Below are 72,089 nucleotides of genomic sequence, written 5' to 3'. Positions count from 1 at the left end.
GTTTTTAGATTTCAACTGTTATATCATTTCTAGAAGTTCTTTAAAAAATTTTTCTCAAGTTTGCTAGTCATTATTTTAGTCTTTTGATATTGTTTATATTTTTCTTCATTTTAAGAACAAACTAATTATATTTATTTCATGTTCTATATTTGATAATTATAATATTAGATGACTTTTGTGTCTGATTCTGTGGTCGTTTCTGTTGATGTTCTCTCATGGTGCCTTTCTTGGTTCTCTCATGGTTTTCTTGCATGTTTTAGGATTTTTTACTTTGATCTCACGTTTCTTAGAGCTTTGTGGAAATCTTTTCAGGTTTGTTTTGGAGGTGGGTTTCTCTAAAGATTTATACCATTTCTCTCATTTCTCTACTCTGTGGCCACTTTAAATTAAGGTAGCATGAATTCAGGCTGGAAACCCATGCGGACACCACCTTGAGCTATAAAATCCTCAGCATCAAGTTTCTTTTAAGTTTTCCTCACACTCTGGTAGAGCAGTTTATTTCTATTCAATACTGAATGGTAGCCCTTTGTTTCCCCAGCTTTAGGGAAGGTCTTGCTCCATTAAATGTTCTATTTTGGCAGACCTTGGGCTTTGTCAATGTCCTTTGTTTTCTGTGAAACATGGAAACCCAAGTTCACCTTGTTTGACTAATATCCTCAAGGCAAAGACCAACTTTTATGAAGAAAGACTTTAAAACTATTTTAATCTGGCTTTTTTTCCCCCATCAAGTGAGTCAGGACATCTGGTCTGCCTTGCTACATGAAACAGAATCCTCCATGTATAGCCTTACCGACATCACTGTGAAATCAATTTTTATTGAGATGCACTCAGTTATTGACACATAAAAAAGTAGCTCTCATGAGTAGGGTGACTGTTAAGTTTGTTACCCTAACTGGGATACCTCTGAGAGTGAAATAAGCCACAAGTAATAATTACAGAGTACCACAGGCATAATATGGGACTGTCCTAGGCAACCAAGGCAAAGTATCATTCTACTTGTGGGTAGAAGTCAAATCATGGGATCATGGGTGAACTGATTTTCTCAACTGTTTAATACAGTATCTGTGGATTTGAATTGCTTGAAGAGATGAGAGGTTTTCCAATGGAGGTGATAAAATAAAATTAATATAGAGTTATACTTGGCTTAAATTCGGAATTTACCATTTACTACTTGTTTGCTCTTTGGTGAATTATTTAACTTTTCTAAGGTTGAATTTCCGTGTACATCATGTTTATTATATGGGAGTAATAGCTATCTCACAATGTTGTAGTGAGACTTATGTAACATGTGTGATAGAGTACTTTACACACTCTCAATAATAGTAGCTATTATTACTGTAAGCATGAATTTTTTACAAGAGATAGCTTGGGGACTCAGTACTCAACATTATACTTTCAGACCTTGCAAGTAATGCAGAGCAAAAGACTCAGGAACTTGAATATGACATAATTAAGAAAGAAGATGAAAACTGTTTAAGGTGAGGCTTATCATTAGTACCATTAGTTAAAGTACATGTATAGAAGTAATTATAAAACTTCTTGATTCCTATAATAAAAACTGCGCATTTATAAGAAGTCATTCCTTTCTGTTGATCATTGCTTTATAGGCTACTGCCAGCCCCCAGAAGGAATATTATAGACTTGAGGCAGCAGAAATTTGCAGTTTAAAAAATGGTGCCCTGGGCTTCCCTGGTGGCGCAGTGGTTTAGAATTCACCTGCCAATGCAGGGGACATGGGTTCGATCCCTGGGCCAGGAAGATCCCACATGCCATGGAGCAACTAAGCCCATGTGCCACAACTACTGAGCCTGCGCTCTAGAGCCCGAGAGCCACAACTACTGAGTCTGCGTGTCACAACTACTGAAGCACACACGCCTAAAACCCATGCTCCACAAGAGAAGCCACCACAATGAGCAGCCCATGCACCACAATGAAGAGTAGCCCCCGCTCTCTGCAACTAGAGAAAGCCCGAGCACAGCAGCAAGGACCCAATGCAGCCAAAGATAAATAAATAAATTAAAAAAAAAAAAAAAAAAAAAATGGTGCCCTCATCAAGCTGTTAATCTAATTTGTAAAATTTACATACCTGTTCCCTGAATCTTGAATATTCATTACTTTTCCTAGACTTAGATGAAGCAGTACTTAAAGAAACTTATTGTAGCACATATTCAGGCCCCTTGGATTTTCAAGAGTTCTTTATCTGTTTGCTTCAGGATAGAATAAAAGCATTTGAATTTCAGAACGAGACTAGCCCTAAGACTTTCAATATGCCTCAAAGCAGTAATTTGATACATTAAGTCAGAATCTGCAATAAAGTGTTTAAATATTTGAGAGGTTTCATACCGCTGTTATTTGGCTACTTAAAATTTTTTGAAGGAAATATGTATTGTACCAACACTATCAAAAACGAATTTAAAATAGTTATTCATTAATAGATTAACATTTATATTTTTAAGAATATTTGCAGCTTTTGTATACTCCCACATGTAATCTTTAGATGATATAATTATAGGGTAGACACAGTTTTGTATTTCATACTGTTACTCAGTATAATTTTTGGTTACTATGTGACAGTTTCTTAGAAAGAAACCTTATCAATAAAAGTATCTCATCCTCACCACCGGAAGATGGTTGTGCCATTTCAAGGACCATCTAGATTTTCAACAACTGCCCTGCATTGAAACAGAAGCGATTGGGACTAATCCCATATATCCCTGTAAAATAAAACTGGATCTCTCTCACACACACACAAATGACAAAACAAAATAATGCTAAATGGCTCTCCCAAGGAACAGAAGTACCAACTTTGTAACACAGTGTGTTTTGCATACATAATATGCTTCTAGGAATCTCTGTTGCAGAAATCAGGAAAAAGAAAACTCACTTCATCTCTTTTTTTTTTTTAAACAGTCAGGTGGTTCCTAGATCTTGATTGAGTAGTAATGTGATTCAAAGTGCAACAGGGGAGGAGAAATGGCTTTCCTTTCCCATCTAGTTTCCTATCCCAACTGGCGGTTTTTAATGCCAGATGTATCTAGGAAAGGCTTAAAACCCCATCAGTACACCAAGCTGTCCAATCCTACATAACAGTAATGGCTGGGGTATGTAGTGGTAATAATAAAAATAAAAGAGTAAGATAGTAATCTCTGTGTGAAACCCGAGGCTGAGAAACAGTGCTCTTCCCAGTAATGACCCCTTTGAGTCATAGCAGCTGCGAGCAAACTCAGTGCATGCTGTTGGCAATCTCTTCTCTATCGCTTCCTGTTTCAGTATCTAAGGACTTTTATGATTTAGCTTCTTTTGACCTATAAAATACATTGTTCAAATTTGTACTGAAATCCTGTTCAGTATTTCTGGGATCCCTGCTAAGCTGTTTGACTCTGTAATTCCCAGTGGGTAAAGTAAAGCCCTCACATTAATTATTATGCCTTGCATATAGGGAAAGGTCTCCTTTTATTGGCTTTAATGTCATCTATTATTCTTCTCATATAGAGACAGACAACCAGGAAAGATCTTAATAAATTTCTTGTCCATCATTTTGAGATGAATTTTTTCATGTCACCAATTATTTAGCTTTTGTGGTTAAACAACCATTCGTTGCTTTTAGTAAATCATTTATTGCCATATTTTCTTGAAAACAATATATTTCTCTATTAGGTGTCTATTGCTACACAGCAAGCCACCCCAAAACTTAGTAGCTTAAAGCAATGATGTTCCTGTAGGTTGGCAATTTAGGCTGGACTCAGCTGGTGGTTCTTGTCTGGGCCTTGTTTGTGGTCAGCTGGCCTGGCTGGTGAGTCTGAGTTCAGCTATTGGGGAGCTGGGACTAGCTGGTTTGGGAACCTCAGCTTGGATGGCTAGGATGGCAGGGGCTCTCTCCATGTGCTGTCATTCTTGACCAGGCTTGTTGCATGGGGACCAGCTTGCAAGCATGAGAGAGTAGGAATGGGAGAGCAGAAGCTGCACATTGTCTTGAGGCTGAAAGGACTCAAATCCACCAGAATGGTATAGAGATTTTACTTTAAACTGAAGATGTTTGAGATACAGCAGATACAGGAGGAAGCCTTTGCTGAGCCTTGCTTATCTGATTAAAGGCAAAGCTTTCTGAGAATGAAACTGCTATAAATCCCCTCTCTGAGGGAGTTTCCAGCCAGGAAGGAGACTGACCATTAGCACTGGGATGAGAAATTCCTAAATAAATTTTATCAGAAGCTTCCATATCTTCCATTTTTTCCTCCTAGAAGCCTATATTTTTTCCAAAGAAGCTCTCTCTCTCCCTCCTTACCCTATTAAGCTGGTATATAAACCTTTACTCCTAGCTGTTTGGTGATCCGTTCCTTATGGGATGATCCCACATGCCTGTGAATTAAATTATTCTCTTGTTAATCTGTTTGTTGTCAATTAATTTGCAGGCCCCCAAGCACCTGAATTGGTAGAGGAAGAATTTTCTTCCCAGCAAGGCCTAGATTCAGAACTGACACAGTGTACCTTTGCCACATTCTATTGGTGAAAGCAGGTCACAAGGCCAGCTTAGATTCAGGGGATGAGGAAATAGACTTCATCTTTTGATAAGAGGAACTGCAAAACGTTGTTACCATTTTTCTAATCCACTACCATATATTTAGTGTGAGGTTAAAGAGAAACAAAGTGACTTGAAAAAAGAAGTCTCTGTACTTTCACCCAGAATTCATGATGATTAATGTCATTGTTCATTCATTAAGTTTCTACCAAACTTTTTCCATGTGTCTTTTTCTTATTTATAAAAGATAGGATCATGTGCATACCATTTTTACTTATTAATATATTGTGAAAATGTTCAATATTGAAAAGTATCTGCAGCTTCATATTTAGTACTGGTATTCAATAACATATATCAGGACATATATCTAACTAATCTATTTCTGGGCATTTTGTTTATTTTCTGTTTCCTACTATAATAAACAATGCTATAACGAACATAGCTGTAGGTGTACTTTTGTGTTTGCCTTTGATTTTTTTCCCTAAGATAAATTTCAGGAAGTGGACATGAGCCTTGAAGATTATGTGCATTAATAGTCCTTTTTAAAAGAGGCAGAAAATATACAAATCAATTTTCACTGCAAAGTAAAGGAGTTGTTATAGTGGAGGATTACTGGACTGAATGTCAATATTATGACATAGTATGAGTGTGTTTCGTGTTTGGTAATTGCAATCATTGTTGCTTTTGTTGTGGTCATCCGTTTACAATACTTGGTGTCAGTTTATCTCTTGTAAAAATAAAATACAGTGTGTGTGTGTGTGTGTTTGTGAAAAGAAAGCACTTTAAAGCCAAAAAAAAAAAAAAGAAAGAAGAAAGCATAGCCAAGAGACTAAAAGCGACTTAAAAAAAAAATCCTAGATGCAGACATACCTGCAGCTAAATAATGCTGGATTTCTAGTTACAAGCGTCAATAAATTCTTTTTGGATTAAGAAAAAAAAGTTACTACAGTATATAGTTTGCAACTCAAATAATTTTAGAATTCTAATTCTCTCAAGGCTCATTTCATAAAAGTAACTACTTACACAATTGTAGGTGTTTCATCTTTATAGCTCTACTTATCATGCCTATGTTAGTCAATATATTTCTATTTCTTGAGTTTTTAATTATTTGATTAGATTTCTACAAAGTCATCAATATTTTCAACATAAATTCCTGGAAAGGACTCTAAAACACCTTTATTATGGTCAGAAACATGGGAAAATCTATCTGTTACAACTTCTTTCTTGTACACATTCTTCCTGGAGCTTTCTCTAGGCTTTCTATACACCATCGTCATTTGTTATCCTAGAAATCGTCTTCGCCTTGAACTTGAGTTAGAATCCCTGTTTCCTGGACCCTATGTTTTTATCTTTATTGATTTATTAAACTTTTTTGAATGGAACGTATTCTTCAGTAGTTTCCCAAGAAATAATTCATAGAAAAAGTTTCAAAAACCTCTCATAATTGAAAATTTTTTTTATTCTGTGCTCACATTTGATAGCTGGCTTGGTTTGGTATGAAAAGTGATAAACACAGTATGATATTATGAGTATGGTACTATCAGACAGTGTGGTGCCATGATCTAAGATAGACATATAGAGCAATGCAGTAGAATTGAGAGTCCAGAAATAAATCCTACACTTATAGTCAGTTATTTCAACAAAGGTGTCAAGACTATTTGATGGGGAAAGAATAGTCTTTGCAACAAATGATGCTAGAATAACTGGATATCTACATGCAAAATAATGTAGTTGCCTTCCTCCTATCCTATATATATAAATTAACTCAAAATGGATACTAACCTAAATTTAACAGTTTAAACTATAAAACTTTTAGAAGAAAAGCTAGGAGTAAATATTTGTGGCTTTCAGTTAGGAAATAATTTCTTAGGTATGACACCAAAGGCACAAGCAGCAAAAGAAAAATAAATTGGACTTGATCAAAATAAAAACTTTTGCATTCAGATGCTAACAGGAAACTGAAAAGACAACCCAGAGAATAGGAGAAAATATTTTCAAATTATGTATCTGATAAGGGACTTTCATACAGAATATATACAAAGAATTCTTACAACATAATAATAAAAAAACACGCAACCCAAATAAAAATGGGCAAAGGATCTGAATAGATATTTCTTCAAAGACCATATATGATGACTAACAAGCACATGAAAAAATGCTCAATATTATTAGTCATTAGGGAAGTACATATCACAACCTTAATGAAATACAACTTCATACCCACTAAAATGGCTATAATCAAAAAGAAAAAACAAGTCTGTGGAGAAACAGGAACCATTATACATTGCTGATGAGAATGTAAAATGGTGCAGCCAGTTTGGAAAATAGTTTAGTAGTTCCTCAAAATGTTAAACTTAGAGCTACCCTATAACCCAGTAATTCTACAACTAGGTATATTCTCAAGAGAAATGAAAAGACAGGTTCACACAAAAACTTGTAAATAAATTTCATAGCAGCATTGTTCATAATAGCCAAAAATTAGAACCAGAAATATCTATCAGCTGATGAATGAATACATAAAAATGTGGTATATAATTCAATGAAATATTACTTGACCATTAAAAAGGAATGAAGTAAAAAAAAAAAAAAAAAGGAATGAAGTACTGATGTATGCTATAAAATGGATGAAACTTGAGAACATTTTATCTAAGGGGAAGAAGGCAATCACAAAGATTACATTTAAATAAAATGTCCAAAATAGGTAAAGCTATAAAGACAGAAAGTAAATTTAGTGCCTTCCTAGGGCTGAGGTAGTGAGGTAGGTGCGTGGGGTCGGGTGGGGAGTGGAATAGTTGAGGGGGAAATGGGAAGTGACTGTTAATGGCTATGGGTTTTCTTTTTGGAATGATGAAATGTTCCAAAATTGATTTAGTGATGATTGCATAGCTCTGAATATACTGAAAACCATTGAATTGCACACTGGGTGTAAGTTTCCTATTAAATAGGTGAATTGGTTAGTATGTAACTTATATCTCAATAAAGCCATTGAAAAAGAAAAATACATCTAGAAGCTTTATTATAAACAGCTCCAAACCGGAGACAAAAGTGTCAACAGGAGGATAGGTAAATTAATCTGGTGTATTAATATAATGAATTCTACTGACTAATAAAAATAAATGTACTACTGATATATGCAACAATGTGGATGAATTTCAAAGCATGCTGAAAGAATGCATACACAGGATTACATACTAATGATTCTGTATGACATTTAGGACAGGCAAATTTAACCATTGGTGAAAGGAATCGAAGAGGGACAGGGGCTGAATGAGAGGGTATACTAGGGAGTTTTCTCAGATGGTTGAAGAATTCTATATTTTGAAAGAATTTGGGTTACACCAATGTTTACATTTTTCAAAACTGCCTGAACTATTCAGTTAAAATCTGTACCTTTCAGTGTTGGTAAACAACTTAATAAAATATCCTATAATATTACAAAAAATTCCTTCCTTTTCCCACACGTTATTCTTTTCTATATTTGGTAACTTGTGAATTTTCTGTATCATGAAAGGAAGTATTGGGAAAGGAAGATTCATTTTTATAAGAAAAATACACTGAGCTGAAAGGGAGGAAACAGTAGAAGGATGCCATTTGGCAGAGAAGTCAGAAAATGTAATTTCTTTTAAGACCTTGGTAATAACTTTAAAATTTTTGTCCAGACATCTTGGAATTGAATTTTTATTGTAGGGATACAGATGATGTTTTCTGCTAAAGTAGGAGGGAATAAGTACTTTTTTTTTTTTTTTTGCGGTATGCGGGCCTCTCACTGTTGTGGCCTCTCCTGTTTTGGAGCACAGGCTCCGGACGCGCAGGCTCAGCGGCCATGGCTCATGGGCCCAGCCACTCCGCGGCATGTGGGATCCTCCTGGACCGGGGCACGAACCCGTGTCCCCTGCATCGGCAGGTGGACTCCCAACCACTGCGCCACTGGGGAAGCCCGGAATAAGTACTTTTAAAGAGAAAAAAAATTAATCTCTACCAAGGGAATTCTGTAGGATACTAAATTTTAGAACACTTATTGTCTTAGGTCGTTCTCTGTCTCCTGCCCCCACCCCGGCCAACTACTAAGTAATAGAGATAAAAGGGACTATACAGAGCAATAATGTTTTTGAGGTTTGTCAATTTCTTTAATACTTATATTTTGACTGTTTAGATTTTCTATTCCTTATTAATTTTAACAAGTTAATTTTTATGGGAATTATTTCATTTCATTTGAAATTTCTGTGGTTGTTATTTTGTAACATTTTGTCCGTTTGTATTATCTGTAGTTAGGCTTCCTTTTTCATTACTGATATTATTTTTCTTTTAACTTGATAAATCTGGCCAGTTTTATTAGCCTCTTTACAGAGCTTTCAGCTTTGTTTTCTCTATAATATTTTTGTGTTCTATTTCATTAATTTCTATTTGTAGCCCAATATTTCTTTCTAGTTTTTCGGGTGTACTATTATTCTTCTACTGTTAGAGGGAAAGCTTAGCACATTGAATTCTATCTTTTTTTAACCAATATATGTCTTTTTTTAAAAATACACCTTTATTGGAGTATAACTGCTTCACAATACTGTGTCAGTTTCTGTTGTACAACAAAGTGAATCAGCCATATGCATACATATATCCCCATATCCCCTGCCTCTTGAACCTCCCTCCCAACCTCCCTATCCCGCCCGCTAGGTTGTCACAAAGCACCGAGCTGAGCTTCCTGTGCTATGCTGCTGCTTCCCACTAGCTATTTTATATTTGGTAGTGTATATATGTTGATGCTACTCTCATTTCGCCCCAGCTTCCCCCTCCCCCTCACCGTGTCCTCAAGTCCATTCTCTGTGTCTGCGCCTTTATTCCTTCTCTGCCACCAGGTTCATCAATACCATTTTTCTATTTTTTTTTTTTAGATTCCATATATATGTGTTAACATACAGTATTTATTTTTCTCTTTCTGACTTACTTCACTCTGTATGACAGACTCTAGGTCCATCCACCTTGCTACAAATAACTCAATTTTGTTTCTTTTTATGGCTGAGTAATATTCCACTGTGTATATGTGCCACATCTTCTTTATCCATTCATCTGTCGATGGACACTTAGGTTGCTTTCATGTCCTGGCTATTATAAATAGTACTGCAGTGAACACTGGGGTGCATGTGTGTTTTTGAATTACGGTTTTCTCAGGGTATATGCCCAGTAGTGGGATTGCTGGGTCATATGGTAGTTCTATTTTTAGTTTTTTAGGGAACCTCCATACTGTTATTCATAGTGGCTGTATCAATTTACATTCCCACCAACAGTGCAAGAGGGTTCCCTTTTCACCACACCCTTGCCAACATTTATTGTTTCTAGATTTTTTGATAATGGCCACTCTGGTGTGATGTGATACCTCATTGTAGATTTGACTTGCATTTCTCTAATAATTAGTGATGTTGAGCATCTTTTCATGTGTCTCTTGGTGAAATGTCTTCTTTGGTGAAATGTCAATTTAGGTCCCATTTTTTGATTGGGTTGTTTGGTTTTTTGATATTGAGCTGCATAAGTTGTTTGTATATTCTGGAGATTAATCCTTCATCCATTGTTTCATTTGCAAATATTTTCTCCCATTCTGAGGGTTGTGTTTTTGTCTTGTTTATGGTTTCCTTTGCTGTGCAAAAGCTTTTAAGTTTAATTAGGTCCCATTTGTTTATTTTTGTTTTTATTTTCATTACTCTAGGAGGTAGGTCAAAAAAGATCTTGCTGTGGTTTATGTCAAAGGGTGTTTTTCCTATGTTTTCCTCTAAGAGTTTTATAGTGTCCAGTCTTACATTTAGGTCTTTAATCCGTTTTGAGTTTATTTTTGTGTATGGTGATTTCATTCTTTTACATGAAGCTGCCCAGTTTTCCCAGCACCACTTATTGAAGAGGCTGTCTTTTCTCCATTGCATGTTTTTGCCACCTTTGTTGTAATTAGGTGACCATATGTGCATGGGTTTATCTCTGGGCTTTCTATCCTGTACCATTGATCTGTATTTCTGTTTTTGTGCCAGTACCATACTGTCTTGATTACTGTAGCTTTGTAGTATAGTTTGAAGTCAGGGAGCCTGATTCCTCCAGCTCCATTTTTTATTCTCAAGGTTGATTTGACTATTCGGGGTCTTTTGTGTTTCCATACGAACTGTAAACTTTTTTGTTCTAATTGTGTGAAGAATGCCATTGGTAGTTTGATAGGGATTGCACTGAATCTGTAGATTCCTTTGGGTAGTATAGTTATTTTCAGAATATTGATTCTTCCAATCCAAGAACATGGTGTATTTCTTCATCTGTTTATGTCAATTTTGATTTCTTTCATCAGTGTTTTATAGTTTTCTGAGTAAAAGTCTCTCACCTCCTTAAGTAGGTTTATTCCTAGGTATAAATGGGACTGTTTCCTTAATTTCTCTTTCTGATTTTTCATTGTTAGTGTATAAGAATGCAAGAGATTCCTGTGCATTAATTTTGTATCTTGCAACCTTACCAAATTCATTGATTAGTTCTAGTAGTTTTCTGGTGGCATCTTTAGGATTTTCTATGTATAGTATCATGTCATGTGCAAACAGTGACAGTGTTACTTCTTCTTTTCCAATTTGTATTCCTCTTATTTCTTTTTCTTCTCTGATTGCTGGGCTAGGACTTCCAAAACTATGTTGAGTACGAGTGGTGAGGAGGACATCCTTATCTTGTTCCTTATCTTAGTGGAAATGCTTTCAGTTTTTCATCATTGAGTATGATGTTTGCTGTGGGTTTGTCATATATGGCCTTTATTATGTTGAGGTAGGTTCCCTCTATGCCCATTTCCTGGAGAGCTTTTATCGTAAATCAGTGTTGAATTTTGTCAAAAGCTTTCTCTGCATCTATTGAGATGATCCTATGTATTTTCTCCTTCAATTTGTTAATATGGTGTATCACATTGATTTGTTCATACTGAAGAATCCTTGCATCCCTGGGATAAATCCCACTTGATCATGGTGTATGATTTTTTCAATATGTTGCTGGATTCTGTTTGCTTGTATTTTGTTCAGGATTTTTGCATCTGTGTTCATCAGTGATATTGGTCTATAATTTTCTTTTTTTGTGATATCTTTTTCTGGTTTTGGTATCAGGGTGACAGTGGCTTCATAGAATGAATTTGGGAGTATTCCTTCCTCTGCAATTTTTTGGAAGAGTCTGAGAAGCCTCAGTGTGAGCTCTTCTCTAAATGTTTGATAGAATTCGCCTGTGAACTCCTCTGGTCCTCGACTTTGTTGGAAGATTTTTAATTATAGTTTCAATTTCATTACTTGTGATAGGTCTGTTTATATTTTGTAATTCTTCCTGCTTCAGTCTTGGAAACTTGTACCTTTCTAAGAATTTGTCCATTTCTTTGTGGTTGTCCATTTTAATGGCATATAGTTGTTTGTAGTAGTCTCTTATAATCCTTTGTATTTCTGTGGTGTCAGTTGTGATTTCTCCTTTTCATATCTAACTCTATTGATTTGCATCCTCTCCCTTTTTTTCTTGATGAAGCCGGCTAAGGGTTTATCAGTTTTGTTTATCTTCTCAAAGAGGCAGCTTTTAGTTTTATTGATCCTTGCTATTGTTTTCTTCATTTCTGTTTCATTTATTTCTGCTCTCATCTTTATGATTTTTTGCCTTCTACTGACTTTGGGTTTTCTTTTTTCTTCTGTCTGTAGTTGCTTTATGTGTAGGGTTAGATTGTTTATTTAAGATTTTTCTTGTTTCTTGAGGTGAGATTGAATTGCTATAAACTTCTCTCTTAGAACTGCTTTTGCTGTGTCCCATAGGTTTTGGGTTGTTGTGTTTTCATTGCCATTGTTTTCTATGTATTTTTAAATTTCTTCTTTGATTTCTTCAGTGATCTCTTGGTTATTTAGTAGTACACTGTTTAACTTCCATGTATTTGTGGTTTTTTACAGTCTTTTTCCTGTAAATGATTTCCAGTCTCATAGTGGTCAGAAAAGATGCTTGATACGGTTTCATTTTTCTTACATTTTCTGAGGCTTGATTTGTCACCCAGGGTGTGATCTATCCTGGAGCATGTTCTGTGTGCACTTGAGAAGAAAGTGTATTCTGCCACTTTCGGGTGGAATATTCTGTAAATATGAGTTCAATCTCTCTTGTCTGTTGTGTCATTTAAAGCTTGTGTTTCCTTACTTATTTTCTGTTTGGATGATCTGTCCTTTGGTGTAAGTGGGGTGTTAAAGTCCCCTACTATTATTGTGTTATTGTTGATTTCCCCTTTCTTGGTTGTTAGCATTTGCCTTATGTACTGAGGTGCTCCTATGTTGGCTGTATAAACATTTACAATTGTTTCATCCTCTTCTTGGATTGATCCCTTCTTCATTTTGTAGTGTCCTTCCCTATCTGTTGTAACAGTCTTTATTTTAGAGTCTATTTTATATGATATGAGTATTACTACTCCAGCTTTCTTTTGTTTTCTATTTTCATGGAATATTTCTTTCCATCCCTTCACTTTCAGTCTATATTTGTCCCTAGGTCTCTTGTAGACAGCATATATATGGGTCTTGATTTTGTATCCATTCAGTCCATCTGTATCTTTTGGTTGGGACATTTAATCCATTTACATTCAAGTTTATTATCAACATGTATGTTCCTATTGCCATTTTCTTAATTGTTCTGGGTTTGTTTTTGTGGGTCTTTTTCTTCTCTTGTGTTTCCCGCCTATAGAAGTTTCTTTACCATTTATTGTAAAGCTGGTTTGGTGGTGCTGAATTCTCTTAGCTTTTGCTTGTCTGAAAAGCTGTTTATGTCCTCATTGAATCTGAATGAGATCCTTGCTGGGTAGAGTAATCTTGGTTGTGAGTTTTTCTCTTTCATCACTTTAGTTATATCCTGCCACTCCCTCTGGCCTGCAGAGTTCCCACTGGCAAATCAGCTGAAACTTATGGGGATTCCTTTGTATGTTATTTTTTGTTTTGTTTTTCCCTTGCTGCTTTTAATATTTTTCCTTGAATTTAATTTTTGTTAGTTTGATTAATATATGTGTTGGTGTGTTTCTCCTAGGGTTTATCCTGTATGGGACTCAGTGCACTTCCTGGATTTGGGTTACTCTTTCCTTTCCCATGTTAGGGAAGTTTTCCACTATAATCTCTTCAAATATTTTCTCAGACCCTTTCTTTTTCTCTTCTTCTTCTGGGACCCCTATGATTCGAATGTTGGTACATTTAGTGTTGTCCCAGAGGTCTCTGAGATTGTCTTCAATTCTTTTCATTCTTTTTTCTTTGTTCTGCTCCTTGGCAGTTATTTCCAACATTTTGTCTTTCAGCTCATTTATTTGTTCTTCTACCTCAGTTATTCTGTTATTGATTCCTTCTGGTGTATTTTTCATTTCAGTTACTGTGCTGCTCATTTCTGTTTGTTTGTTGTTTAGTTCTTCTGGATTTGCTAAACAATTCTTGTATTTTCTTAATCCATGCCTCCGTTTTATTCCCGAGATTCTGGATTATCTTTACTATCATTACTCTGAATTCTTTTTCAGGTAGATTGCCTATTTCCTCTTCATTTATTTGGTCTTGTAGGTTTTTGCCTTGCTCCTTCATCTGTGACATATTTTTTTGCCATCTCATTTTTTTTCTTTTTTTTTTTTGATGAGTGGGATTGTGTTCCTGTCTTACTGGTTGTTTGGCCTAAGGCTTCCAACACTTCAGTTTGTAGGTTGTTGGGTAGAGCTGGGTCTTGGTGCCAAGATGAGGACCTCCAGGAGACTTCACCCTGCTGAATATTCCCTGGGGTCTGAGGTTCTCTGTTAGTCCAGTGGTTTGGACTTGGAGCTCCCATTGCAGGAGCTTTGGCTTGACCCCCAGCTTGTGAATCAAGATCCTGCAAGCTGTGCTGGGTGGCAAAAAGAAAAAGAAAATGAAAAAAGAGAACAATAACAAAGAGTAAAAAGTAAAATTAGACTAGGAAACTAATAGGTATGTTAGAAAGAATATAAAAATAAAATATAGATGAAACAACAGCTGGTAGGTAGGGGGGGACCTAAGCAGGGGCGGGATTTTGGCAGTGGGTGAGCCTATGCTTAGAACCCACGGGGCTGGGAAACGCCATGGGTGGTGGTGGGGTTTAGGTTTAGCCTTAATGAAACAGTTGGGGCCCAGGCATGCCTTGTGCCTCTTGTCTCAGAGGATGGGGGATCCCACCTGGGAACCCAGCAGGCTTCCTGGGCCTGAGTGGGTGAGGTTAACACCCTCCACTCCTCTCCTGCTCCTTTAGTCCTAGAGGGCCCCTCCTGCCTGCCTCTCCTGTTCTCCCTGAGCCCCCAGGACGCATGTGGCCTAGAGCGTGCTTTGTGGGGTGCGGCCCCTATGAACTGGTTCCAATCAGTTCAGAATATTTTCCATTTTCTTTATTTTCTTCTTTGACCCATTTTTCTTTTATTTCAAAACACAGGGATTTCTACTTATCTCTCTGTTATTTTATCTTCAAATTGTGCACTGTGGTAAAAAAATACCTCTTTTAGATTTTAATTCTTTAATATTTTCTGAGATTGCTTTATTGGTCATTATGTAGTTAGTTTCTATAAGTTTTTCAGAAGTACACGAAAAGAATGTGTTTGAAATCTTTGGGGTGGAATGTTCAATATTTGCCCATTAGCTCAATTTCAATAATATTCAAACACACTGTATTCTCACTGATATTTTGTCAGCTTGTTCTATTAATCCTCTAGGAAATGTGTTAAAAACTTCTATTTATGATTTATGTATTTATTGTTTTAGTTCTATAAGTATTCTTTTCTTTCTTTCTTTTTTCTTTTCTTTTGGTCACGGTGTGCAGATTGTGGGATCTTAGTTCCCTCACCAGGGATTGAACCTGGGCCACAGCAGTGAAAGTGCTGAATCCTAACCACTAAGACAACCAGGGAACTCCCTAAATATTCTTTTTTGATATATTTTGAGAGTACTGTTGTTTAAACTTTCTATCTCCACTAGAGCCAAAGAGGTAAAGTATAATTTTTTAGGAATTATCAGTTTCATCTAGGTTTTCAGATTAATTTCCATTAGAGTTGTTCAAAGTATATTTCGTGACTAAAAATAATTTTTTTGTGTTTGATGGTTATTTCCTCCTTTATAATAATTTAAAAATGTCCTTTATATATGCTTTTTTTTGATTTATGTTTTCTGATCACTTATTTTGTTGATTCTTTTAAATTGTTCTCTGCCTCATTAATATCTGTTTTGATTTTTCTTTCTACCTCATTAACATCTGCTTTTGATTTACTTTGTTTTTTTTCTGTCTTTTTTCAGTTGAGAATTTAATTCATGTATTTTTATTCTTTGATTTTTATTGATGTAAATATCTAAAACTGTGAATATTCATCTGATCATTGCTTTGTTTTCCATAGAATAAAGAAATTCTGCAGTTATAAAGTGAATTTTCTTTTTCACCCAAGCATTGTATAATTAGAGAGTTCTAGAATTTCAGATGAAAGGGTCTCTTTTTAAAAATTTTTAATTAATTTTTAATTTTATTGCCCTATCATCAGATAAAATTATTTATTTTATTTCTGTGATAGGGAATTTGCTGAGGTTAATGTTTATGTATGCTTGAAAAGAGGATGCATTTTTGTTATTGGGTGTAAGATTTCATACATATATATCCATGGAATCTATGTTATTGATATAATTTTTCTATTTGACCTTCTTGTAGTATGAGTGGTGTATTAGAGTCTCTGATTATCAGTCTGTTTTTATGTCTTCTTATACTTAGTTTGGTTTTTGCTTTATAAAGGTGGTTCCTTATTTGGGGTGTGTGTGTGTGTGTGTGTGTGTGTGTGTGTGTGTGTGTGTGTGTATTTATATATATACTTATATATTCATTCATGTTACGTTTTCATTGTGGACTGTGGCCTTTATGTTATTTAGCATTATAGTTTCCTTCTTTGTCTTATTTCTTGCCTTTGGGACAGAATTCTGCTGTAATATAAAATTACAACCTCTGTTTTTGTGTTTTTTTCCCATTTGTCAGGTATGTTTTTGCTTATCCCTTTATTTTTAGTTTTGCAATATCATATTGTTTAGAATGTTTTAATGTATAGAACACTGCTGAATTTTGATTTGTGAACCAATTCTAAAATCTTTCTCATTACATAGGAAAATAATTTACATTTATTACTATGACTGCTATTTTGAGTCTTAATTGTTATACTATTCTGTATAATATTTAATTGTTTTTCAAAATATTTTAATTCTTTTTTAGTATGTTTTTGATATTTACATGGCACCTAGTTTTCATATATGACTTTTCTTTATATATTTATATTTTTACATTGTTTTTAGTGCTTTTTTTCTCTTTAGGGTTCTACTAATTGGTTTGCTTCCTTAAATCATTTCCTTCTACTTTCTCCTGTTACTCATTTTGCAATCAGCGCATTCTTCTTTTCTCTTTTACTCTTAGATTTTATATTTCACCTTTGTTTGAACCTATATCATTTATATGGTATTCTGTTACTTATATCCATACCTTTGTTTTGGTCTTATAGTTACAATTAAATGTTGTAAATGTTCTCCATCCATTGTTTTGCAGAACTGTCCCCAGTAATATTGTGGTTGAGTGAAGCTTGTTCCAAGAAGTTTCTTCAGGGACGGGTTGTGAATTCAATTTTCTTTGAGTTATTGTATGTTTAATGAGTTTTCTGTAATTTTGACAGTTGAACAACAGCTTGGTTTGATATAAAATCCTTGGCTCACAATCCCTTGAGTTTCTTGGAAATGTTGTTACATTATTGTCTTTTTTTAACATGTTGCTGGTGGCATGGTTTTTAAAATTCATAAGTGACATGATCATTGTACTTAGAAGCCCAGAAGATTTTTTATTAATCTTTAAAGTCTAATAGTTTCTGTATGATATGTTTTAGGATTGACCATCCTTGTTCATTTTTCCAGGTATATAGTGAACTCTTACTATATTAATTCAGGTCACCTTTTATTTCTGGAATGGTTTCTTAGATTATAGGTTTAGATAGTAATTCTCTTCTATTGCTTTGTTTTTCTTCGTTGAGACCTAGCTTATATGTATGTTGGATCATCTTGCCTGTCTTCAATATTTATCTCTTTCAGATCCTTTTTTTCTGCCTCTGTTTTGTAAAAAAATTATTTTATTGAAGTATATTTGATTTACAATGTTGTATTAATTTCTGCTGTACAGCAAAGTGATTCAGTTTTATATATGTGTATATATATGTATATACATTCTTTTTCATATTCTTTTCCATTACGGTTTATCACAGGATATTGAATATATTTCCCTGTGCTATACAGTAGGAACTTGTTGTTTATCCATTCTATATATAACTGTTTGCATCTACTAGTCCCAAACTCCCAATCCATCTCTCTCCTACTCCCCCTCTCCCTTGGCAACTGCAAGTCTGTTCTCTGTGTCTGTGAGCCTGTTTCTGTTTTGTAGATAAGTTTATTTGTGTCAAATTTTAGATTCCACATATAAGTGATATCATATGTTATTTGTCTTTCTCTTTCTGACTTACTTCACTTAGTATGGCAATCTCTAGGTCCATCCTTGTTGCTGCAAATGGCATTCTTTCATTCTTTTTTATGGGTGAGTAGTATTCCATTGAATATATATACCACATCTTCTTTATCCATTCATCTGGTGATCCACATTTAAGTTGTTTCCATACAATAGCCAAGTTGTCTTGGCTATTGTAAATAGTGCTACTCTGAACATAAGGGTGCATGTATCTTTTTGAATTATAGTTTTATCCAGATACATGCCAGGGAGTGGATTGCTTGATCATATGACAACTCTATTCTTAGTTTTTTTGAGGAAACTCCATACTGTTTTTCACAGTGGCTGCACCAATTTACATTCCCACCAACAGTGTAGGATGGTTCCCTTTTCTCCACACCCTCTCCAGCATTTGTTATTTGTAGACTTTTTTTTAAAAAAACTGTTTATTTGTTCATTTATTTTTGGCTGCATTGAGTCTTCATTGCTGTGTGTGGGCTTTTTCTAGTTGCAGCGAACAGGGACTACTCTTTGTTGCAGTGCATGGGCTTCTCATTGTGGTGGCTTCTCATGTTGTGAAGCATGGGCTCTAGGCACATGGGCTTCAGTAGCTGTTGCACATCGGCTCAGTAGTTGTGGCTTGCAGGCTCTAGAGCACAGCCTCAGTAGTTGTGGCACATGGGGCTTAGTTACTCCGCGGCATGTGGGATCTTCCCGGACCAGGGCTTGAACTCATGTCCCCTGGATTAGTAGGCAGATTCTTAACCACTGTGCCACCAGGGAAATCCTGTAGACTTTAATGATAGCCATTCTGACCAATGTGAGGTGGTACCTCACTGTAGTTTCGATTTGCATTTATCTAATAATTAGCAGTGATGAACAAATTTGTGGCCCTGTTTTTGTGCCTTTTTTTTTTTTTTTTTTTTTTTTTTGCGGTACATGGGCCTCTCACTGCTGTGGCCTCTCCCGTTGCGGAATACAGGCTCCGGACATGCAGGCTCAGCAGCCATGGCTCATGGGCCCAGCCGCTCCGCGGCACTTGGAATCTTCCCGGAGCGGGGCACGAACCTGTGTTCCCTGCATCGGCAGGCGGACTCTCAACCACTGAGCCACCAGGGAAGCCCTGTGCTATTTTTAAAATTGTGGAATTCTTTTCATTTTATCCTTTGTGTCTCTTACCATACCTTCAATGTTTATCTATTCTCCCTCAGGAGTTTTGTAATTTAGTTTTTATTTTTGAACTGATTTTGTCTTTTTTTTTTTTTTCAATCTGTTTCTGGTGTTTCATCAGCACTTCTTAAATATCTGTCTAGTTTTTGTCTACTATTTTGAGTTTCTAAATTCGGGATTGTGGTGTTTTTCATACATGTAATAGTTAGTTTATTGACATTTACTTTATATTGGAGAAAGTTTTCCTGTGGGTTGTGTGTGTTAGTTAGTTGGTTAAGATTAGTCTTATCATTTCTGCTCCCTGCCCCCCTTGTCCCCCCTCCCGCAGATCCAGGAATGCCTCAGAAGACCTTAGGTTAACTTCTTGCAACACTGTCTCTGGAATTGTACCAAGTTAATATATATTTAAAGTGTTAATAGTATCAGGACATGGTTACCTGGTTATTGCTTTTGCTTAATGTACAACACCTGATTTATGGAGTGTACCTGGAATGGCAAGACTGTGAATTGACACATAGACCCTGCTATGCTACATGAATAGGGTTGTTTAAAAAAACAGGAACAGTGTTGTCAGATTTTTCATGTGGAGCTTGTCTACTCATGTCAGCCTTATCTCTTGCAACCAGCTGTGCCAATCCAGGGGTCCAGTCAAAGACTTGTTGATAAAAATACCAATGATTTACATGATAAACTCAGTGCTTGGCTAAACCTATTTTATCCTGTGAATCTTATTTTCAAACCAAGTCTAAGATCAGTGTTGATTGGTCATTCATGGAGTATTTCATTACCTTGAAAGTTTTGATTCTTATTTTTGTTTTTTCTTATGTTAACTATGCGTGGTTGTTAGATATATTTTTCTGCTTATTACACAGGATGTTGTCTTTTCCAGGACCAGCAATAACAGTTAGCTCTATGGTAGGTTGTTAAAGTCTTGGATTTACTCTATTTCTTAGTTCAAGTTACTTCTTGGTTGTGTTCTAGATACTATGGCTGCAGAACAAACCACTGTAATTTATGCAAGGCTCAATGGAGATAGCTCATTTGTGCTTCACTTTATGTTAGCTGGGGAAGCTCAAAAGCTATGGGCTGGAATCATCTAAAGGCTTGCTCAGTCACATGTCTAGTGTTGGATGACAACTACTGCTTGGGGTGTCAGATCCTCCCCATGTGGGTCTCTTTGTGTGGTCTCTCTGCATGAGCTTGTTTGGACTTCCTCAGAGAATGGTGCATGGGTTCTAAAAGAAGCATCCCCAAAGTAAAAGACAGGTAGAAATAAAATTATCTGTTATGACCTAGCCCTGGGAGTCATGCAGCATTATTTATGACACATTTTATTCAATGAGGTAGTAAAAAAGGTCCCAGTCAGGTTTAAGGAGAGGAGAAATAGGCTATGGCTCTTGATGGGGAGTAGCAAGATTCTTCTACAAAAGCACATGAGACAAGAAATATTGCTATAGCCATTTTAGAAAAATACAGGAGAGAAGACCGTATGGAATTCAGAAAGCAAAGACAAAGGTAAGAGGCTGTGCAAGTAACCAATTGGCACTTCAAATGAATGAGAAGTTATGGAACTAATATCTCAATGAGAATGTATGGCAGGAAATCATGAAAAACAGTAAAGAAAAGTGAGGGAAATGGGAGATTCTGGAGTAATTTTTCCAAACATTCAGTGTTCTTTAGGAGTTTATTTTTTGAGCAATCACTACACCATGCTGAAAAGTGTCATGCTAGTGATTTATTCTACAAGGAATTAACCAGTTTGGACAGAATCATAAAATTGGCTTATAATATAGACTAATATTTCTAAAACTTTTGCCATCCACAGACTATATAATGGTCATAATGTACATTTTAATATACAACAAAACTACCAATTTTAGATAAATTTAAAAACAGATTTATAGCAATAAAAATACAAGCATAATATTTATAAAATAAAAATAATTTTGATTTATTCACTTACTGGGATGATATCATTAGTCTTTGAATATTGTATATATTATTAAATTAAAGCTATTTGAAGCCATAGATCACATCTCATACCCAGATGGTTTCTTCTTTTACTTCTTTTATGTGTGTACATTGGAAAGCACAAACTATTATAGATAATTGAAAAAGGCAACTGTCATATTGTGTTTGGATGGAGTATAAGTCTAGAAATTATGGGAAGATATTTCAGCAAAGATTTTCAGCTTTTGGTTAAATACTCAAATGAGTATACCACCCTTGAAAGCAGAAAAATCGAATGCTTCTTAGAATAAATGGTGAATGGTATTTAGCTTTGGTTTCTTTCAGCTTTGGAAAATTTCATATTCTTTTGAAATATTTGGTTTTACATAAAAACATATGCAATAATGCATTATCATCTACTTTCCTCAATGGGTGAAGAAAATCAAATGTTAGGAAAGGGTAAAATTATCTTAGATTGAGTCATTCATATTACAGTTTTGTCTTTTTAAGACAGGCTGGTGTCTTATTCTCAACATATTAAAAAATCATAATATTTTAGAACTATTAGATTCAAGCTACTAAATATTCTGAATATATTACTGAAGTATTCTACTTAATCAAGTCACATAAAATAATAGAATTATTCTTTATCTAGTTATCAATGTCGTGAAGTAATATTATCTTTTCTTTAATTTTAAAATACATATAAGCGTCTTTCCACTCAACAGTCAGCATAATCCAGTGTTAATCAGCAGAGCTGTGTATTGATGCTCATATTTTTCCCAGAGCCCACTGAAAGGTCATAGGCTCAGTGCCTTCAGTTAGATCATATGTGTTTCTGTGCTATTTCATTTAACACTGAATTAAGAACTGTTGACCACAACCTGGTCTTTGAAAAGGCCATGTGTGAAATGACATTCAAGAAAAACTATTCCTTTATTAATGTTCTTGCTTGCTGTATACATAACTAATGCTGATCAGTACTGGTCCCAATGTATCTTCCTTGAGTCTACATTCCAGCTCATGGATTTTTAGCATTAAAGCAAAATGTTACTGGCACATCGCCCTTGTGTATGTATTACACCTATGTCAACAGCACATTCATACTTTGAACATCAGTGGTTTTGTTCAGCTCTAAATTCAGATGTCCAACGGGGTACCCATGTGATAATAATTTTGTTCTCACATTGTATATATATTGTATTAATTTCCTATGGCTACAGTACAAACTTGGTGGATTAAAACAACACAGATTTATTCTCTTACAGTGGACAGAATTCCAAAATCAGTTTCAGATTGAAATCATTGTGTTGACAAGAAGTTTGCTCCCTCCAGAGGCTCTGGGAGAATCCTTTCCAGCTCCTAGAACTACGTCACTTGGCTCGTGGCCTTTTCCTTCATTTCAAAGCCAGCAGGGTAACATTTTGCTTGAACACAAATATGAGGGACACTGCACCAATTCTGACTGATGGATAGGTCATCCTTTGTATTGGAAAGAAGGCCAAGAATATGGGTCTGAATTCAGATAGGATGACGTATTTTGTCATGAGAACTTAGAACTTTTCTTTTACTTCTATTTTTCTTATTGAAGAGGCAAGGTTGTCAGTAGAGGGAAAGGAGCATCAAAGTTTGAAGGGGGAGGAAAGATAGGAAAGAGAAATGACTAGGAAAACATAGCAGCACAGAGACTTGTTGGCTTCTGTTCACGAATTCAGGGTAAGGCCATTCAACTTAGTGGTGTGTTTTTCTTTTACTTTTTAAATTTAATTAATTTATTTATTAAAAACATTTTAATGAAGTATAGTTGATTTACAGTGTTCTGCCAATCTCTGCTGTACAGCAAAATGACTCTGTTATACACCTATATACCTTCTTTTTAAATATTTTTTTCCACTGTAGTTTATCACAGGATATAGAATATAGTTCCCTGTGCTATACATTAGGACCTTGTTGTTTATCCATTCTAAATATAATAGTTTGCATCTACCAACCCCTAACTCCAAGTCCATCCCTTTACCCCTCTCCCCCTTGGCAATCACAAGTCTGTTCTCTATGTGTATAAGTCAGTTTCTGTTTTGTAGATAGGTTCATTTGTGCCATATTTTAGATTCCACACAGTGATATCATATGGTATTTGTATTTCTCTTTCTGACTTACTTCACTTAGTATGTTAATCTCTAGTTGCATCCATCGTGCTGCAAATGGCATTATTTCATTCTTTTTTATGGCTGAGTAGTATTCCATTGCATGTATGTACCACATCTTCTTTACCATCTGTCATGGACATTTAGGTTGTTTCTATGTTTTGGCTATTGTGAACAGTGCTGTTATGAACACAGTGGTGCATGTATCTTTTTGAACTATAGTTTTATCAGAGTATATTCCCAGGAGCAGGATTGCTGGATCATATGGTAATTCTATTTTTAGTTTTCTGAGGAACTGCTATACTGTTCTCCATAGTGGCTGTACCAACTTACATTCCCACCAACAGTGTGGGAGGATTCCCTTTTCTAGTGGTGTGTTTTTCTTAAGTAATGTGTAACTCCTTGGACAGGGATGAAGAATACAGAGAAATGGCTTTAACCAGAGCTGGGATTTGCCAGTCTTGTAGGATGAACAGAGAGAAGGGTATGGGCATTGAGGTTATACACAAAGAATGATTATAATGATAGACCATGGAATCTAAGCCAATTTAGGAGGAAAATGTGGACCTGAAGGGGTGATGGACAGTGAAAAGATAGTAGGATCAATAGATTGTCATTCTCACTGTGAATAATTTGAGGAGTCACTCTTTGAGGGAGTGAGTGGATTGATAGGAGAAGCTAGTTGCAGTATGGGATTTTGAAATTGAGATTGTGGAGGGTATTTGGTTATGAATATAACAAGGTTCAAGATACACTCACAGAGTAGGTGACTGAGGTGGAGTGGTGGACAAGATTACTGAAATAGGAGGACAATGAACTTAGAGGGCAGGATATTATTAGGACAACTTATGTGGATATTGAAATAATCCAGAAAGATGACAGGAGCGGTGGTAGAGAGAGTGAGAGCCGAGAGCTAAAATCTTCTGGGAATGAAGGAGGGTGACTCTGAGCTCTGTCATTAATAGAAGTAATGAAGGATCAATGGTGTTATGATCTGATGGCATGAAGTTCTAGGAGGACTTATGAAGATTTTTAGGAAAATTTGAGGACCCATGTTTTTGAGTTTGGACAAAAATAGTAACCGAATGTGAAATAGTTGGCTGGTGGGAAGTAGCAGCATAGCACAGGGAGATCTGCCTGGTGCTTTGCGATGACCTAGAGGGGTGGGATAGGGAGGGTGGGAGAGAGGCTCCAGAGGGAGGGGATATGGAGACATGCGTATGCATATGGCTGATTTGCTTTGTTGTGCAACAGAAACTAACACAGTGTTGTGAAGCAATTATACTCCAATAAAGATCTATTAAAAAACAGAATAGTAACTACTAAATAAGGTCTTTAGGAGATGGCAAGATTTTGTTTGGAACCAGAAGGAGAAGCAAATATTTGGAGTGAAGGGTTATGATGGAAGGAATTTTGCTAATGACAGATGATTACTCTGAAGATCAAGGGTTTTTAGTGTGCGGGGGTAGGTGGCTGGTCTGTATCAGGCAGTGTACAGAGCTGTAAGGAGGTGAGGGTCCAGGTGAGGAGGGATGGCCTGGGAGTCAGGGCTTCTTGAAGTAGTCAAGTAAATAGAGACATAAGGTGTGATGTTGGGTGGATGGTAAGATTCATCGCTGTGGCAGTATCAGCAAGAGCCCAGACTCTTCTGTAGTGTGAACTTGGTAACAGGAAATACTCTGACCCACATTTCATGGTTCCATGTGGAGAAATCTTCCTGACCTTTTGAATTATGCTGCTTTTACTCCAAGTCCTGTTGGGAAGAAGACCTTGTGATTTGTGAGCTCAGAAGAAGGAAGTAGGTATACTCAGCCCAGCCCTATCTTCCGTTCTTCTTTATGTCAGCCTGTCTACAGGAGAGCTGCACTCTGCTGTGCTCCTGTGTCTGTCCAGGGAGACGTGTGACTGTCCAGCTATGGAATAAGAGGGGTGATAAATCTAATTCAGGGAGACTTCGCTGTCCAAAGCCACCATCACCACACAGCTTTTTCAGTAATAACTGGTAATTTGTTCCCCAGGTCTTTGACTCAGGTAGGGAAGGAGAGTGTTGTTCCAGCCTTAGTGCTAATGGAGAACTCTCAGAGATGCTTTTGTTTCTACCCACTTTTAAATCTTCAGCCTTGCACTGATTCTGTATTAAGCCCTTAATTTTTCTTCAAATAAATCCCCATTTGCTTATTATAGCTAGAATTAGTTTCAGTTGCTTTAAACCAAGCACTATAATCAGTACAATCATTTAGCCCTTGTTCTGGACAAACTTCATTGGTTTGCCAGAAAGGTGGTTGTGCTTTGCTTGGAAATGGCTAAAATGGCTGCATGTTACTCTTTGACATTTCATTACAGACAACACACAGAATAAATCACCAGTCTGGGAAAATCCAATTTTCAGATAATTATCAATGTACTTTGTATTCCCACTCTGCTGTTTTGACTGCTTATGCTAAATTTTCATACTCACAGATTCACTTGACTACACATGTAAAGATTCACTTTCTGTGGTCTTTCTGGAGTTAAGTTCAAATATGTTTATGACATTCTTATGGGTTATACTTTTTCCATTAGTTTTCAAATGTATTTATTCATCCATGTACAAGAATAGAGCCATTGTTCCATTTTGGGGGATTGGTGGCATAACGATAGAGTGTAATACTCACAAAAATATAAATTTAACAACTGTAAACAATTACACAGAAGTGTACATATATTGGCTTGGACTGCCTGCATGCCATCAGCATCAGCCAAAGTAAACAGACCTATGTTGTCTTTGAAGTACTTTTGTGACCTTTGCAGACTTAATCATTAGTAAGAATCTCACAGGGATTCTGTGAAAATCATTACTAATTTTATTGTTCTGGTTACCTAGTGCTATGCAACAAACTACCCCAAAACTCACTGCCTTAAAACAACACCATGCTACATCTCAGTTCTGTGGGCTGGAACTGGGGCAGGGCTTGGCTGGTTGATTTTTCTGCTCTGTATGGCATTGACTGGGATGGGTCAGTGGCGTTCAGTGATGATGGCTGGGCTTGCTGGGGGCTCCAGGATGCTTCACTTACATGCCTGGTGCTTTAGTGTGAATGACTGGAAAGCTGGGATCAGCTGGGGCCCGCCTCTGTCCAGGTAATCAAGGGCTCTTTCCCTGTGGTGTGTAAAATAGGGTTGATGAGTTTCCAACACAGTGGTTTAGGGATCCAAGAATGACGGTCTCAAGAAATGCTGGTAGAAGATTTAAGGTCTTTAGTAACACAGACTTGAAGGTCCCAGAAAGTCACTTGTACATTCTATTGATGAAGTAAATCACTAAGACCAGGCTGGCTTCAAGGGCAGAGGAATTATCCTATCTCTTCTCAGTGGCAGAAATGTCAAACATGTTATGGCCATCTTTTATCCACACTGTGGAATTTGTTAAGTGAATGTGAACAACATTGTTCAGTTGCTTTCGTCTCTGAAATAAATTGCCTGAGGACTGCTTGACCCTTGGAACCACCAGTGCTCCATGGATCATTTTGAGAAAAGATTTGTCTAGAAAATGAGGGTGATCTTTAAAACCCCTAAAACTCCTGATTACAAGTGCTAATTAAAAACATATAATATGGGACTTCCCTGGTGGTGCAGTGGTTAAGAATCCGCCTGCCAATGCAGGGGACATGGGTTCAAGCCCTGGTCTGGGAAGATCCCACATGCTGCAGAGCAACTAAGCCCATGTGCCACAACTACTAAGCCTATGCTCTAGAGCCTGGGAACCACAGCTACTGAGCCCGCATGCCACAACTACTGAAACCCACACACCTAGAGTCAGTGCTCTTAAACAGGAGAAGCCACTGCAGTGAGAAGCCCACACACCGCAACGACCCCACTCGCCACAACTAGAGAAAAACCGGGTGCAGCAATGAAGACCCAACACAAGCATAAATAAATAAATAAAATTATAAAACAAATAAACAAACAAAACTATGATATCAGCCCTATTAGGGAGGTAGTATTGTATAATAGTTATCATGGTCTCTGGAGGTAAACTGCCTGGAGTTCTAAGCCAGGTGCTAACACTTACTAGCTACATCATATGGGCAACTGTCTTCCTTTGTCTATTTTCTACTTCTCATTTTCTTCCTCTCTATCTGGAGATAATATATCCGATTTCACCAGGTTGTTTTGAGAAATAAATGAGAAAATGGAGATAAAGAATTTGCTACAGTGCTTGGCACATGACATCACTCAATACATGTTAATCACAATGATTAATATTGATAAATTTACTTAGGCTCCAGAGTCTCACTGGGTATTTCCTTAAGAACAACATGTTCAGGGGATGAGATGTTAAAAATGTGTAAATCTGTGCTTTTCAATGTTTCCTTTTTGAAGCTAGTTAGATTTTGTTCTCTTGATTTCTATAACAGAAAATTGAGGACCAAGAGAGAGTTAGGCTCTGGGGACTCTCGAACTGATAGAATACAGTGGAGAGATGAAAATAATGGGTCAATACATTAAGAAACAAAAACCAAGCCAAAAACAAATAAAAACTGAGGCTACTCTAGTGTTTCAGGCAGAGTCTATGTATGACCTACTTTTCTGACTTGGGCCGGTTCACCACTCCTTAGGCAACCTGGTGGTCCCCACTCCTGGGGAGGTCACGGTATTGATGCCGAACTTAGTGTGGACAGCCGATCGGCATAGATCCCTACAGCCCAGAATGCTTGGGCTCAAGCAAACCTCTTGCCTCAGCCATCCTTTTATCTGGGATTATAGGCATGTGGTACCGCGCCAGGCTATGACCTTATTTTCTTATTTCAGCACAATTCAGTCATGTATTTTTTTTTCTCTATGAATACTTTGAATACAGTATGGGTAGTAAAAAATCCCATATTGAGATCTCAAAGCTTACATTCTAGAGTTTCTTGTATCATTTGGGTTTAGATTTGGCTCTATGTGTGAAATAAATCTTATACAAATACTGGCTTAAGCAAAATAGAAAGCTCTTTCTGTCTCACATAGAGTGTGGAAATAGGCAGTCCAGAGCTGGTATGGCAGCTTGTAGTTTATGGACCCAGGTTCCTTTCATCCTGTGACTCTGCCCTGGGTAACTTTCATTCCTAAGGACAGGGTCCCGATGATTCCTGGAGCTCCAACCATTACATTTGCTTTCCTGCCATCAGGAAAGAGGAAAGAGGGGAGAGAAGAGTATGCCTCCCCACTTTCAGGATACTTTCTGGAGGATTCAAATGACACTTTTTCTTTTACAGCCCTCTAAGTTTCTTTCTGACACTAAATATGTGGTGTCTTTCCATACTGATTCCACAATTACTGGACACTGTCTTACAATTTAATTCAATTCTGACAATATCTACCTGGAGTTAGTGTCATATCCCATAGGACTGCCTGCACTTCACAGGCCAGCTGCAAATGGTGTGCCTAGGCTACCCACACTTCTGTTTGGCTGACAACAAATTCAGGGATTCTCACAGTCCTCCTCAGATTTGATAATTAGCTAGAGTGACTCACAGGACTCAGAAAAACAATTTACTTACATTTAGTGGTTTATTATAAAGGATAAAAATGATCAGCCATCTGAAGAGGTACATAGGGTGAGCTCTGAAAGGGTCTTGAATACAGGAGCCTCTGTCCTCATGGAGTTGGGGCACACCATCTTCCAAAGTGGTTGGGTTAACAAACCCCAAAGCTCCCCAGTCTTATAAGGGTTCAATCTGCACCCCCTCCCTGGAGGTCTCAAAGATGTTGCAAGTTCCAACACTCTAATCACAGATTTGGTTTCCTGGAGAATAGCCCCAACCTAAGGCTCTCCAGGGGCCCTACCCTAAGTCACTCCATTACCATAAGCTCACATATAGTCAAAAGGGGCTTGTAAAGAAGAACAAAAAACATTCCTATCATTCAGGAAATTTCAAGTGTTTTAGGAGTTCTGTGCCAGGAATTTGGGACAAAGAGCAAGTATTTATTTTTTACTGTACAGAAAGCCCACTGGTCATAATTAATTCCATGACCTCACCTAGCTATAATAGAGTCTTAGAAATGTTGTTAATAATGATATTATTATAAAGAAAGAAAGAAGGGAAGAATGGATAATGGGGGACAACTTCCCTGCTCCGTCATGAATGAGTTTTCCATTCATTGATGGAAGCTTCTTGGCTGTCAGCCTTTATGCTTTAGCATAGGCCTGGGTCCCGTTGGAATGATTTTCCCACTGTTGGCATTAGCCTCAATGTTGCTATAGTCCTGAACATTGCTAGTCAGTCTGGACTCTAATCTGGGGTGTTAGTCTATGACCCTGCTACTCAATTGTGACTTTACCCAGTTTGGCTTTTTAGGCTATAAGTCCTACAGATAGGGACCATGTGCAGTTCTAAAGGTTGTGCCTACTTCCTTGAAATTTTTTATTGAATATGCATTTATCTAAAAGCTTGTCAAAATATTCACCATTATTCATAATAAAGTAATTCATCTTGATCCCCTACTCTAATTAACTGAAATGAATTTGTTACTTTTGGAGAAACATTCTTCAACTTCTAACACCTTTTGCCTTATTTTTGAATTTTAGTTTTTCTGTTACTTATTAGTTTACTTCTGATGTGCTTTTTAATCTTCTAAACCAATGCTAAATTTGTTACAGAAATTCAGAAATTTCTGGAAATTCAGAAATAACACACCAATTTACTTGTCGCCTGTGAAGGACTTTATCAAAAGCCCACAGAGAGTCTAACTTCATTTAAACCAGGCATTTTCATCTCTTATCTCTTATCTGCAATCTCCTTCTCTCTTAGATTTTCCAGGAAAGCCTTAAGGAGTGATCCACATCAAGATCCTCCCAAAAGTTTCAAATTTCAGGCTTATTTAGAAATACCTTATTGCAGGACTTTGTATATTAGGCTTTTGTTCTTCAAATGAATTATCATGTTTTTTGCTCTCAATTTTACGAGTGAGAGCCTGTGTCTTTTTATGTGAGGCTGGGTTGCTCTCTCAACACTCTTCCAATTTTTATTGAACCTTGTCAATATATTAAAAACATACAGAAACATAGGAGTACCATTTATGATGTATTTCAGAAAGATTTAACTATTATACAATGTTGAGATGTATTATGGTGGAAGTTCTTACATGCTGTGGCAAGAAGTAGCATTCAGATTCAAAAAGCCCACTAGAAGGACAGCAGAGGCCAGCACAAAATTTGTGTCTGAACACCTGGATTACTGGGAGAATTTAATTGGGAGTTGTGTGTAAAGTTATTTCAGGGAGCTTCAGAATGTTGTAAAATAAAACCAAACATGTTTTCTGGGAACCCATGTTGACTTGGTGTTTTGCTCATGGTTGCTAGAAGCACTCAGCCTAATGTGGGAGATCAGCTCACAGGCATTGGTAGCTATTGGATAGTACTTCTATGCAGCACTAGGACAGCAGATATAAAAAAAAGTATTCAATAAAACGTGTCATAGCTTTCAGGAACACTAGTCCTGATTTTTCCTTTGCATTTGTTCATATGTTTCAGTTTTACTGTTTAAAACTGGACTTCAGTACCTCTGTTCCTTTGTACCAATTAAATGCACTATGTACTTTGATTCCTTGGATTGGAAGGAACCTTTGGGGCCTGTTCCCTTATTAGCAGAGCTAGTGGTCTCTTCGTCCATAATAATTCACCAAGTCAACAGGATCAATTTAATTCACAGTCCTTTATTAGTCACTTTCGACAATTTAACCAAATTAACTAATTCTCCAGAGAGTATAATGTGAAATTATGTATTCAGGTATGGTGTCCTTTAAAAATTGTTACAAATAAGTCACAAATAGTAATTTTCTTTGTAAGACTAAAATGTGCCAACCAACCCATATTTGTGAACATAAGATTTTTGCCTAATTATTTCTTACATAATAACATCAATGCAATTCTGTATTTATAGTGACTGTCTTTCTTTAACTTCAGATACCTTAATTGGCTATATCTTGTTTATTCTTATGAGTTACTTGAGCCTTAGTGTAGTACAGGTTCCAGCTTGAGTTCAAGCCAAGTTTAATCATATCTTGGCATAACTGGGAAACTGGTGGATTAATTGATTGCCTGATTCATTCATTCATTCTGTCAGTATTATCTGAGTGCCTATTATGTGCCAGACACTGTCCTAGGCATTTGGAATAAAGCAGTGACCAAAACAGAAAAAATTCCTACCTTCATGGAGCTTACACTCTTTCTCATGTTTTACAATGTTGGGTGTAGAAGAGACAGTCAATAATTTCTGGTACTATATTTTTATTAGGCTCTATAAAGACTGCAAATAGATAACTCTTACTAGAGGACAGAGGAGCCATTTACCAGCTAGACACCTGATACAGTGAGAAAGCTTTAGCCATTAGAGGGGAGGGCATGACTTTAGATTCTTCTCAATACTGGCCAACAATGAACTCACGACTCAGTAGTTGATGAGTGGTGGTGTTTGTGTGTGAATGTGTGTGGGAGAAAGAGAGAGGGGTGGGAGCGGGAGTGGGGCGTGTAGAGGAAAGGGAAAGATATAGTCAAATCTGTGAGTCTGAAAGTAAAAAAGGAAAGAGTTCATTTCACAATCTGTGAAGGAATGGACTCCATGTGTTTATGAACACAAGTAAGAGAATATGCTCAGAAATATGGGAGGACTTTGCAGAAGATCAGTATCCTGTGTGAGAAAGTGGGGAGAGTCACCATTACTGTTAATTGACTTTAGGGCTGATGAGAATGTTTTTTCCTAGAGATTTCTTCCTGACCTGCAGTTGGGCTTACAGCTATAACACCTTCATGTCTCAGCAGAAGCATCATCTTTTCTGAGAAATTGCCCATGATACCTCAAATGTGGAGTTACTTGTCCCTTCTTTCTGCTCCCATTGTACTTGTGTCCTATCAAGTCATCTATTATCCTGTGTTGAAACTGCATGTTGTTTTCATCTGGACTGTAAGCACACCAAGGCCAGGACCACATCCTCTGTACTCTGTTCCCTTGTGCACAGCAGAGTGTCTGTCATATAGTAAGAACTTAGTAAATACTTAATGAATAATTTTATATTCTTAATCTATACTCTTCTGCTACTCTATTTCCGTGTCATTTTTATATGATGGTAAAAACTAAAAGATATTTTTCAGAAAGTTTGCTCAACATATTGTATATGACTATGAAAGAAATAATTACTAATTACCATATTCAGAATATTGTATTTTTCTTCAATATAATGCTTTGTACGTATTTTAATTCTCATAAAAAGCTCATGAGGTTAAGTTGCTTTTGAGATCTTCTGAGTGAGTTGGAGGAATTAAGGATTCAGTCTTTTCATAGTTTATTTATTGTTTTTTTGCTCCTGTCATTACCATGAAGTGTTTATTCTTTACTGGTTCAGTTTTTCATACTGTTGGTACATAAAAAACAGGGGATTTCTCCTCCTTGGCTTGTTTCCTATTGTGTTAAATAAAGTTCGTGACTAATGCATGCAACTCAAACCAACATTACCACTATCTTAAGCCAAAAAAATATTATATTAATAATAGTGGCGAATCTCATGAAATCCAAGGAATATCTGAATAAGACATCTCCGGAAACTAAGGCAATTTCAGGGTTTTATTCCAGATTCTTGCCATTTTGGTGACTGCTGCCAGCAATTCTTAGTGATCTCAGTTCAAGAGTCCAAATCCCAAAGAGTTTAAGTTAGATTATTCCAGAGTGGGTCAGATATCGTCCCTTGACTTAAACAACTGTGGGTGGAGGAAGGTCATAAAGTAAAAATATGTCTACTGAGAATCCCCTGTTTTGAAAGGTATGGTAACTTTCAGAGAAATGAGGATAGTCAGATAACCCAATAGTGTACACTAAAAGTCTCGAGAAGACCAACTCGTTGATGACAAAGGAGGACAAATTTTGATAATACTCATCAGACTGCCTTTATTTTTTCAGTAATAGTACTTCAGTTTCATGAACTAATTGCTCTAACAAGGTAAGATGTTTGCAACAAAAATAAAAGAACCTCCAAATGAAGAATCATTAAGTCCATTTTATAGATATTAAAATTGAGTTTCAGAGAGCTTAAGTAAATTTTTTATGTACAAAGACCTAGTAAGTGACATAGCCAGAATTTAGACTTTAAACCCCAGATTTCATTCTCTTTCCACATTATCATTCTGTCTCTCTACATTGTTTTATTTAATCTTCACAGTGACTCTGTGAACCTGTAGTATTATCTTCATTTTATGTTACTTGGAGCAGTAAGATTAGCAGAAAAAACTTGTCTGTAGTTCAGGGTATTTCAGGATGAGATAGGTTATTGTTGTCTAATTGCAAAAAATCCCACATCCATAATACCTGTTGAACCTAATACCTAAGTTATCCGCCATCTTGCGGTATTGAAGCTCAAAAGGAATATAAAGAAATAATTAGAAAACAGAGACAACATGCCCTTTAGATCTTGGTTTTGGCAGTAGATAAGAAATTAATTTACTTGACATATTACCATGAATTTCTATTGATATATACTTCTAAAATGTATATGCAATAGTTCATTGATTCTAAGACATGCTCCCCCCAACCCCCTAATTTTGACATTACTGAAACTGGGCTTGCTTCTCTCAAACAATGTCATGTTGTAGTTTAATTGACAACGTGTTTTATTTCTCAATGGTACCTAGAATAGTTATGCTTCTTACATTTGTTGGATTCTTAGACTTGATGAAATAATATATATGCACATACAAATTTAAATGTAACAGGAGAGCAACTGAAGAGAATTCCAGCTGCCTAATTTCCTGTATTGCAAATTTCATCCCCAAATAACACAGAACAACAAGAAAAAACTAAAACTACACGAAAATCACTCAAAATAACTTGAAGACAGAGAATGCCCAAATTTCAAAATAACTATAAGTAAAAAGAAAAAATGAAAAAAAAAAAAAAGAAACCTCAAATCCCAGTGGGTGATCTCTTATGTTCCTGCCCTCCTGCAAGGCTGCAAGGCTTCATGGCAAACAAAGACAGGCTTTAAAAAGCTTCAGGGAAGAGAAGAGAGGAGCTAGAAAATGGCCTAAGTTTGGCCTAAGTTTGGTCTAAAATCACCTGCAGAAAGAGTAAGTCCTTGTTAAGTCTAAAAATGAAAAAATTATTTTGGGCATATTAGGGCATGGTCTACAAGGAAATGACTAAAAAATATGTGATCTGTTTTTTTTGCTTCATTTTTCTGCTTTCTTCTGGGTCATTGAAAATTGTAACTATTTCTTAAATCCAAAACTGAGAAATGCTTTGAAAGACAGGTATCTTGCTCTTTGTTAAAACCCTTAACTGATAAAGGCAACTTCAAGTAAATGCTTTTATGTGTATTAAATAGCTCAGGAAAACAGGGTAAGAGTATAATTCTCCCACACAGGGTTGATAAGCTCAAAGCACTTAAAATTAAGTCTGATGAGAAAGAAACAAGTTTCAAAAAGAATTGAGGATGTGTCTTTTGGCAAATTGAGCTACCTGGAATCAACAGTTAAAAAAAGCTAAGTTTTGATAGAATGTGTATACCCCCCCCAGCCCCCCTCCAGAAAATCTTGTATTAGAAGGAGTGTGACCATTCTAGGCTTAAAATAACATTTTAGCCTCCAACATTATACAGGCAGGAAGCCTTTCAATGCCCTTTACAGATGTGGTCAAAGGAAGAAATGGAACTGGAAGGACATATCAGGGTACAGAGCTAAGAGACATGGAGAACCATAGATTGTAGTGGCAAAACCAGAGCCTGATAGGAATGGCTTTTACTCCCAGAGAAAGCTCCCTGATGACAAAAATCTTCCCACTAGGATTTCAGAAATGTTGTGGGCCACAGACTGCTGTGTGCCTTGCATTCTTTTTTTTTTTTTTAAACTTACTTGATTTGAAAATTTTTCTTTCTGGCTTTATTGAGACATAATTGACATACAATTATGAGTTTAAGGTGTCCAACGTGATGATTTGATATATGTGTCTATTGCAAAATGATTATCACAATAAGGTTAACAATGTTACCTGTTACCACACCCATTACCTCACTTAGTTACCTTTTCTTTGTGGTAAGAACTTTGAAGATCTACTCTTTTAGCAACTTTCAAGTATACAGTACAGTATTGTTAACTATAGCAATACTGTATATAAGATCTCCAGAACTTGTGCATCATATAACTGAAAGTTTGTACCCTTTGACCTCCTTCATCTATTTCCTTCACACCCGCATCCCACCAACCACCAGTCTACTCTGTTTCCATGAGTTCTGTTTTTTAGATTCCACATATAAGTGAGAACACACAGTATTTGTCTTTTTCTGTCTGGCTTATTTAGCTAAGTATAATGCCTTCAACTTTCATTCATGTTGTGGCAAATGGCAGGATTTCCTCCTTCTTTATGGATGAATAATATTCCATTGTGTGTGTGTGTGTGTGTGTGTATAAAATGTTTTTTTTTCTTTATCCATTCTTCTTTCAGCAGACATTTAGATTTTTTTCTGTATTTTGAGTATTGTAAATAGTGCTGCAGTGAACATGGGGGTGTAGATATCATTTTGAGATAGTGATTTCATTTCCTTTGGATATATAGCTAGAAGTGGAATTGCTAGATCACATGGTAGTTCTATTTTTAGTATTCTTCTCTTTTTTGATGAGAAATATTTGTTGCCTTTATACTGTCCTTGTCCCACCATTGTATTTCAGTTATGTGGTCAACAGATAACTTGTTCTTTTTCTGGATCAAGAGGAGTTATATTTATATTTGATGTTGAGATTACCATGCGGTTCTTAACTTTATGCCTCAGATCTTGACTGGTTAGGACTTTTGTATATTTGACTTAGAGAAAACTTGATATTTTAGATGCTGAAAGGAAGTCATCAAATATTTATGAGTAAGATAATGGATTGTTGTAGGTTGTATTACTGACTCCAGCTATTTGCTGATGTCCTTGAAATTTACAGATCCACCACTTGCAATGAAATTTGTAGTGCCTCAGATTTGCGGTACCTTCTATGGGAGCTGTATACTTTCCCACCCCACTGATGTTGCGTTCTTTTCAGTGAGACTTTCCATAGCTATAGAATGTGAGTTTAGGAGCGTTTAGAGTAAAAAAAAAAAACGACGTGAATCAGAGAAGCAGCTGACTTGCATGTGACATATATGAGTGAAAATGAACCTTTGTTGTTGCCACTGAAATTTTGTATTGTTTATTACTGCAGCATAACATAGCAAGAGCTGACTAACCCATATGATCTGATTTATGTTCTTTTTTTTTTTTTTTTTTTTTTTTAAACATCTTTATTGGGGTATAATTGCTTTACAATGGTGTGTTAGTTTCTGCTTTACAACAAAGTGAATCAGCTATACATATACATATGTTCCCATATGTCTTCACTCTTGCATCTCCCTCCCTCCCACTCTCCCCATCCCACCCTTCCAGGCTGTCACAAAGCACCGAGCTAATATCCCTGTGCCTTGCGGCTGCTTCCCCCCAGCTATCTACCTTACTACGTTTGTTAGTGTGTATATGTCCATGACTCTCTCTCGCCCTGTCAAAACTCACCCTTCCCCCTCCCCATATCCTTAAGTCCGTTCTCCAGTAGGTCTGCGTCTTTATTCCTATCTTACCCCTAGGTTCTTCATGACATTTTTTTCCCTTAAATTCCATATATATGTGTTAGCATACGGTATTTGTCTTTTTCTTTCTGACTTACTTCACTCTGTATGACAGATTCTAGGTCTATCCATCTCATTACAAATAGCTCAATTTCATTTCTTTTTAAGGCTGAGTAATATTCCATTGTGTATATGTGCCACATCTTCTTTATCCATTCATCCGATGATGGGCGCTTAGGTTGTTTCCATGTCCTGGCTATTGTAAATAGAGCTGCAATGAACATTTTGGTACATGACTCTCTTTGAATTTTGGTTTTCTCAGGGTATATTCCAAGTAGTGGGATTGCTGGGTCATATGGTAATTCTATTTGTAGTTTTTTGATTTATGTTCTTGAATGAACACTCAGGTTTTCCATGTGGGAAGTGAATTAAAGGGATAAAAAAGTGAAGTTGGAAAAAAGTTAGAAAACCATTTCAGTATTCTGAGGTAGATGATGGTGTCTTGGATTTGGGTAATAGTGATGGAATCAGGGAGTGAGAATAAACAGGACTGGGTGATTGATTACATGTGACGATATGAGAAATATATCAGAAATTAATTTTAGGTTTTGGTAGAAATAACTGGATGGATGGTGATAAGACAGGAAGCAATAAAATAAAAATATACATGGGGCAGGAGAAGCAGTTATGAAGACATAAGTTTAGTTCTAGATGTCTATGGGATATCTTAATGCAGAAGTTAAGTAGGAAGTTGGACACATGAGTTCAGAAGAGAGGTCTCAAATAAAGATATACAATTGGAATTCATCAGCATTTAGGTGGAAGTCATAGGAGTGGTTGAGACATCTGAGGAAGAGAATGTAGAATGAGAAAGAGAATTTAGAATGAGAAGTTAAGATAGCCTCTGAAAAGTTTCCCCCAAACTGTAACATTTGAAGATAAGTGGCACCTAAAAGTAGATGAGTATAAAATGAGAAGTACCTTGAAGAAGTGGCTGCTTCTATGAAATGCAGGAAATATACAAGGACATCTGGGGTATTTTGTAATGCCATAAAGTAAGAACATGATAAAAGAAAAGAAACCCAAATGATGGAAATATGTCAAATGTACACAGGAGTCAATTGAAAGACTCCCAGTGGCCAAAGCTGGAAATTTGAACAACAAATAAATACAGTGGTATTGGATTATAACCCAAAGTATAAAATAAATATCTGTGAGTCCATACTAATATAAATAAATGATTGAATAAATAAATGGGGAAGAAGAGCCAACTTTCTTGTGCAGAAGAATTCCAGATAATTTACGTAGGTACTCTGCCATAAAAGATGTAGAACACAAATCTCCACCCCATCAGTGTGAGCTGTGCATAGTGTTTTCCTTCCAAAGGAAGATTAGAAAGAGGGAAAAAAGAACAATATTACAATGGAGAAACTTGACAAACACTACTTTAGCCAGGTGATCAAGGTCAACATCAACAGTGATGATTCATGTTGATAGTATGTACATTTGATATGATGTGATAAAAATGTCACTTTAATTCTGTAGTATTCTGCCCCCCAAACACATACTTCAGTCTGATTATGAGAAAACATCAGGCAAGTCCCAATAGAGGGACATTCTGAAAAATATTCATCAGTGCTCCTCAAAACTGTCAAGATCATTAAATAAAAAAAGAAAAAGGAAAGTCTGATAAACTGTCCCAAGCTAGAGGAGCCTAAGGAGACTTGATGATTAAACATATGTGGTATTCTGGATGAAATTCTGGAACAGAAGAAGGACCTTATGTGAAAACTAAGGAAATATGAATTAAGGATGTACTTTAGTTAATAATAATGTGTCAATATTGGTTTATTAATTGTAACAAACCTATCCTATTAAAAGTAAAGGAAATTGGTTATGTGATATATGGGAAATCTCTGTACTGTCTTTGCAACTTTTCTGTAAATCTAAAACTGTTATAAAAATAAAGTTTATTCTTTAAAATCTACAAAGATTAGAACCAAGAGATGGAAGGCAAGTAAAGAGAGTGGCCTTGAAAATTACAAGTGATAAATTTTCTGCCTACAGACTATCAGTGATCAAGTAAGTTGAGAGAAAATTGTTCTTTGGATTTAGTAACATTGTCATCTATCACCTTAGCAAGAGTAGTTTCAGTGGTGGAAGGATGGGAATAGAATGCAGATTGAAGTAGATGAAGAGAAACTGTGATTTGAAGGAAAAAGCGCATCGTATGAAGACATCGTCAAGAAAGATGGCAGAGAAGTGTAGGAGAAAGATAGGAAGGCTGTAGGATTCAGGAAGCGTGAACTTTTTTTGTAAGCTCAAGATGAATGGGAAGGTGGATGAAAAGTATCCAACAAAAAGGCAAGTATTGACAATATAGGAGAGTGGAGGTTTAATCAATTGAGTGATGAGGTGTGGGATCAAGAGCACATCTGGATAGATTAGCTTTTAATAGAAGGCTGGGCATACCCTCCATTGAAACAGAAGACAGGAAGGAAGGATAGATGCTGAAAGAGGGATGCTAGTGGAGATGATAACTCTAGGTTAAGGGAGTGCCTGTCTCTTATGGGTTGCATTGTATCCCCCATACAAAACGTTGAATTCCTAATCTCCAGTACCTGTGAATGTGACTTTATTTGGACATAGGATCTTTGCAGATGATTAAGATGAAATGATTAGGGTGGGTCCTAATCTCATACAACTGTGTCCTTATAAAAAGGGGGCCTTTGGACACAGAGACATAAAGGAAGAATGCCATGTGATGATAAAAGCAGAAATTGGATTGATATATCTGTAAGCCAAGGAACACTAAAGATTGCTAGCAAACCACCAGAAACGAGGAGAGAGGTATGGAACAGATCCTTTCTCACAGTCCTCAGAAGGAACCAACTTGATGTCAGATTTCTGACACCTTGATCACAGACCTCTGTCCTCCTGAACTGGGAGGCAATAAATTTCAGTTGTTAAGCCAGCCAATTTGTGGTCTATTGGTATGGCAGCCCTAGCAAACTAATACAGCCATACCTCGTTTTATTGTACTTCACTTTATTGTGCTTCATGGATATTGTGTTTTTTACAAATTGAAGGTTTGTGGCAACCCTGAATTGAGCAAGTCTGTTGGTGCCATTTTTTCAATGACGTTTGCTCACTTTGCGTCTCTGTGTCACAATTTTATGCACTGGGAAACCAAAATATTTGTACAAGTCACTTTATTGCAATATTCTCTTTATTGCGGTTGTCTGTAATAGCAGTCTCTGAGGTGTGCCTGTGCACTGTCTGATGATTTTCATTTTCTCTGTGAAATATGTGGCAAGAGCATCCTCTGAAAGTAAAGAGGATGGGGTTGGGGGTGGGGGTGGAATTGGAGGTTAAAAGAGAGAAAGGAGAGGAGATGTAGGAAATTCAGTTTTATATTTCTTTAATGAAATGGCTGCATAAGACTTTTGACTAATTCAAACTGACCTTTCTCCTAATGATTAATGGGATTGTGTGAAATTTTCAATTAATATTTTTATATCACTCTGACATTTATACCCCACTGTAACAATGTAGGGTTTAAAATTTAAAAGCTTTAAAAAGATAAATATTGTATGATTTGCTTTTTGAGGAATCTAAAAAACAAAACCAAAAAAGACTCACAGATGCAGAGAACAACTGTGTCGTTGCCCGATGGGAGGTTGTGGGGGAATGAGTGAAATAAATGAAGGGATTTAAGAGGTAAAAACTGCCAGATATGAAATAAATAAATCATGGAAGGTATTGTATAGCAAAAAGAGTATCATCAATGGTATCTAATAGCTTTGTATGGGGATAGATGGTTACTAGACTTATTGTGATGATCATTTTGTAATGTATTTAAATGTGGAGTCACTATGTTGTATGCCTGAATATAACTTAATATATATAATATATATAATATAAAATGTAATATATAATATATATTATATATTAATATATATAATATATTAATATATATTATATATTATATCAACATTATATATTATATATCAACAGTGATATATATTATATATGTGATATATATCACATATATATGATATATATGTGATATAATATATATACATATATACATACATATATATTATATATATAATATAATATATATTAATATATAATATTATATCACCAAAAGACACAGATTGGCTGAATGGATACAAAAACAAGACCCATACATATGCTGTCTACAAGAGACCCACTTCAGACCTAGAGACACATACAGACTGAAAGGGGATGGGCAAAGATATATATAATATAATATATAATATAATATATAATATAACTTAATATATAACTATATTTCAGTACAAAAAAAGCAGCTCATTTTCAGTGATTAACTGTGCTGCCATATCTTCATTAAGATTCCTTTTCATTTGCTACATAAGGAAATTTTTAGTAGTTGAGCATAACCTAAAACAGGCTTGTGCAATAGAACTTTCTGCAGTAATGGAAATACCTGATATCTGTTCTGTCGAATATGGTAGCCACTAGTCCTACCGGGCTACTGAGCCCTTGAAATATACCTGTTGTAACTGAGAAGCTAAATTTTAAAATTTAATTAACTTAAATTTAAATAGCCACGTGTGGCTAGTGGCTACCATACTGAAGAGTGCTGGCCTATAAACTAACTCTAGTTTTATCTCCTAAAGTAAAGATAAACATATGCTTACTACCAAATTCTCAATTACAAGAAAGATCAATATATCTGTGTTAATAATATAGATGAGTATAAATAACTCAGCCTTACCAGATTCATTCATTTCTTGTTTCTTTCAGTTAATATTATTGGGCACTGAGTATGTAAGTTGATGGTTGGGTACCCAGATCATTTTATTTAGAGGAGAAAAAGTACTTAGGAAGATTAAAATTTTAAAACATGTTGATTATCTGGTTAAATGAAATGCAAGATATTCTATTCAATATCATCAAAATCCTGATTAAGACAGAAAACTTGTTCATAAGTTCCACAAATGTCAATTGTCCTCTTTACAGACTACAGCCTTTCTCCACATGAATGTTATTGTTTCCCCAAATTTTACCTCCCCAACAGCAAACACTCGTAATCAGATCTATGTTTCTGCACATAAATTGCATTAAAATGATTAAAAGCAGCCAGCCAGTGGCTCCACATGCATTCAGTCTAAAAGAGACTCCCAAGTAACTCTTCTGATTTCTATCATCTTTTAATAGAAATATAAAATTCTATATGAAATCACTCCACCAACAGATTTACCTCTCTCTTCTAGTAGGTGATTACAGTAAATAAAATCTGAGGCCCTGTCAAAGCTGTGGCCACAGTAGACGATATAAATTTGCTACAGTGAATGGAACTTTTCCAGTGAGACATATATTAAGAAAAAACTACTTAGTAGTCTAGACAAAAGACTTGACAGACCTTGGCTTTGAGTTTTAACCAAACTTATACTCTTTTTGTGACACCTGAAAAATCTTTCTGACTCTGAGTTTTCTCATTTCAAAAATAAACTTATCCAGAAATCCCACTTAAGAGACTTCAGCATAAGGAGATAACCAAGTATGAGGAAAATGTAATTTTAGCGTGTAGGATTTCTTCGCAGCCCACATGCATACACTGTCAAAAATTGGAAATAACTTACATGTCCATGAAATGCTATGCTTTATTTAAAATTAACTGTATGTATTGTCATAGAAAGGCGCTCATGACAAATTGTTGACTGAAAAAAAGTAGGCTATAAAGAGTGTGGATAGAGAGAGAACATTCCAAAAAGATGTTCATCAAAATAGTAACAGTGGTTCACAAAGGGTCATGATATTTGGGGTGGTTTTTACACTTTGCTTTTACTTCTTTGTATTATTTGAATTTTTATATGTAGTATAAGTTATTTTCTTCAAAAATTATAATACTGTGTTTACAAATAAGAAAGATTGAAACACACTTTTGGGTTGTACTAGGCAGGGTACTTCAAAGAAATAGAACCAACAGGATATGTGAATAGAGAGGGAGACACAGAATGAGTGAGGGAGGGAGGGAGGGAGGGAAGGAGGAAGGAAGGGAGGAAGGGAGGAAGGGAGAGAGAGAGAGAGAGAGAGAGAGATTGAGAGAGATTGAGAGATTTGTTTTCAGGTATTGGCTCATTTGATTGTGGAGGCTTGCTAAGTCCAAAATCTGCAGGGAATACCAGCAGGCTGGAGACCAGGAAAGAGTTGCAGGTCAAATCCCAAGGCCATATGCTATCAGAATTTCTTCTTGCTTAGGGGAAATCAATCTTTGTTCTACCAAGACCTTCAACTGATTGGGTGAGGCCCACCCACATTATGGGGTGTAATCTGCTTTACTCAAAGCCACTTATTATTTATTTATCTATCTATCTATCTATTTATTTATTTATAGCTAGCTTACCCTAATACTCCAGCATTCTGTCGACTGCTACTTGTGTTAAGTTGGAAGCTGGTTGGTCTTTGAGGTGTACCAAAAACTTTCACCAAACACGTCACACTGATTTGTGGTGATGATGTTGACACCATTTCACATGACTGTCAATCCTCATTGAGGGAATCATTTCTCAAAGCCACCAATTTACATGTTAATCTCATGCCGAAAGTATCTTCAAAGAAACATCCAAAATAATGTTTCACCAAATATCTGGGCACGGTAGCCCAGCCAAGCTGACACGTAAAATTAACCATATATATATAAATATATATGTATATATATCACATCTTCTTTATCCATTCATCTATTGATGAACACTTAGGTTGCTATCATACCTTGGCTATTGTAAATAGTGCGCCAGTGAACATAGGGGTGCATATATCTTTTCAAATTAGTGTTTTTGTTTTCTTCAGGTAAATACCTTGAAGTGGAAATGCTGGATCATGGTAGTTCTATTTTAATTTTTTGAGAGATCTCCATACCGTTTTCCATAGTGGCTGTACCAATTTATAATCCTACCATCAGTGTCCAAGTGTTCCCTTTTCTCCACATCCTCACCAACACTTGTTATTTGTTGTCTTTTTGATGATAGCCATTTTGACAGGTGTTAGGTGATATCTCATTGTGGTTTTGATTTGCATTTCCCTGATGATTAGTGATATTGAGCATATTTTCTTGTGCCTGGTGGCCAACAGTATATATTCTTTTTTGTTGTTGTTGATCAATACATTTATTTTTTAAATTAAACAGTTTTAAATAATATTTTTTAACATCTTTATTGGAGTATACTTGCTTTACAATGTTGTGTTAGTTTCTGCTGTATAACAAAGTGAATCAGCTAAATGTGTACATATATCCCCATATACCCTCCCGCTTGAGCCTCCCTCCCACCCTCCCTATCCCACCCCTCTAGGTGGTCACAAAGCACTGAGCTGATCTCCCTGTGCTATGCAGCTGCTTCCCACGAGCTATCTATTTTCCATTTGGTAGTGTATATATATCATTGTTACTCTCACTTCATCCCAGCTTCCCCTCCCCCTCCTCCCATGTCCTGAAGTCCATTTTCTTCATCTGCGTCTTTATTGCTGTCCTTTCCCTAGGTTCATCAGAGCCATTTTTTAAAAATTCCATGTATATGTGTTAGCATATGGTATTTGTTTTTCTCTTTCTGACTTCACACCGTATGACAGACTATAGATCCATCAAACTCACAACAAATAACTGAATTTCATTTCTTTTTATGGCTGAGTAACATTCCATTGTATATATGTGCTACATCTTCTTGACCCATTCATCTGTCGATGGACACTTAGGTTGCTTCCATGTCCTGGCTATTGTAAATAGTGCTGCAATGAACATTGTGGTACATGACTCTTTTTGAATTATGGTTTTCTCAGAGTATATGCCCAGTAGTGGGATTGCTGGGTCATATGGTAGTTCTATTTTTTAGTTTTTTAAGGACTGTCCATACTGTTATCCATAGTGCTCTGTATCAATTTACATTCCCACCAACAGTGCCAAGAGTGTTCCCTTTTCTCCACGCCCTCTCCAGCATTTGTTGTTTGTTGATTTTTTGATGATGGCCATTCTGACTGGTGTGAGGTGATACATCCTTGTGGTCTTGATTTGCATTTCTCTAATGATCAGCGATGTTGAGCATCCTTTCATGTGTTTGTCGGCAATCTGTATATATCTTCTTTGGAGAAATGTCTATTTAGGTCTTCTGACCATTTTTGGATTGGGTTGTTTGTGTTTTTGATATTGAGCTGCATGAGGTTTCTCTCTGCTGGAGTGGGAGACAACTCAGATAATCAATGGGAAAAAGGCTAGAATGATCCAGGTGGTAATTGATTAGAATTAGAGACACTGGAGTGAACCCATGTCTTGCTTACTATAGATATATATGGACAGGTATTTATAGGTATGTGTATATACATGGTTTGGTCCACATCTACTTCCTTGTTCAGTCAGCTAAGAAGCCCTAGAGGAAATGACACCCCATTAGTTTTAAGCACAATCTTAGTGCCCAGACCTTGGTTTCAATACCATTCTCCAATAAAAGAGCTACTTGGAGAAATGGCTAATTCTAGGGCTGGAAAAGGAACATACAAGATGAGCCTAAAGACTTCCCTGGTGGTCCAGTGGTTAAGGCTCTGTGCTTCCACCACAGGGGACAGGGGCTCAATCCCTGATCAGGGAACTTAAGTTCCCACATGCTGTGCTTGCAGCGCCAAAAAAAAAAAAAAAAAAAAAGACTATTTGTTCTCTTTGGTTCTAAATAATTTAAAACAAATTATAATGATCTCCTAGTTTGATAACATTTTCATGAAATTTTAATTTTTGCAAAATGGATGAAAGCAGATCTTCTCAAAAACTTGTGAACATTTTAGTAACTTGCTTATTACCCTATGCTTTCTTTATAGTTGTGTTCCATATTTTAGCAAGTTAAACACAAATTGAATGTTTTGTGTTCTCCCCCAATGTCATATGCTGGAAGTGCGATAGTGTTTGGAGGTGGGGCCTTTGGGAACTGATTAGGTCATAAGGGTGGAGGCCTCATGAATGGAATTAGTACCCTTATAAAAGAGACTCCATAGAACTCCCTTACCCCTTCTACCATGTGAGGGCACAGGGAGATGACAGTAGTCTATGAACAAGGAATCAGCTTCTTACCAGACACTGAATCTGCTGCTACCTTGATTTTGGTCTTCCGACCATCCAGAACTGTGAGACATAAATTTTGTTAATAAGCCATCCAGTCTATGGAATTCTATTATAAAAGTTCGAACAGACTGACACCAGCTATCCTTGGTGTTCCATTTAAAAATATTTTCCAGCCAGTAAGTCTCATTTTAAAAAAATGTTTTCCCTTGTTTTGGCATTATTTAAAATATTCAGTTAATTAGATAATCTAAATTTGCCTTGAAGAAGAACAAGAAGGAATTCAACTGCAGTGTTGCAGTAAATAATCTGAATTTAATTCAAGAAAATTTATTAAACACATACAATGCGAGGCGTTTGATATGGCACGGTGAACAAGACAGAATTAGTCCTTTTTCTCATACAGCTTCCATTATAATTAAGAATAAGACTTTGAAAAACCAATTGCAACTCATGTAAGTGTCGTGGGTGAGAATGGCTGGAGGTCAAGTAAGCCTAACCGCTGTGGGGTGGGGAAAGGGGCAGGATCTAAGCCAGTCTTTTAAGAAGTAAGTAATGACGTTTAATCTGAGGATAATAGGCATTAACTATGTCAGTGGTTCTCACCACAGACATTTGGAAATCTGTGGGAGTGTTTTAGGTTGTCACAACAATGGGGATTGCTACTAGCATTTAGTGTCTGGGTCCAAGGATGACAGATGTATTGCAATGTGTGAGATGGTTCCATACAACCAAGAATTAACTCCTTGTCTATATGGCTTTTAAAAAAATTTTTTATGGGAGTATAGTTGCTTTACAATGTTGTATTAGTTTCTGCTGTACAGCCAAGTGAATCAGTTATATGAATACATATATCCCCTCTTTTTAAGATTTCTTCCCTATTTAGGTCACCACTGAGTAGAGTTCCCTGTGCTATACAGCAGGTTCTCATTAGTTATCTATTTTATACATAGTAGTGTATATATTGGGGTTGACATATGTACACTATATGACTTTCTGATGCTCCAGTGCATTAGAAAGGTTGTACAGCTTCTCTATGAGAATACCATACTACCTCACCTTTTCTGCTTTGATAATCTATAGTTTGTATTGACTTGTTTTTTGATTGTTTTCCTCTTTCTCTTTTCTATATAAATAAGTCTACTCTGTTATTATTTACCCTAATACAGGATTTCTAAAAATAAATTTATTTATTTTTTGTTGCATTGGGTCTTCATTGCTGTGCATGGGCTTTCTCTAGTTGCTGCGAGTAGGGGCTACTCTTTGTTGCAGGGCAGGGTCTTCTCACTGCAGTTTCTTCTCTTGTTGTGGAGCATGGGCTCTAGGCACGGGGGCTTCAGTAGTTGTGTCTCACAGGCTCTAGAGCACAGGCTCAGTAGTTGTGGTACATGGGCTTCATTGCTCCACAGCATGTGGGATCTTCCTGGACCACAGCTCGAACCAGTGTTCCCTGCATTGGCAGGCGTATTCTTAACCCCTGCACCGCCAGGAAGTCCCGAATACAGGTTTTTATTTGAGTGTCTACCCTTATCTTTGCTCTTTCATATTTTGTACTCTCCCTACAAGTGACCTTTTGGATTCAAACTTACTCAACATTGGCACGAGAAAATATCAGACTACGTCATGATGGCTACCAATATAGCCATGATCAAGCATTCACATATATAAATATGTGATATTTTATTATAAATTACTTTCCTTTTGTTTGTCCTTCACAATAGGCTTTGGGCATCCATACTATATTGAATTTTTGAAATTCATATGTGTAAGAAGGTGTATATAATCTATGACTTTTGTTCTGGGAGTACAATGGGGACATTATAAAATACTTCTTATATAAAAGGAAGATTAGATCTGATAGAGTTTAAGTTTGTCTCTATAATCGGGGGCTTCTAACATCTACTGGTGTTGAGTGCCAGGGATGCGGAATGTCTTGCTATGCATGGGACAGTTCTGTTCATTAAATAAAAACCCTGCACTCCACACAGATTTTAAAAATTTCATTGGACTTTCACGTGGGCCCAATGGTTCTATGCAAGAATATCATACCTGATCATTCTCTCCTCTTTGACAGCCTGTAATCTTGATTTGACATTTTATTCCTATTTCAGTTAAGATTATTTGGGTCCTTTTATCACATAAAAATAAGTCTGGTGTTATAACTCATTTGACTAGATTTTTATTTTCATGCCTCCTGGTATCCACGTCTTTTCATTTTTTCTATTCTTCAACATACAGAATAGCTTTTGATTTCCTTCTCTTAAATTCAAACTTACTAATTAAGTTTAAGCATCTAAGAGTATTTCATCATGTCTTCTAGTAGACATGCACAGGCATTTGTGTATCTTGAAAGACACATTAGTTTTAGTTAATTTCTTTTATTTGCACTCTATATGAATATCTCTTTTAGCTAATATATTTTTGAAACGAAAATGAAATATACATTTTATTTTAAAATACTGAAACCTCTTGATAATGTGAAACAAATATCTCCAGGAATCTCAAGGAAGAATGCTTTGGGACCTCAAATGAGAGAGACAGCAAGTCGTTCACTTGGCCTGAATTCAAAGAACTTATAAAGGCAACTTTTACGAGCAATTCAATAAGTTATAAAAGTTATACACCTGGATCTAGAGCTTCGCCTTTTCCATCCTAGGTTAACTGAGGCCCAATCCTCAACTCTATCTCACTGATAATAAAGGTCATGTCTATACCCACTTATAACAATTTATGGCCGTCTTGGACCCAGTGAGAAATTCTGATGTCTGCAGCATATGGCCACCATGCTAAGAGGGAAAACCATCTTAACAGTCGCTACCTGGGCGGAATTCTAGCACGTCATCTCTAGTTCAGTGATTCAGGAAATACATATGTGATAAATATGCAGCATGCAGCAAAAGCCTTTGTTCCGTTTGCCCTGTGCAGTGGAGTAAGATTTGCAAAGGACCTTGGGAGTGTATTTGAATTATCACCATATTCTACAGATGAGAAAACCAAGGCTTAGCAAGGAAACCAGTTTCCCTGATTCCAAAATCCTTTTTTTTTCCTACTCTATGAACACAAATTTTATGAAAGTGTTACTTTAGAAAATGATTACAAAAGTTATAAATTATATTTTCATATAAAGTCTTTCATGTGCTTTTTTTTTTTAATGGCTAGAAATGGTTTATTTTTTCAACAGTATCATCAAGAATTCAGGTCCAGACGAGGGGAAGAAGGTGGAAGAGTAAGACGCGGAGATCACCTTCCTCCCCATAGATACACCAGAAATACATCTACACGTAGAAGAACTCCTACAGAACACCTACTGAACGCTGGCAGAAGTCCTCAGACCTCCCAAAAGGCAAGAAACTCCCCACGTACCTGGGTAGGGCAAAAGAAAAAAGAGACAAAAGAATAGGGACGGGACCTGCACCAGTGGGAGGGAGCTGTGAAGGAGGAAAGGTTTCCACACACTAGAAGCCCCTTCGCGGGCGGAGACTGTGGGTGGCGGACGGGGGGAGCTTTGGGGCCGCAGAAGAGAGCGCAGCAACAGGGGTGCGGAGGGCAAAGCGGGGAGATTCCCACACAGAGGACCGGTGCAGACGGGCACTCACCAGCCCGAGAGGCTTGTCTGCTTACCTGCCAGCGTTGTGGGCGGGGCTGGAAGCTGAGGCTTGGGCTTTGGCCGGAGCTCCGGGAGAGGACTGGGGTAGGAGGCGTGAACACAACCTGAAGGGGTTAGTGCACCACGGCTAGCCGGGAGGGAGTCTGGGAAAAGGTCTGGACCTGCCGAAGAGGCAAGAGACTTTTTCTTCCCTCTTTGTTTCCTGGTGCGCGAGGAGAGGGGATTAAGAGCACTGCCTAAAGGAGCTCCAGAGACGGGCGCGAGCCGCAGCTAAAAGCGTGGACCTCAGAGACGGGCAGGAGACGCTAAGGCTGCTGCTGCTGCCACCAAGAAGCCGGTGTGCGAGCACAGGTCACTATCCACACCTCCCTTCCGGGGAGACTGTGCAGCCAGCCACTGCCAGATTCCTGGGATACAGGGACAACTTCCCCGGGAGAACGCACGGCGCGCCTCAGGCTGGTGCAATGTCACGCCGGCCTCTGCCACCAGAGGCTCGCCCCGCACTCAGTGCCCCTCCCTCCCCCGGCCTGAGTGAGCCAGAGCCCCCGAATCAGCGGCTCCTTTAAACCCGTCCAGTCTGAGTGAAAAACAGACGCCCTCCATCGACCTACACGCAGAGGTGGGGCCAAATCCAAAGCTGAGCCTCTGGGAGCTGTGAGAACAAAGAATAGAAAGGGAAATCTCTCCCAGCAGCCTCAGAAGCAGCGGATTAAAGCTCCACAATCAATTTGATGTACCCTGCATCTGTGGAATACATGAATAGACAAAGAATCATCCCAAATTGAGGAGCCAGGAGTCACTGCTATGCCTCTGAGGTGGGAGAGCCAACTTCAGGACACTGGTCAACGAGAGAACTCCCAGCTCCACATAATATCAAATGGCGAAAATCTCCCAGAGATCTCCATCTCAACGCCAGCACCCAGCTTCACTCAACGACCAGCAAGCTACACTGCTGGACACCCTATGCCAAACAACTAGCAAAATAGGAACACAACCCCACCCATTAGCAGAGAGGCTGCCTAAAATCATAATAAGTCCACAGACACCACAAAACACACCACCAGGCGTGGACCTGCCCACCAGAGAGACAAGATCCAGCCTCATCCATCAGAACACAGGCACTCGTCCCCTCCACCAGGAAGCTTACACAACCCACTGAACCAACCTTAGCCACTGGGGACAGACACCAAAAACAACGGGAACTACAAACCTGTAGACTGCAAAAAGGAGACCCCAAACACAGTGAGATAAGCAAAATGAGAAGACAGAAAAACACACAGCAGATGAAGGAGCAAGATGAAAACCCACCAGACCTAACAAATGAAGAGGAAATAGGCAGTCTACCTGAAAAAGAATTCAGAATGATAGTAAAGATGATCCAAAATCTTAGAAATAGGATAGAGAAAATGCAAGAAACATTTAACAAGGACCTAGAAGAACTAAAGATGAAACAAACAGCAATGAACAACATAATAAATGAAATGAAAAATACTCTAGATGGGATCAATAGCAGAATAACTGAGGCAGAAGAACGGATAAGTGACCTGGAAGATAAAATAGTGGAAATAACTACAGCAGGGCAGAATAAAGAAAAAAGAATGAAAAGAACTGAGGACAGTCTCAGAGAGCTCTGGGACAACATTAAACGCACCAACATTTGAATTATAGGGGTTCGAGAAGAAGAAGAGAAAAAGAAAGGGACTGAGAAAATATTTGAAGAGATTAGAATTGAAAACTTCTCTAATATGGGAAAGGAAATAGTTAATCAAGTCCAGGAAGCACAGAGAGTCCCATACAGGATATATCCAAGGAGAAATTTGCCAAGACACATATTAATCAAACTGTCAAAAATTAAATACAAAGAAAGCATATTAAAAGCAGCAAGGGAAAAACAACAAATAAGACACAAGGGAATCCCCATAAGGTTAACAGCTGATCTTTCAGCAGAAACTCTGCAAGCCAGAAGGGACTGGCAGGACATATTTAAAGTGATGAAGGAGAAAAACCTGCAACCAAGATTACTCTACCCAGCAAGAATCTCATTCAGAATTGATGGAGCAATTAAAACCTTTACAGACAAGCAAAAGCTGAGAGAGTTCAGCACCACCAAACCAGCTTTACAATAACTGCTAAAGGAACTTCTCTAGGCAAGAAACACAAGAGAAGGAAAAGACCTACAATAACGAACCTAAAACAATTAAGAAAATGGGAATAGGAACATACATATCGATAATTACCTTAAATGTAAGTGGACTAAATGCTCCCACCAAAAGACACAGATTGGCTGAATGGATACAAAAACAAGACCCATACATATGCTGTCTACAAGAGACCCACTTCAGACCTAGAGACACATACAGACTGAAAGGGGATGGGCAAAGATATTTCATGCAAATGGAAACCAAAAGAAAGCTGGAGTAGCAAGTCTCATATCAGACAAAATAGACTTTAAAATAAAGACTATTAGAAGAGACAAAGAAGGACACTACATAATGATCAAGGGATCGATCCAAGAAGAAGATATAACAATTGTAAATATTTATGCACCCAACATAGGAGCACCTCCATACATAAGGCAAATACTAACAGCCATAAACGGGGAAATCGACAGTAACACATTCATAGTATGGAATTTTAACACCCCATTTCACTAATGGACAGATCATCCAAAATGAAAATAAATAAGGAGGGACAAGCTTTAAATGATACATTAAAGAAGATGGACTTAATATGTATAGGACATTCCATCCAAAAACAACAGAATACACATTTTTCTCTAGTGCTCATGGAACATTCTCCAGGATAGATCATAACTACAGTCACAAATCAAGCCTTGGTTAATTTAAGAAAATTGAAATTGTATCAAGTATCTTTTCTGACCACAACGCTATGAGACTAGATATCAATTACAGGAAAAGATCTGTAAAAAATACAAACACATGGAGGCTAAACAATACACTATTTAATAGCAAAGTGATCACTGAAGAGATCAAAGAGGAAATAAAAACATACCTAGAAACAAATGACAATGGAGACAAGATGACCCCAAACCTATGGGATGCAGCAAAAGCAGTTCTAAGAGGGAAGTTTATACCAATACAAGTCCACCTTAAAAAACAGGAAACATCTCAAATAAACAACCCAGCCTTGCATGTAAAGCAATTAGAGAAAGAAGAACAAAAAACCCCAAAGTTAGCAGAAGGAAAGAAATCATAAAAATCAGATCAGAAACAAATGAAAAAGAAATGAAGGAAACGAAAGCAAAGATCAGTAAAACTAAAAGCTGGTTCTTTGACAAGATAAACAAAATAGATAAACCACTAGCCAGACTCATCAAGAAAAAAGGGGGGAAGACTCAAATCAATAGAATTAGAAATGAAAAAGGAGAAGTAACAACTGACACTGTAGAAATACAAAAGATCATGAGAGATTACTACAAGCAACTCTATGCCAATAAAGTGGACAACCTGGAAGAAATGGACAAATTCTTAGAAATGCACAACCTGCAATGACTAAATCAGGAAGAAACAGAAAAAATGAACAGACCAAACACAAGCACTGAAATTGAAACTGTGATTAAAAATCTTCCAACAAACAAAAGCCCAGGACCAGATGGCTTCACAGGCAAATTCTGTCAAACATGTAGAGAAGAGCTAACACCTATCCTTCTCAAACTCTTCCAAAATATAGCAGAGGGAGGAACACTCCAAAATTCATTCTATGAGGCTACCATCACCTTGACACTAAAACCAGACTAGGATGTCACAAAGAAAGAAAACTACAGACCAATATCACTGATGGACATAGATGCCAAAATCCTCAACAAACTACTAGCAAACAGAATCCAACAGCACATTAAAAGGATCAAGTTGGGTTTATTCCAGGAATGCAAGGATTCTTCAATATATGCAAATCAATCAATGTGATAATCCATATTAACAAATTGAAGGAGAAAAAGCATATGATCATCTCAATAGATGCAGAGAAAGCTTTTGACAAAATTCAACACCCATTTTTGATAAAAACCCTGCAGAAAGTAGGCATAGTGGGAACTTTCCTCAACATAATAAAGGCCATATATGACAAACCAACAGCCAACATCATCCTCAATGGTGAAAAACTGAAAGCATTTCCACTAAAATCAGGAACAAGACAAGGTTTCCCACTCTCACCACTCTTATTCAACATAGTTTTGGAAGTTTTAACCACAGCAATCAGAGAAGAAAAAGAAATAAAAGGAATCCAAATTGGAAAAGAAGAAGTAAAGCTGTCACTGTTTGCAGATGACATGATACTATACATAGAGAATCCTAAAGATGCTACCAGAAAACTACTAGAGCTAATCAATGAATATCTTAAAGTAGCAGGATACAAAATTAATGCACAGAAATCTCTTGCATTCCTATACACTAATGATGAAAAATCTGAAAGTGAAATCAAGAAAACACTCCCATTTACCATTGCAACAAAAAGAATAAAATATCTAGGAATAAACCTACCTAAGGAGACAAAAAGACCTGTATGCAGAAAATTATAAGACACTGATGAAAGAAATTAAAGATGATACAAATAGATGGAGAGATATACCATGTTCTTGGATTGGAAGAATCAACATTGTGAAAATGACTCTATTACCCAAAGCAATCTACAGATTCAATGCAATCCCTATCAAACTACCACTGGCATTTTCCACAGAACTAGAACAAAAACTTTCACAATTTGTATGGAAACACAAAAGACCCCGAATAGCCAAAGCAATCTTGAGAACGAAAAACGGAGCTGGAGGAATCAGACTCCCTGACTTCAGACAATACTACAAAGCTACAGTAATCAAGACAGTATGGCACTGCACAAAAACAGAAAGACAGATCAATGGAACAGGATAGAAAGCCCAGAGATAAACCCACGCACATACAGTCACCTTACCTTTGATAAAGGAGGCAGGAATGTACAGTGGAGAAAGGACAGCCTCTTCAATAAGTGGTGCTGGGAAAACTGGACAGGTACATGTAAAAGTATGAGATTAGATCACTCCCTAACACCATACACAAAAATAAGCTCAAAATGGATTAAAGACCTAAATGTAAGGCCAGAAACAATCAAACTCTTAGAGGAAAACATAGGCAGAACACTCTATAACATAAATCACAGCAAGATCCTTTTTGACCCACCTCCTAGAGAAATGGAAATAAAAACAAAAATAAACAAATGGGGCCTAATGAAACTTCAAAGCTTTTGCACAGCAAAGGAAACCATAAACAAGACCAAAAGACAACCCTCAGAATGGGAGAAAATATTTGCAAATGAAGCAACTGACAAAGGATTAATCTCCAAAATTTACAAGCAGCTCAATAACAAAAAAACAAACAACCCAATCCAAACATGGGCAGATGACCTAAATAGACATTTCTCCAAAGAAGATATACAGACTGCCAACAAACACATGAAAGAATGCTCAACATCATTAATCATTAGAGAAATGCAAATCAAAACTACAATGAGATATCATCTCACACCAGTCAGAATGGCCATCATCAAAAAATCTAGAAACAATAAATGCTGGAGAGGGTGTGGAGAAAATGGAACACTCTTGCACTGCTGGTGGGAATGTGAATTGGTACAGCCACTATGGAGAACAGTATGGAGGTTCCTTAAAAAACTACAAAAAGAACTACCATATGACCCAGCAATCCCACTACTGGGCATATACCCTGAGAAAACCATAATTCACAAAGAGTCATGTACCAAAATGTTCATTGAACCTCTATTTACAATAGCCCAGAGATGGAAACAACTTAAGTGTCCATCATCGGATGAATGGATAAAGAAGATGTGGCACATATATACAATGAAATATTACTCAGCCATAAAAAGAAACGAAATTGAGCTATTTGTAATGAGGTGGATAGACGTAGTCTGTTATACAGAGTGAAGTAAGTCAGAAAGAGAAAGACAAATACCGTATGCTACCACATATATATGGAATTTAAGAAAAGAAATATCATGAAGTACCTAGAGGTAAGACAGGAATAGACACAGACCTACTAGAGAACGGACTTGAGGATATGGGGAGGGGGAAGGGTGAGCTGTGACAAAGCGAGAGAGAGGCATGGACATATATACACTACCAAACGTAAGGTAGATAGCTAGTGGGAAGCAGCCACATAGCACAGGGAGATCAGCTCAGTGCTTTGTGACCGCCTGGAGGGGTGGGATAGGGAGGGTGGGAGGGAGGGAGACGCAAGAGGGAAGAGATATGGGAACATATGTGTATGTATAACTGATTCACTTTGTTATAAAGCAGAAACTAACACACCATTGTAAACAATTATACCCGAATAAAGATGTTAAAAAAAAAAAAAAGAATTCAGGTCCTTCTGTCTATTCTACTCCGCCATCCTCTGGGCATCCCTCATGCCTCCTGTTGTTGTTGTGGGGTTTTTTTGACAAAAAAATTTATTAATTCATTTATAATAACAATAATCAACCTATTACGTGTCAGCATAAATCACGTTTTTAACAGAAAATATATTTTCCAAAAGAAGAGAAAATATGTGAGAAGAGTGGCATTGTTTTACATAAGTTCTTTTACATAAATTTACATCACATTTTTTTTAAATTGAAAGTCACAAAAATTATAATCATCGTCAGTTCACTCAGTCCCATGTAATTAATTTTTTTATCTTTATCTATTGATAGCAGTTTTATAAATTCATCAGTTTTCCATGAGAGTTCTGAAAATGCTTATTCATTCAGTTCAGCAGTATAGTCAGTTACCAGAAACCAGTACTTGTCAGTGTCTTCTCCATGAATTCTGTGAAGATGAAACCCTTATATAGGAACATTTTTGCAAAAGCATCAGAATACACGCAGAACTGTCTATAAATGACAAAAGATTTAAAAATGACCATGGTTAAAGATATAATGAAAGTTCATAATAATGCAATTGACAAGGAAATTTAGTTATTTCTGAGATAAACATTTTGAAGTAATAACAAGAATTGTGACTTAAAACATAATACCAGGGGCTTCCCTGGTGGCGCAGTGGTTGGGAGTCCGCCTGCCGATGCAGGGGACGCGGGTTCGTGCCCCGGTCTGGGAGGATCCCACATGCCGCGGAGCGGCTGGGCCCGTGAGCCATGGCCGCTGAGCCTGCGCGTCCGGAGCCTGTCCTCCGCAACGGGAGAGGCCACAACAGTGAGAGGCCCGCGTAACGCATTAAAAAAAAAAAAAAAAAAAAAAAAACATAATACCAGAACATATAAGATTTTTATGAATTTCATGTAATGTCTGAAACATTTATATTAACATATTTCCATACAAATAACCGAAAGAAAGCTTAGTATTAGGTTTTTTTGAATTTTATTTATTTAATTTTTATACAGCAGGTTCTGATAAGTCATCAGTTTTATACATATCAGTGTATACATGTCAATCCCAATCCCCCAATTCAGCACGCCGCTACACCTAACCCCCCCCGTGACTTTCCCCGTTGGTGTCCATATGTTTGTTCTCTACATTTGTGTGTCAACATTGGCGGTGCAAACTGGTTCCTCTGCACCATTTTTCCAGGTTCCACATATCTGCGTTAATATACGATATTTGTTTTCCCCTTTCTGACTTCACCCTGTATGACAGTCTCTAGATCCATCCACGTCACAACAGATGACTCAATTTCGTTCCTCTTTATGGCTAAGTAATATTCCATTGTATATATATATGACATATTCTTTACCCATTCATCTGTTGATGGGCATATAGGTTGTTTCCATGACCTGGCTATTGTAAATAGTGCTGCAATGAACATTGGGGTGCATGTGTCTGTTTGAATTATGGTTTCCTCTGGGTATATGCCCACTAGTGGGATTGCTGGATCATATGGTAATTCTATTTTTAGACTTTTAAGGAATCTCCATACTGTTATTCATAATGGCTGTATCAATTTACATTCCCACCAACAGTGCAAAAGGGTTCTCCTTTCTCCACACCCTCTCCAGCATTTGTTTGTAGATTTTCTGATGATGCCCATTGTAACTGGTGTGAGGTGATAGCTCATTGTAGTTTTGATTTGCATTTCTCTAATGATTAGTGAATGTTGAGCAGCTTTTCATGTGCTTCTTGGCCATCAGTATGTGTTCTTTGAAGAAATGTCTATTTAGGTCTTCTGCACATTTTTGGATTGGGTTGTTAGTTTCTTTAATATTGAGCTGCATGAGCTGTTTATATATTTTGGAGATTAATCCTTTGTTGATTTATTGGCAAATATTTTCTCCCATTCTGAGGGTTGTCTTTTCGTCTTATTTATGATTTCCTTTGCTGTGCAAAAGCTTTGAAGTTTCATTAGACCCATTTGTTTAGTTTTGTTTTCATTTCCATTACTGTAGGAGGTGGATCCAAAAAGATCTTGCTGTGATTTATGTCCAAGAGTGTTCTTCCTCTGTCTTCCTCTAAGGGTTAGGGTAAGGGAATGGGTACGGTGTAGGGTACAGGTTAGGGTACGACAAGAGCTTAGAGTTAGGGTATGTTATAGGGTACAGTTTCGTTTTAGTTTACAGGTTAGGATTAGGGTAAGGGTTAGGTTAAGGGTTTGGGTTAGGATTAGGATTAGATAAAGGGTACAATTTAGGGTACAGGTTACTGTATGAAAACGGGTTAGGGTTAAGGTAAGTCTTAGGGTACGAGTTAGTGTTAGTGTATGGGTTAGGATTAGAGTATGGGTTAGGGTAAGGCTTCGGGTAAGGGTTACGGTTAGGGTTAGGTTTAGGGAACATGTACGGTTTAGGGTACAAGTTAGGGTATGGCAGTGTGTTAGGATTAGGGTACGTGTTAGGGTACAGGTTAGTGTTAGTGTATGGGTTAGGATTAGGGTACCGGTTAGTGTAAAGCTTAGGGTAAGGGTTTGGGTTAGGGTTAGGATTAGGGAACGGGTATGGTTTAGGGTACAGGTTAGGGTACGAGAAATGGTTAGAGTTAGGATATGTGTTAGGGTATGGGTTAGTTTTAGTGTACGGGTTAGGATTAGGGTATGGGTTATGGTAAGGCTTAGGGTAAGGGTTAGGGTTAGGGTTAGGGAATGGGTATGGTTGCGGGTACTGGATGGTGTACAACAGTTTAGGGTTAGGGTAAGGATTAGGGATAGCGTTAGGGTTAAGGTAATGGAATGGGTATGGTTTAGGGTACAGGTTAGAATAAGACAACGGGTTAGGGTTAGGGAACGATTTAGGGTATGGGTTTGTGTTAGAGTACAGGTTAGGATTAGGGAAACCCTTAGGGTTAGACTTAGGGTAAGGGTTAGGATTAGGGATAGGGTTAGGGAACAGGTACGGTTTAGGTTACTGGTTAGGTTATGACAATATATTAGGGTTAGGGTACGTGTTAGGTATGGGTTAGTGTTAGGGTACGTGTTAGAATTAGGGTACGGCTTAGGGTAAGGCTTAGTGTAAGGGTTAGACTTAGGTTTAGGGTTAGGGTTAAGTTTAGGGAATGGGTACAGTATAGGGTAGAGGTTAGGGTACAACAACGGGTTAGGGTACGGGTTAGTGTTAGTGTATGGGTTAGGATTAGGGTATGGGTTAGAGTAAAGCTTAGCGTAAGGGTTAGGGTTAGGGTATGTGTTAGGGTACGAGTTAGTATTAGTGTACAGCTTAGCATTAAGGTAGGGCTTAGGATTAGGGTAAGGCTTAGGGCAAGGGTTAGGGTTAGGGTTAGGGATAGGCAACGCGTACAGTTTAAGGTACAGTTTAGGGTATGACAGAGTGTTAGGGTTACGGTATGTGTTAGAGTACGGGTTAGCATTAGGGTACGGGTTAGGATTAGGGTATGGATTAGGGTAAGGCTTCACTTAAGGGTTAGGGTTACGGAACTGGTACGGTTTAGGGTACAGGTTAGGGTACGACAACAGTTTAGGCTTAGCGAACGTGTTAGAGTACGGGTTAGTGTTAGTGTACAGGTTAGGATTAGGGTACGGGTTAGGGTAAGGCTTCGGGTAAGGGTTAGGGTTAGGGAATGGGGATGGTTTAGGATACAGGTTAGGGTACGACAATGGTTTAGTTTTACTGTACGTGTTGGAGTACGGGTTAGTGTTAGTGTACGGATTAGGATTAGGGGACGGGTTAGGGTAAAGCTTAGGTTAAGGGTTAGGGAACGGACACGATTTAGGGTACAGGTTAGAGTGACAATGGTTTAGGCTTAGCATACATGTTAGCATATGGGTAAGTGTTAGTGTACGGTTTAGGATTAGGGTACGGGTTAGGGTAAGGCTTCGGGTAAGGGTTAGTGTTAGAGTTAGGTTTAGGAAACAGGTACGGTTTAGGGTACAGGTTATTGTACAACATTTTAGGGTTATGTTAAGTGTTATGGTATGGGTTAGTGTTCGTGTACCGGTTAGGATTAGGGTACAGTTAAGGGTAAGCCTTAGGGTTAGGGTTAGGATTAGTGTTAGGGTTTGGGCACGGGCAAGTTTTATGGTACAGCTTAGGGTAAAACAAAGGGTTAGGGTTCGGGTACGTGTTAGGGTATCGGTTAGTGTACGTGTTAGGATTATTGTACGGGTTAGTGAAAGCTTTAGGGTGGGTATTAGGTTTAGGGTTAGGGTTTGGTTAGGGTTAGGGAACGGGTACGGATTAGGGTTCAGTTTAGGGTACGAGAACGTTTTAGAGTTAGGGTATGTGTTAGGTTATGCGTTAGTGTTAGTGTACGGGTTAGGATTAGGGGACGGGTTAGGGTAAGGCTTTGGGTTAGGGGATGGGGATGGGGACGGTTTAGGGTACAGGTTAGGGTACGACAATGGTTTAGGGTGAGCGTACGTGTTAGGGTACGGGTTAGTGTTAGCGTACGGGTTAGGATTAGGGGAAGGGTTAGGGTAAGGCTTCGGGTAAGGGTTAGGGGACGGGGACGGTTTAGGGTACAGGTTAGGGTACGACAACGGTTTAGGGTGAGTGTACGTGTTAGGGTACGTGTTAGTGTTAGCGTACGGGTTAGGATTAGGGGAAGGGTTAGGGTAAGGCTTCGGGTAAGGGTTAGGGGACAGGTTAGGGTACGACAACGGTTTAGGGTGAGCGTACGTGTTAGGGTACGGGTTAGTGTTAGCGTATGGGTTAGGATTAGGGGACGGGTTAGGGTAAGGCTTCGGGTAAGTGTTAGGGGACGGGGACGGTTTAGGGTACAGGTTAGGGTATGACGGGTTTAGGGTTAGCGTACGTGTTAGGATACGGGTATGTGTTATTGTACTCGTTAGGTTTAGGGTACGGGTTAGGGTAAAGTTTCGGGTAACAGCGTGTTAGGTGTATGGAATGGGTATGGTTTAGGGTTACGGTTGGGGTTAGGGAACAGGTACGGTTTAGGGTACATGTTAGGGTACGACAGTGGTTTACAGTTGGTGTACGTGTTAGTATACGGGTTAGTGTTATTGTACGGGTTAGGATTAGGGTATGGGTTCGGGTAAAGCTTCAGGTAAGGGTTACGGTTAGGGTTCGGGTTAGGTTTAGGGTTGGGAATGGGTATGTTTTAGGGGACAGGTTAGGTTACGAAAGAATTTTGGGTTAGCATACGTGTTAGTGTATTCGTGTTAGTGGATAAGTTACGATTAGGGTACGGGTTAGGGTAAGGCTTCGCGTAACGGTTAGGATTATGTTTAAATTGAGGGTTAGGGAACGGGTACGGGTTAGAGTACAGGTCAGTGTACAGCAGCACTTTAGGGTTAGCAATAAGTGTTAAAGTATGGGTTAGTGTGTACGGGTTAGGATTACGGTACGGGTTAGGGTAAGGCTTCGGGTAAGTGTTAGGGTTAGGTTTGGTTAGGCAACGGGTACGGTTTAGGGTAGAGGTTTGGTACGAGAACAGTTTAGGATTAGCGTACATGTTAGGGTATGGGTAAGTGCTGGTGTACGGTTTAGGATTAGGGTACGGGTAAGTGTAAGTCTTCGGGTAAGTGTAAGTCTTCGGGTAAGTGTTAGGGTTTGGGTTTGGATTAGTGTTAGGGAACGTGTATGGTTTAGGCTACAAGTTAGGGTACAACAATGGTTTAGGGTTAGAGTACGAGTTAGGGTATGGGTGACTGTTTGTGTACGAGTTAGGATTAGGCTACAGTTTATGGTAAGGCTTCGGGTAAGGGTTAGGTTTGGGGTTAGGGTTCCCGTTAGGGTTAGGGAACGGGTACGCTTTAGGGTACAGGTTAGGTTGCGACAACAGTTTAGGGTTAGTGTACGTGTTAGGGTACGCGTTAGTGTTAGTGTACGGGTCATGATTATGGTACACATTAGTGTAAGGCTTCAGGTAAGTGTTACGGTTCGGGTTAAGGTTAGGGTTAGTGTTAGAGAACTGTTATGGGTTAGGGTACAGGTTAGGTTACAACAAAGTTTTAGTGTTAGCGTACGTGTTAGGGTATGGATTAGTGTTAGTGTACGGGCTAGGATTAGGGTACGGGTTAGGGTAAGGCTTCGGGTACGGGTTAGGTTTAGGGTTAGGGAACGGGTTGGGTTTAGAGTACATGTGAGGGTAGGACAATGGTTTAGGGTTAGCGTACGTGTTAGGGTATGGGTTAGTGTTAGTGTATGGGTTTGGATTAGGTTACAGGTTAGGGTAAGGCTTCGGGTAGGGTTTAGCTTTAGTGTTAGGGTTAGGGTTAGGGAACGGATAGGGTTTAGCGTACATTTTAGGGTTCGACAAAGGTTTAGTATTAGCGTACGTGTTATGTTATGGGTTCGTGTTAGTGTACGGGTTAGGATTAGGGTACGGGGTAATGTAAAGTTTCGGGTAAGTGTTAGGTTTAGGGTTAAGGAACAGTTATGGATTAAAGTACAGGTTAGGGTACAACAATAGTTTAGGGATAGCGTACGTATTAGGGTTAGGGTTAGTGTTAGTGTACGGGTTAGGATTAAGGTACGGGTTAGGTTAAGGCTTCAGGTAAGGATTAGAGTTAAGTTTTCGGTTAGGGAACGTGTATGGTTGAGGGTACAGTTTAGGCTACAACAATGGTTTAGAGTTAGTGAACGGGTTAGGGTATGGTTTAGTGTTAGTGTACGTGTTAGGTTTAGGGTACGGGTTACGGTAAGGTTTTGGGTAATTGTTAGGGTTAGGGAACATGTACGGTTTAGGGTACAGGTTATGGTATGACAACAGTTTAGTGTTAGCCTATGTGTTGGGATACGGTTTAGTGTTCATGTATGTGTTAGGATTAGGGTAAGGGTAAGGCTTCGGGTAAGTGTTAGGGTTAGGGTTAGGGTAAGGGAATGGCTACGGTTTAGGGTACAGGTTAGGGTACAACAATGGTTTAGTGTTAGCATACATGTTAGGGTACGGGTTAATGTTAGTGTACGGGTTGGGATTAGGGTATGTGTTAAAGTAAGGGTTAGGGTAAGGGTTAGGGTTAGGTAATGGTTATGGGTTAGAGTCCAGGTTAGGTGACGACAGGGTTTTAGGGTTAGCGTACGTGTTAGGGTACGGGTTAGTGTCAGTGTACGGTTTAGGATTAGGGTGTGGGTTAGAGTAAGGCTTCGGGTATTGGTTAGGGTTAGGGTTAGGGAATGGGTAGGGTTTAGGGTACAGTTTAGGTTACGACAACTGTTTAGGGTTAGCATACATGTTAGGGTACGGGTTAGTGTTTGTGTACGGGTTAAGATTAGGGTATGGGTTAGTGTAAGGCATCGGGTAAGGCTTAGGGTTAGGATTAGGGTTAGGGAACAGGTGGGGTTTAGGGTACAGTTCAGGGTACAACAACGGTTTAGGGTTAGGGTTAGCGGACAGGTGTGGTTTAGGGAACATGTTAGGGTAGGACAAAGGTTTATGGTTACCGTACGTGTTAGGGTATGGGTTAGTGTTAGTGTATGGGTTAGAATTAGGGTATGGGTTAGTGTAAGGCTTCAGGTAAGTGTTAGGGTTAGGTTTAGGGTTTGGTTTAGGGAATGGTTGTGGGTTAGAGTACAGGTTAGGGTACGACAATACTTTAGGGTTAGAGTACGTGTTAGGGTACGGGTTAGTGTTAGTGTACTGATTAGCCTTATGTTACGGGTTAGGTTGAGGCTTCAGGTAATGGTTAGGGTTAGAGTTAAGGTTAAGGTATGGGTAAGGGTTAGGTTCTGGGTTAGGGTTAGGGAGCGTGTACGGTTTAGGGTACAGGTTAGTGTACGACAAGTGGTTAAAGTTGTAATATGTATTAGGCTATGGGTTAGTGTTAGTGTACGGGTTAGGATTAGGATGTGGATTAGGGTAAGGTTTAGGGTTATGTTTAGGTTTAGGGAACGGGTACGGATTAGTCAACAGGTTATGATTGACAATGGGTTAGGGTTAGGATACCTGTTAGGGTTAGGCTGTTAGTGTACGGGTTACGATTAGCACACGGGTGAGTGTAAGGTTTATGGTTAGGTTTAGGTTTAGGGTTAGGGTTAGGCTACGACATTGGGTTAGGGTTAGGGTACGTGTTAGTGTTTGTGTATGGGTTATTATTAGGGTACAGGTTAGTGTAATGTTTAGGGTTACGGGTAGTGTTAGGTTTAGGGAATGGGTACTGTTTAGGGTACAGTTTAGTGTACGACAACATCAGCCTTTGGGGCTTTATCCGGGCACATTCCCCTCTAGTGTATAAACGAGGAACACCACTGGCAGGAAGGTCTGTTTCCCTAGTTACCAGAGTGGGGAAAGCAGAAATGCTGCCGCCCAATGGCCGTTACGTGGAACAGCAGCAACAACCTATGCTAATCGTCACTTCATATGCGCAAGTACTGGCAGGCCTTAAATGAAACCTGCCCTCAAAATGTCTTGAGGGAGGTAATGGCCAAAATATTTCAAAATGTGGCACATACTTCAAGAAAACCATTTGAAGACGTAAGATGTACTCATAGTTTGAAGAAAAAAAGGACATGCCTGAAAGGTCAATTTCAAGGGATTATGAGATGCATGCAAATCCAACCACAAAGAGGTAGCAGCTCACACCAGTCAGAATAAAAATTAACAGAAAAACTACAAACAATAAATGCTGAAGGGGTTGGGGAGCAGTGCATACCCTCAACTTTAAGTGGGACTTAACCTGGTAAGAGCCACTAATGAGAACAGAATGTAGGTGCCTTTACAAGGTAAACATTTTGCTACCATATGATCCCGCAACCCACGCCTGGGCCTATAACCAAAGAAGACAGAATTGGAAAGACAAAGGCAGGCAAATGTGCATTGCAGCAGTATTACAACAGCCAAGACATGGAAGCAACCAAAAAGTCCATAAACAGATGAGTGGACAAAGAACTGGTACATGTACAGATGGAATATTAGCCAAGGAAAAAAATGACACAATGCCATTTGCAGCACTGTACATGAGTCTAGAAGTAATCACGCAACTTGTAGTAAGTCAGAAAGCAAAAGACACATATCCTATGATATCACTTAGAGGTGTTACCTAAAAATTGATAAGAGTGAACATATTTCCACATAGGCAATCACAGATTCATTAAACAAACTTATGGTTCACCAAGGGAAAGGTGTGAGATTGTATACATTAGGATATTGGGTTTAACAGATATACAAACACAGGTGAAATATATAATCACCAAAGACCTACGGAATACGAAGAGAAGACTACTCAACATTGTGTCATAACCTACATGGGAAAAGGATCCGAAGAAGAAGAGATATATGTATATGTGTAAAAGGACTACATCTCGCACACTTAGCACAAGCAAAATATTGTAATCAAAGTTGCTGTGATAAAAAATAAAAAAACAACGAACAAGAAGTAGTGAGACATAAACTTAAGAGGGTTTTTCCTGGCACATTGCATTCTAATTTACAACCTAGAACACGACTTCCATTGAGGCTCTGTGGCCCTAGTAACCAGATTTTGTAAAGGAGAACTGCTGTCGCCTAGTGGCCGTTTCTCAAAACAGCAGCTTTTAACACAGCGCTAATGGTCACTTGATATTCAAAATAATTGCAGGCCAGTAAATGACACCTGCCCTCAAAAGAAATCCTTGGGTCGTAAATCGAGCAAAAAACTCAAAAGACGTACACATTTTAAAACGACAATTTCAAGAGGCATATTTTTCGCACCTTTTGTCTTCTCTTTCTTTTTTTTGTTAAAAAAAGGGCAAGGAAAAATGCTCAACATCAGGAATTAATAAAGCCATGCAAATCCAATCTACAAAAATGTTCACCTCAGAGCTGTCAGAATGATCGTCAGCAAAAATGTCTACAGAGAATAAATGCTGAAGGGGTTTTAGAGAACTACATACCCTCTAGCTGCTGGTGGGATGTAACCTGGTAATAGCCAGTAGTGAGAACACAATGGACATGCGTTTAAAGGAAAAAATTGATCTACCATATGATCTGGTAGGCCCACTGATGGGCCTGTCACCTGAGTAGACCAGAATCAAAAAGACACAGCCTGGCAATCCTTCACTGCATCAACATGTACCATAGCCAAGACGTGGAAGAAACCAAAATGTCCATCAACAGAAAAATGCACCAAGAAGAAGTGGTCCATGTACACAATGCAATGCAATGCCATGGAAAAGCATGCAACAATGCTGTTGGCACCACCATAGAAGGATCTAGAGATAATCACCCAACTTGAAGGAAAAGAAAGACATATATCCTATGACATTACTTATAGGTGTTACCTAAAAATTGATATCCATGAAATAATTTCCAAGAGAAGGACACGCATAGATTCAGAAAACCAAATTATGTTTAACCAAATGGAAAGCTGTAAGGAATGTATGATTTAGGATATGGGGGTTAACAGACATGTAGTAATACAGATGAAATATATAATCACAAAATACCTATGGAATACCAAGAGAGGTCTATTCAACACTCTGTAATAACCTACACGGGAAAGGATCCAAAGATGAATAGATCAACACATTGATATAATAAACCAGATTCTGTACACCTAGAAACACAGTATTTTTATCAAATTTGCTGTGATAATAAATATAAAAATTAAATTAAAAAAACAAACAAGAAGTAAGGAGATGGAAGCCCTTGGGGGTTTTCCCTGCCACATTCCACTCTAATTTGCAGCCTACTAACACGATTTCCAGGAAGGCTCTGTTGCCCAAAAACCCAGAGTTGGAAATGTAGAAATGCTGCCGCCTTGTGGCCGTTTCCCGCAAGAGCGGCTTTAAACCCACAGCTAACGCTCACTTAACATTCACAAAGACTCGGGGCTGTAAAGGACACCTGCCCTCAAAAAATGTCCTGAGCTAGGGAATGGCCAAAAAAATTCAAAACAGGCAAATGTTTCAAGGAGACAGTATGAAGAGATAAGTTTTACACTCTTCTTCAAAAGAAAGGACAATGGATAAAAGCTCAACATCAGGAATTATTAGACTCATGTAAATCTAATCTACAAAAAGGTTTCCATTCACACAAGTCAACTACCATCATCAAAAGTTCTACAAACAACACATGCTGAAGGGGTTTTAGAGAACTCTGTACCCTCTAGCTGCTGCTGAGATGTAAAGTGGTAACAGCCAATAATGAGAACAGAAAGGAGCTGCGTTTAAAAGTAAAAACTGGGTCTTCCCTGGTTGCACAGTGATTGAGAGTCCGCCTGCAGATGCAGGGGACACGGGTTCGTGCCCCGGTCCGGGAAGATCCCACATGCTGCGGAGCGGCTAGGCCTGTGAGCCATGGCCGGTGAGCCTGCACATCCGGAGCCTGTGCTCCGCAACAGGAGAGGCCGCAACAGCGAGAGGTCCGCTTACCTCAAAAAAACCCACAAAAACACACACACACACAAAAACCGGGCCACCATTCTATCCAGCATACCCAACGCTTAGCCTCTCAACTGAGAAGACCAGAATCGAGAAGACAGTCTGCAACAGCTGCACAGCAGCCATTTTCACAATAGCCAAGATACGGAAGCAACCAAAATGTCCATCAGCAGATGAATGGATAAACAAGAAGTGCTCCGTGTACACAATGGAATATTAGCCATGGAAAACAATGAAACACTGCCTTTGAGGCACCATAGATGAGCCTAGGGATAATCACAGTACATGAGGTAAGTCGGAAAGCAAAAGACATATACAATGATATCACTTATAGGCGTTATCTAACAACCGACACAAATGAACATATTTCCACAGAGAAAGACACTCACAGACTTAGAAAACAAATTATGCTTATCTAAAAGGAAAGGTGGGGGGAATGGATAAATTAAGATCAGTGTTACCATATGTGTACAAATACCTATTAAATACATATATCAAAAAGACAGACCATATAGCGAGGGAGGTCTACGGAACTACGGAACCCTCTTCAATAACTTACATGGGAAGAGGATCTGTACATCTCTCTCTCTATATATATATAACGTACAAATGAACCAGATTGTGTACACCTAGGACAAACAATATTCTAATTATCCCAATTAAAAAAATTAAAACAATGTACAAGAAGTAATGTGACATAAACTTATTGGGGGTTTTCCTGGCACATTCCATTCTAATTTACAACCTGGGAACATGACTTCCAGAAAGGCTCTGCTGCCCTAGTAACCAGATTTGGGAATGGAGAAATGCTGCCGCCTTGTGGCCGTTTCCCACAACAGCAGCTTTAAAACCAGTGCTGATGTCACTAAGTATTCACACTCATTGCAGGCCTGTAAATGACACCTGGCCTCAAAAAAAATCCTGAGATCGAAAATCGACCAAAAAATTCAAAAGAGGGCAACCTTCCAAGAAGACAATTTCAAGAGGTTTATTTTACTCACAGTTTTTTTTCTGTTTTTGTTTAACAGAAATCAAAAAATGCGTGGAAAAATGCTGAACATTAGGAATTATTAAAGATATGCAAATACAAATTACAAAATACTCTCATCTTACACCAGTCAGAATGGCCATCAGCAAAATTTCTGCAAACAAAAAATGCTGAAGGGTTGTGGAAAAATGCGTACCCTCGGTTCTAATTGGGGACATGGTAAGAGCCAGTAATGAAAACACAATGGAGGTGTCTTGAAAAGGTAAATATTGAGCTACCATTCAATGAAGCATACCCACTGCTGGGCCTATCGCCTGAGAGGATAAGAATCAAAAAGACACAGGCTGGCAATCCTGCACTCCAGCACTGATTACCACAGCCAACACGTGGAAGCAATGAAAATGTCCATCAACAGAAGAATGAAGAAAGAAGAAGTGGTCCATGTACACAATGAAATATTACTCCAATAAAAAATATAAATTCAATTTAAAAGAAAAATGTAAGTAAGGAGACATCATCTTTGGGAGGTTTATCCGGGCACATTCCACTCTAATTTATAACCGAGAAACACCACTGGCAGGAAGGTCTGTTTCCCAAGTTACCAGAGTGTGGAAAGCCGAAATGCTGCCACCCTCTGGCCGTTACCTGCAACAGCAGCTTTAAAATCTGTGCTAAGGGTCATATCATATGCACAAGTACTGGAGGGCCTTAAATGAAACACGCCCTCAAAATGTCTTGAGGGAGGTAATGGCCAAAATATTTCAAAATGTGGCACATACTTCAAGAAAACAATTTGAAGAGGTAAGCTGTATTCACAGCTTGAAGAACAAAGGACATGCCTGAAAGCTCAATTTCAAGGGATTATGAGACGCATGCAAATCCAACCACAAAGAGGTAGCAGCTCACACCGGTCAGAATAAACATTAGCAAAAAAACTACAAACAATAAATGCTGAAGGGGTTGTGGAGAAGTGCATACCGTCAACTTTAACTGGGACTTAACCTTGTAAGAGCCACTAAGGAAAATAGAATGGAGGTGCCTTTACAAGGTAAACGTTTTGCTACCACATGATCCAGCAGGCCCACTACTGGGCCTATAACCTAAGAAGACAGAATTGGAAAGACACAGGCAGGAAAATCTGCATTGCAGCAGTATTACAATAGCCAAGACATGGAAGCAACCAAAAAATCCATCAACAGATGAGTGGACAAAGAACTGGTACATGTACAGATGGAATATTAGCCAAGGAAAAAAATGACACAATGCCATTTGCAGCACCGTACATGAGTCTCGAGGTAATCACGCAACTTGTAGTAAGTCAGAAAGCGAAAGACACATTTCCTAGGATATCACTTAGAGGTGTTACCTAAAAATTGATACCAGTGAAGATATTTCCACTGAGAAAGGCAATCACAAATTCATTAAGCAAACTTATGGTTCACGAGTGGAAAGGTGTGAGGATTGGATACATAGCAATATTGGGGTTAACATAGATATACAAACACATGTGAAATATATAATCACCGAAGACCTATGGAATACCAAGAGAAGACTCCTCAACACTGTGTCATAACCTACATGGGAAAAGAATCTGAAGAAGAATAGATATATTTATATATGTAAAAGAACCACATCTCCCACACCTAGAACAGCCAAAAGATTGTAATCAAAGTTGCTGTGATAAAAAATAAAAATTAAATTAAAAAAAACGAAGAAGTAGTAGTGAGACATAAACATAAGGGGCTTTTTCCTGGCACATTCCATTCTAATTTACAACATAGAATATGACTTCCCTTAAGGCTCTGTTGACCTAGTAACCAAATTTGTTAAGGAGAACTGATGCCGCCTTGTGCCCGTTTCACACAACAGCAGCTCTAAACCCAGCGCTAATCTTTACTTGATATTCAAAATAATTCCAGGCCTGTAAATGACACCTGCCCTCTAAACAAACTTTTGGGTAATAAATCGAGCAAAAAACTCAAAAAACATGCACATTTCAAAATGACGATTTCAAGAGGCATATTTTACACACATTTTGTCTTCTCTTTCTTTTTCTTTCATTTTTTCTGTTAAAAATAAGGGCATTGAAAAATGCTAAACATCAGAATTAATAAAGCCATGCAAATCCAATCTACAAAAACTTTCACCTCACAGCCGTCAGAATGATCATCAGCAAAAAGTCTACAAAGAATAAATCCTGAAGGGGTTTCAGAGAACTGCGTACTCTCTAGCTGCTGTTGGGATGTAACCTGGTAAGAGCCAGTAGTGAGAATAGAATGGAGGTGCATTTAAAGGTAGAAATTGAGCTACCATGTTATCGGGTAGGCCCATTGATGGGCCTATGTCCTGAGTAGACCAGAATCAAAAAGACACAGGCTGGCAATCCTGCACTCTAGCAACATGTACCATAGCCAAGACTTGGAAGAAACCAAAATGTCCGTCAAGAGAAAAATGCAACAGGAAGAAGTGGTCGATGTACACAATGGAATATTAGCCGTGGAAAACTATGAAACAGTGCCGTTGGCAGCATCATACTAGGATCTAGACATAATCACCCAATTTGAAGTAAGAAAGAAACCAAAGGACAGATATCCTATGACATCACTTATAGGTGTTACCTAAAAATTGATACCCATGAAATTATTGCCAAGAGAAGGACACTCATAGATTCAGAAAACCAAATTATGTTTAACCAAATGGAAAGCTGTAAGGAATGTATGATTTAGGATATGGGGGTTAATAGACATGTAGTAATACAGATGAAATATATAATCACAAAATACCTATGGAATACCAAGAGAGGTCTATTCAACACTCTGTAATAACCTACACGGGAAAGGATCCAAAGATGAATAGATCGATACGTAGATATAATGAACCAGATTCTGTACACCTAGGAAAAAACACAGTATTTTTATCAAATTTGCTGTGATAATAAATAAAAACTAAATTAAAAAAACAAACAAGAAGTAAGGAGATGGAACCCCTTGGGGGTTTTCCCTGCCACATTCCACTCTAATTTGCAGCCTACTAACACGATTTCCAGGAAGGCTCTGTTGCCCAAAAACCCAGAGTTGGAAATGTAGAAATGCTGCCGCCTTGTGGCCGTTTCCCGCAAGAGCGGCTTTAAACCCACAGCTAACGCTCACTTAACATTCACAAAGACTCGGGGCTGTAAAGGACACCTGCCCTCAAAAAATGTCCTGAGCTAGGGAATGGCCAAAAAAATTCAAAACAGGCAAATGTTTCAAGGAGACAGTATGAAGAGATAAGTTTTACACTCTTCTTCAAAAGAAAGGACAATGGATAAAAGCTCAACATCAGGAATTATTAGACTCATGTAAATCTAATCTACAAAAAGGTTTCCATTCACACAAGTCAACTACCATCATCAAAAGTTCTACAAACAATACATGCTGAAGGGGTTTTAGAGAACTCTGTACCCTCTAGCTGCTGCTGAGATGTAAAGTGGTAACAGCCAGTAATGAGAACAGAAAGGAGCTGCGTTTAAAAGTAAAAACTGGGTCTTCCCTGGTTGCACAGTGATTGAGAGTCCGCCTGCAGATGCAGGGGACACGGGTTCGTGTCCCGGTCCGGGAAGATCCCACATGCTGCGGAGCGGCTAGGCCCGTGAGCCATGGCCGGTGAGCCTGCACATCCGGAGCCTGTGCTCCGCAACAGGAGAGGCCGCAACAGCGAGAGGTCCGCTTACCTCAAAAAAAAAAACCCACAAACACACACACACACACACACACACACACACAAAAACCGAGCCACCATTCCATCCAGCATACCCAACGCTGAGCCTCTCAACTGAGAAGACCAGAATCGAGAAGACAGAGTCTGC

Source organism: Phocoena sinus, chromosome 13 (assembly GCF_008692025.1).
Source record: "Phocoena sinus isolate mPhoSin1 chromosome 13, mPhoSin1.pri, whole genome shotgun sequence".
Taxonomy (NCBI): domain Eukaryota; kingdom Metazoa; phylum Chordata; class Mammalia; order Artiodactyla; family Phocoenidae; genus Phocoena; species Phocoena sinus.
This window is presented reverse-complemented; position numbering follows the sequence as displayed.